This window comes from Lynx rufus, unplaced genomic scaffold, assembly GCF_022079265.1.
Source record: "Lynx rufus isolate CCGP_SWC_20201006 ecotype Redwood Valley unplaced genomic scaffold, mLynRuf1.p SCAF_11, whole genome shotgun sequence".
In the NCBI taxonomy this organism is placed as follows: domain Eukaryota; kingdom Metazoa; phylum Chordata; class Mammalia; order Carnivora; family Felidae; genus Lynx; species Lynx rufus.
The window spans coordinates 49,216,568-49,288,656 of record NW_025814825.1 but is presented as its reverse complement, the minus strand read 5'-3'; the positions used below and the strand labels follow the sequence as shown (position 1 = coordinate 49,288,656).

The following is a 72,089-nucleotide window of genomic DNA, read 5'->3' as shown; positions in this document are numbered from 1 at the left end:
TTATGTTTTTTGTTTTTAAGTAATCTCTATACCCAGAGTGGGGCTCGAACACGTGACCCTGAGATCAAGAGCCGCACGCTCTACTGACTAAGCCCAGCCAGGCGCCCCAAGGCTGCCAGTGTTGAACAAGGCACTGAGACCAGGGGAGGACTCTGCAGTAGGTCCGGGCTGTGGGGCAGGTCACCCTGTTGCTTGGGTCACATGACACAGGAGACCCTATGGTGCTAGAGGGGTTTGTGGAAGGAAAAGATACCGTGCAGAATTTATTATAAGCCGCAGTAGGAGAATCGCAATAGACACACGTGAATTCTGGAGCAAGCCATGGCATGTACCACAGAGAAGTACACACCATGTGAAAAATAGCCAGGCCCTGCTAGAGGCAGAACCTCTGATCCTGCTGACCGTGGGATATCAAGTGACGGACGTGGCAGAAATGCTCTATGATATTTCTACTCATGTGTAACGAATTATCACAAATGTAACAGCTTAAGGGAACACAAATTTATTAGCTCATAAATACATAGGTCAGAAGTCCAGCGTGGCTCAGATGGGTTCCCCTCTTAGGGTATCATAAGGCCAAAATCAAGATGTTAGCCAGGCTGAGTTCTTTTTTTTTTTTCTTTTTGAGGGAGAGAGAAAGAGAGAGAGAGAGAGAACAGGGGAAGGGCAGAAAGAGAATCTTAAGCAGATTTCACACCCAGTGTGGAACCCAACCCACGCCGGACTTGATCTTAAGACCTTGAGATGGTGACCTGAGCTGAAATCAAGAGTTGGCTACTCAGCTGACTGAGTCACCTACGCGCCCCTAGGCTGAGTTCTTATCTGAATTCAGGCTGTTGACCAAGTTAAGTTCTTTGTGGTTGTAGGACTGGTTTGTTTCTTTCTTAACATTTTTTTAACATTTACTTTTTTAATAAAATCTTTAAAGGTTTATTTTCTTTTTTTTTTTTTTTTCAATGTTTATTTATTTTTGGGACAGAGAGAGACAGAGCATGAACGGGGGAGGGTCACAGAGAGAGGGAGACACAGAATCGGAAACAGGCTCCAGGCTCTGAGCCATCAGCCCAGAGCCTGACGCGGGGCTCGAACTCCCGGACCGTGAGATCGTGACCTGGCTGAAGTCGGACGCTTAACCGACTGCGCCACCCAGGCGCCCCTAAAGGTTTATTTTCAATTGAGAGAGAATATGAGCGGGGGAGGGGCAGAGAGAGAGGGAGGCACAGAATCCGAAGCAGGCTCCAGGCTCTGAGCTGTGAGCACAGAGCCCCACATGGGGCTCGAATTCGTGAGCCGTGAGATCATGACCTGAGCCAAAGTCGGACACTTAACCAACCGAGCCACGCAGGCGCCCCTGTAGGACTGTATTTATTGGCTGTCCATCACGGGCCTCTCTTAGCATGTGAAGGTCACTGCGTTCCTTCTCACGTGGCCCCCCCATCCTCAAGCCAGCAGCACATCGAACTCCTCTCATATTTCAAATCTCTCTCATTTTTTCTTTTGCTATCAGCCAGATAAAGCTCCCCATTTCAAAAGGCTCAGGTCACGAGAGCAGACCCACCCGAATAATCTTATTTTACCGTCAAATGTGCTATATAACATAACAGAATCACAGGAGGGATATCTTGTCATAGTCACATATTCGCACTAACAATCCTCACTCGAGGGGTTAGGGCAGGACGTCTGGGGAGCCGTTTTGGAACTGTTCCCTACCACCACTGCCCATCATGAGCTGGGTTCTGGTCACGAACTGATGAACTGGTTCATGCCCATCATGAACTGATTTGTCAGGGTCCTGGAAGGTGGACGGATGAAATATCAGGCACAAGGAGGTCTCGGGTAGAGGCGTGTGGATGAACCTACGAAGTGCGCGTTAAGCGTGATGATCATTGAATCATATGAAAGCCACCCCTTCCAGCCGAAAGCATTCACCGTGGAAGAGGCACTGAAGAGCCAAGTACCCAAAATGACTGGGGGGGGGGCGGCGGTTGAGATCAGTCAGCCTCTGTCATCGGCCACCCCAGTACTGTCCAGTGAGTGTGTCAGTGAAGTATCCCGAGTTCCAGGGATGGAAGTCATTTATGAAACCACCAACACACGCTCCCAGTCATCGAGACGGATCTAGCTACCGCACTGCTAAATATCCAATGCCCTGCCAACAGACACCAAAGCTGAGCCCCTGATATAGCATCATCCTCCAAAGAGACCAATCCCGGGGAGGCAAACGATCTTTGCGAGTCATTATCTGCTTACCACAGATAATGAGGGTCAGTTGCAGCTGTAAGACCAGTTTCAGCAGTGAGGTCTGTAGTTTTCTCTTGCTAACCTTTCTCTTGCCAGTTTTTCCCAAAAAGAAACTACCAACGTCCTGAAGGAGCTGTGCCAAGATGGGATAAGCGAGTGGAACTGGCAGATACAAGGAGCCGACTGCTGTGGTTGCCATGGCGCGCCGCCTGGGTCTCCCTTTCAGGACCCCTCAGCTGCCAGAGATGTCAGCTTCTGATGGCTCCCAACAGACTCCCTGTCTGGAATTGCCCCAAACTGAATGAAGTGCCCCCCCCCCCCGGAAAGCCCACATCCAAGAAATAATCAGTATAGGAGTATAAAGTCCTCAACCCCTTGCCTTAGGGCGGGACATCCTGAAGAGCCATCCAAGCTCCAGGGCTCCGATAGAATCAGGAGGGTGAGGCCACTGCAGTGCGGTTCAACTTCCCCTCTGCACAATCCAGCTTCCCTCCCTCCTTACAGATTTTGTTGCTGATAGTACTCCCCAGTAAACCCCCTGCACACAGATCTCAGTCTGCTGCCTGAGAAACCTGACCAAAGGTACCTGCCTTTGTTTTTTATAGAAGCTGTATAGAACATCTAAATAGGTGCCAGGAAGATTATCTCCAAAATAATGGCTTTGCAATACAATACAGTGAAACCTTGGATTGCGAGTAACTTGTTCTGCGAGTGTTCCACAAGACAAGCAAACATTTCTAATCAATTTTAACTTGATTAACGAGCGATGTCTTGCAATACGAGTAGTACATGATGTCAAATGTCCCACGATCACAACTGAGCCAATGGTTCTTCTCTTTCTCTCTCTCCCTCTACAGGATTGTGAGTGATCATCTCCCATGCTCAGATGCTCGGTCTCAGGCTGCAGTGTTTGGCAGAAATTAGTGATTTTTCAGAACATTGGAAGGTGCCCACAATTGACATTAGGGTATTTTTTGTTACTTCAAAGCACCAGTGGATGGTCCTTTGCTTTTCCATACAAGAGTAAGCTTAGGAATGCTTTGCTTCATTCTAGGTCAGGCTGCCTGCAGATATAGACCCTTTCTTCTGCTGCCTTATTGCCAGTTATATTAAATACAGGATATGACAAGAGTTTCTTAATACTGAACTGGGGCGCCTGGGTGGCTCAGTCGGTTGAGCGTATGACTTCGGCTCAGGTCATGGTCTCATGGTCCATGAGTTTGAGCCCCGCGTCAGATTCTGTGCTGACAGCTCGGAGCCTGGAGCCTGCTTCCGATTCTATGACTCCCTCTCTCTCTCTCGACCCTCCCCCGTTCATGCTCTGTCTCTCTCTGTCTCAAAAATAAATAAACATTAAAAAAATTTTTAATACTGTACTGTAGTCAACATCCATGCAAGCATATACAATGGCACAGGAAAAGATTCCATTGAGCCAATAGATAGCAGTGGTTCCATTACTGATAGTGAAAGTCTTCCTACATAATAACCCTCCTCTCTCATCTCCCTCACACCAGCCATGAAGGTTTTCAAAGGTAAGTGCAGGTTAATTTGTTTACTTTTCTTTATATTTTGTATTTTTTTTATTATTTTGTATTATAGTACAGTATTGTAATCATTTTATTTGAATATTTTGGGGTTGTGGGATGAATCATCTGAGTTTCCATTATTTCTTATGGGGAAATTCACCTTGATATACAAGTGCTTTGGATAACAAGCATGTTTCCAGAACAAATTATGCTCGCAAACCAAGGTTTTACTGTACCTCCATTTTTACCATGGCTGCCAGGAAGCTCAGAGCCCCAGCTGAGCAATCACAGCAACCACTTTACATTGGTTTAAATTCCCATTCCGTAGTACCTCTTTTTAAGCCATATTGGAATGTGTTTATTGTAAGCCACCTCAAGCTCTCTATTAAAAGGGGCAGGGTATATATGCATTATAAATAACAACCCACCTTGACGGTAAAACCAGCACACCCTGACTGCTCTTAACACATTAAGTGGTATAATTCTGTGATTAGAGAATTGGCTCCTTCTATGTTTAGGGCTGAGCTTCTATATTAGGCTGAGCTTGAGCAAGTTACCTAACCTCTCTGATGTGGTTATGACCTAAAAACCATGAAGCTAGCAATACCACCTCACAGGGCTATTGTGAAGATCAATGAAATAACATTTATAAAGCACCTGACACGTGAAGATGCTCAGGTAACGACAGCTGTCAAAGACAGCATCAGCATCAGCACCATCGTCCTTGTCATCAACAAGGACAATAGAGACATGAACAATGAATAGAGAATGGACGTTGCTGTTTTAGGCCCCTTTGGGCAAAAGAATGGCAAACAAGCCTTTGATGAAGTTACCATGGGATGAAAATAGTTTGGGGCTCCAAATCCTGAAGTAGCTGAGCCCCTGGGAACCCTGAGTTCCCAAGTTCCATCAAAGGGCCATGAGTGGTTCATGTTTGGAGGCCATCATTGATTTTGCAGAAGATAAAATGGTGGCCATGCAACATATTCTAGTCTTCCTGGAGTGATGGGCCGTGGCCTTAATTGGCAGCTGTTCTGACGTGTGTGGGGTGGGCTTGGCTCCCTGCTCTGTGCTATCATTGTATCTGGACTTCCCCCATCACCACCCTGCCTGTGATCGCCTCTTGTGAGCTGCTCTGTGGAGGCAAAGTGTTTTTGTCTTATTCACTATTGTATCCCCTGGATCTAGCACAGCACCTGACAACATAGGAGGTGCCGATTAAATATTTGTTCAACAAATGAATGAGTAATGCCTCCTCCCCACCAGCTCTTTTAATCATCATACCTAACAGGGGGGAAAGAATTAAGTAAATTGGGAAACATTAGCAGGTAGCAATGAAAAACAACAATCATGAACATTATGTGGGAAGGTAAAATAATTATGTGAGAATGTTAAGTGAGTTAAATTCCTTTTGGCCTCTCCTGGAAAACGGGGTCATTACCATTTCTTCTATTGGTTTGTTCTGATGCTTAAATGAGACAGAATAGGCAAAATGTTTAGCATAGTGCCTTCCATGAGCACATATGTATTTGATAAATGGTAGTATTTTTGTTGTTGTCATTTACAATAATAGTGAGAGAAAAAATAGAATAAAAATAATTTTTTCAGGCTGATTATATATAACTAAGAAAACAACAAATTTCCACCATTTCTTTTAACCTAACAATAATATGTTTTCTATAATTTCAAAACTTTTGTGATTAAAGTAACAGAGACCTGGGTTTATTACCAGCTCTCCAGGCCTTATTAATAAAGTAAAAATAAGTATTATGCCCTATTTGCTTTATAGGGTTTCAGTGAATTAAATGAATTTCCAAATGTGCAAATGCCTTGAATATAGTCACCTACCTTTTTCAGTTCTTTCTCTCTTCCTTTAATGTTCCCCTCTGGTGTCCTTGTGAAGGGTGTCCTGGCTGCAAGGGAGACCCTGAATAAAAAGGGAGAGTAATTCAAGTAAAAAATCTGTGTGGGGCTGGCCATGACCTTGGGGTCAAAGGTGGCCAGAGCTGGAGGGGAGCCGGTGTGTGGCTCCCCTACAGAGGGACCCACAGGAGAACCTTGGAATGACTGCCAAAGAGAGACAAAACCACAGTGCTGGGTCCTGAGTTTGGAAGGGCTTCAGAAAACCACATCAAGACTCAGGACATTCAAAAAAAATGCTGGAGGTGAGCAGCCTCTGATCCCCACCTGGACTTACCTGGGGCATTCCCCCACCCCCCTGACCCCCGCATTGTTTGCTCAAACTAACTTAGCTTCCCACCTCTCATACCTAAGCCTCCAATGGCCCCCAGACTATTATTACTACTGGCTGTTTGGATCTGACTGACAGAGGCTTTGGACTCTGTCCACCCCACTGCCCCAGGCTGAGAAAGACACACGTCTGGCCTCCCTACTTTCTGTGAGTTACTGGAGCCCCAGCAACTGTTCAGCACAGGAAGTTGATTCCTGTCACTGGATTTGTCACTTTCTGACACGAGAATAGCACACATGTTCTGGCCTCTGTATATTCTACTTACTGCTTCTGAGAACACACAGAAATTGGATTAAGGGGCCACTCCTACTTAATGTAAACAGTCACATGTATTTGGAGTCCTTTTGTTTTAAAAGTCCAGCAGCCTCCTTTGCACCTGTTGGCAGAGTATCAACTTGCTTTATGTCATTCACACTGCATGGGAGAGTCAATCAAAGCTTCAGTTACAAAGTCAACAACATTTGGGAAGCCCTGACAGGCACTTTCACTTAATCCTTACAAAAACTCTGCAAGGGAGGTGTTATTATGCACCCCCCCCCTTTTTTTTAAACAAGAGAACTGGGTCTCAGAGAAATTCAGAAACCTGAACAGGGAAGAGCTAGGATTCAAAACTGGGGCTCTGGCCTGCTTAGAGCCTGGCTGTTTCTACTACGCCAGAATTTAGATGCAAAATGCAAAATGTTGGCCTTTATTTCATTTTTTCTTTTTCTTTTCTTTCTTTTTTTTTTTTTTCAAGTAAGCTCTATGCCCAACATGGGGCTTGAACTCACGACCCCAAGATCAAGAGTCTTATGCTCCACTGACTGAACCAGGCAGGTGCCCCAAGAATGTTGGATTTTAAGTGATTGCTTTATAAATTCAATACTTCTAAGGCACCACTGCTGCTCCAAGCACATTATATTTAAAAATTAATCTGCTCAAAAGCACAATGAACATCTCCATGGACTACACAAAATGAGTCTGAAAACCAGCATTTTAAGCACATGAAAATATCTAACCCTAAGAAAGAAAGCTAATAAAATCAAAGAATAGGGGGGAAATTTTAGGACAGAGTAAATTAAAATAATGGGATCGCCTGACATAAATTTTTAAATGACATGTTTAGATGGCATTTTTTCTCATTGTATCGGATCCAGTGGTGCATGATTTCAATTTGTCCCATTCACAGTGATGTTCACTTTGATCCCTTGATTAAGATGGCATCCGGCAGTCTTCTCTATGGTACATCACTAACTATGTAACTAAGAAGAATTTTGAGGGGAAGCCACTGGGATGCCTTCTGCATTTGTGCAGATGAGCGTCAATGGTGGCTTCAACGGGGATAAAGGCAAAATGGCAGAGGAGGGGGCATATGTCATAAAACTCAGCAAGGAAAGTCATATCTAAGCCCTGGAAGTTGCTTGGCTCTGAGGAATGAGAAAGGGAGAAGCTAATCACTATAAACATTCTGATCTGGGCAGCGGGGTGATGGAGGTGAGTATGGAGCATAGGACAGAGAGCAGGCAGGAAAGATGGCAAGTTCAGTCTATGTGTAGGTTCTTATTTCCAACTTGAGAGTCATTATTCTTATTTTAAATTTATTCTTTATTTTTGAATAGGTAAGCATTCAAAATGTCATAGGAAAACATTAAGAATATACAGAGTATTTAGGGGTGCCTGGGTGGCTCAGTTGGTCAAGTGTCTGACTCTTGATTTCAGCTAAGGTCATGATCTCACCATTCGTGAATTTGGGCCCCTGCATCAGGCTCTGTGCTGACAGAGCAGAGCCTGCTTGGGATTCTCTGTCTCTCTCCTCCTCTATGCCCCTCCCCCACTTGTGGGTCCTCTCTCCTTTAAAATAAATAAATAAACTTAAAAAAAAAAGAATAGACAGAGTATTTAGGAAAACAATAACAACACGGACACTTCTAAATAATCCATGAGTCAAAGTATAAATCACAAGGGAAATTAGAATATATTTAGACCTGAATGAAAATAAAAGCACTACACATCAAAATTTGTGGGATGCCGTTAAAGTGGTGCTTAGAGGGATATTTATAACTTTAAATGCTCGTGTTAGGAAAAAAAGAAATATCTAAAATCAGTTATTTAAGCTTCCATCTTAAGAACCTACGAAAAAAAGAGCAAATTAAATTCAAGGTAAATAAATAGAAGGAAGGAAATAATAAAGAGCAAAAATCAAATAAGAAATGGACAAATGGATAAAATTCAATTAAGCCAAAAACTACTACTATGAAAGGTTCAGTAAAACTGATAAAACTCTAGCTAGAAAAATAGAGAGGATACAAATGATCAATGTTAGAAATGAAAGAGAAGATATCACTACAGATGTACAGACACTAAAAGGGTAACAAAAAAACATCGCTGGTGACAGATGGTGACCATAATTATCATGGGGAACACTGAATAATGCACAGAACTGTTGAAACACGATGTTGTACCTCTGAAACTAATATTTTCTGTCAACCATACTTCAAAAAATTTAAAAAACACATTATAAACAATGTAACGATTTATGACAATAAATTGACAATATGGATGAAAATAGATGAATTTCATTAAAGACACAAATTACTGACTCAAGAAGAAATAGAATATGTAAATAATCCTATATCTATTAAAGAATTTGAATTCATAATGAGACATCTTCCACAAAAGAAACTCCAAGTTGAGATGGCTTTACTAGTTAATTCTAGCAAACATTTAAGAAAGAAATAATATGCAAGCACTTTCAGAAAACAAAGACTAAAGAGATATGTCCAAGCTCATATTATGAGGCTAACATTATTACTCTGATGCCAAAGTTACACAGAGACATTCCAAGAAAAGAAAACTACAAACATCCCTCATGAATATAGATGCAAACACCCTTAACCATGTCCTGAAAGGAAAAGAAAGGCATAGAAATTGGAAATAAAAAAAATTAAAATTATTCAAGGGGAATGTGATTGTGTGTTTAGAAAATCATAAATAATCTACACAAAATCTTCTAGAAGTAATGACCACAGGATACAGGTTAATATACAAAAATAAATTATATTTATATATGCCAGCAAAAAAAATTAGAAAATGGAATTCCAGGGGCTCCTGGCTGGCTCAGTCAGAAGAGCGTGTGACTCTTGGTTTAGGGGTCATGAGTTGAGCCCATGTTGGGTGTAGAGATTAATAAATAAATAAATAAATAAATAAATAAATAAATAAATGAAATTCTAAAAATAACATTTGCAATAGTATTGAAAACACAATATACTTAGTGATAAATTTAATAAAATATGTGCAAGACTGGTACATGGATTACTTGTAAAGATGAGAAAAATTAAAGATCTAAATAAATGAAGAGATATACAAAATTCATGGATCAGAAGAACTCAGTATTATTTTTTTAATTAAAAATTTTTTTAACATTTATTCATTTTTGAGAGACAGAGACAGAGCCTGAGTGGGGGAGGGGCAGAGAGAGAGGGAGACACAGAATCCCAAGCAGGCTCCAGGCTCCGAGCTGTCAGCACAGAACCCAACTTGGGCCTTGAAATCAGGATTGGGAGATCATGACCTGAGCTGAAGTTGGACGCTTAACCAGCTGAGCCACCCAGGTGCCCCAGATCAATATTCTTTTTTTAAAAATATGTATTTGTTTTGAGAGAGAGAGAGAGCACGGGTGCTTTCACACATGAGTTGGGGAGGGGCAGAAAGTGAGGGAGAGAGAGAATCCCAAGCAGGCTCCACGCTGTCAGCATGGGGACTGGAGATCAACACAGGGCTCCACCCCATGAACCGTGAGAGCATGACCTGAGTCAAAATCAAGCGTTGGACACTTAACTGACTGAGCCACCCAGGTGCCCCAAAGACTCAATAGTCTTAAGATGTCAATTATCCCCAAACTGATCCATAGGTTCAATGCAATGCCAATGAAATTTCTAGCAGATTTTTTTTGTAGAAATTTCCATTCGGATTGTAAGTTGTATCTAGAAATTAAAAGGACTCAGAATAGACAAAAACAATTTTGACAAAGGAACACATTTGGAGGACCAACACTATAGATTTCAAGAGCTACTGTTTAGTGGCAATAACCATGACAATGAGGTGTTGGTGTAAGGATAGATACACAGATCAATGGATGAGAACAGAGATAGGCTCATACATCTATGGTCAATGATTTCAGTGGTGTCAAGGTAACTCAGTGAAGGGAAAATACAGTATTTTTAATACATGGTGCTGGATCAACAGGAGGCCGTATGAAAAAAACAAACCTTGACCTTCACTTCATATCCTATGTAAAAATTAATTCAAAATGAGTCACATAGCTAAGTGCAATTGCTGACTATAAAACTTCAAGTGGAAAATATGGGGAAAATCTGTACAAATTTTAAAAATTGGTAATTAGAATTCATTAAAATGAAAACCTCAGCTTTGCTTCAAAAGAAACCATTAAGAGGGGCACCTGGCTGCCTCAGTCGGTACAGCATGTGATTCTTGATCTCTCAGGATTGGTAAGTTTGAGCCCCACGTTGGGTGTAGAGATCACTTAAAAATAAAATCCTAAAAGAAAAAAATTAAAAAAAAAATTCTGGAAGAGGCAAATCTAATTTATAGTGACAGAAAGCAGATCGGTGATTCCCTGGGGCTAGGGTTTAGAGGACTGACTACAAAAGGGCGTTGGAGAATTCTCTGGAGATGATAAAAATATATTCATATCTCTGAGGTATAGAACTATGAGTAGAACTGCCAACCATAGGGTGGTTCCTGCTTTAGTTTTATGAGATCATCGGGCCTTTTTCCAGAATGGTGATGCCAGTTACACTTCCACCAGCAATGTGGGAGAATCTAAGCTGTGATCCATTGTCACCGACACTGGGTATTGTGAATCTTTTGCATTTTAGCCATACTAAAATGGGCATGCAGTGGTAACTCCTTAAATGATTTTAATGTTACATTTTCTGAAGACTTTTCAGTGTTGTATTGGCTCTGAATATAATAAAAAAGACTGTTGAAGTCTTTTGCCTGGTTTAAAAATTAAATTTCGGTTGTGTGTCTTTTCTTCTGATTATATTATAGAATTTCTTTGTATATTGGAATTGAGCCATTTCTTGAACATAAGTATCAGTATATCTTCCCTTGCTGAGCCACTCACTAAATATCAATATATCTTAAATTTGTATTATTCCTTTTGTAAGTGAAGTTGAACCCCTTTTCATATGCTTAGGATCTGTTTGTACTTATTTTTTTCTGAGAATAGTTTTCATCGCTTGCCCATTCTAAAATCAGGTTTTGGTCTTTTTCTTATAAATGACTAGGAGACTTTTATATATTGTGGAGATTGGCCTTTGACCTTTGGAATACAGTAGCAATTTTTTCCCCCAGCTTGTCATTTTCTTTGGCTTTGCCTATGGTGTATTTGTTGGCCATGCAGGTTTTTATTATTATTATTTTTTTTTTTTCAACGTTTATTTATTTTTGGGACAGAGAGACAGAGCATGAACGGGGGAGGGGCAGAGAGAGAGGGAGACACAGAATCGGAAACAGGCTCCAGGCTCTGAGCCATCAGCCCAGAGCCTGACGCGGGGCTCGAACTCACGGACCGCGAGATCGTGACCTGGCTGAAGTCGGACGCTCAACCGACTGCGCCACCCAGGCGCCCCTTTTATTATTATTTTTAATGCGATTGAATTTTTGTTTTCATGTAGTTGCTTTGGGTGGGTTTTTTTTTCTTTCTTTTTTTAAGCTTATTTATTTATTTGGCAGGAGGAAGAGGGGGAAGAGAATCCCAAGCTCCCAGGCAGGCTCTGTGTGGTCAGCAGAGAGACCGATGTGGGGCTGAAACTCACAAACCATAAGATCATGACCCGAGCCGAAATCAAGAGTCGAATGCTTAGCCGACTGAGCCACCAGGCCCCCCATAATGCAACTGAATTTATCGATCTTTTCTTTTATGATGTGTAGTCGTTTTTAAGTCCAATTTCCCCATTAGATACCAAGGGAAAAAATGATTTTAGACAAGGTCTAGCCATGTTGGACTAAGCCTAAGAAGGGCCTGAGCTGGTGGGGAGGGTTCAAGCCCCTTCTCTGCTACTTATTAGCTGTGGATTCTGGGGCAAGTTACCCTACCTCGCCTTGGCTCAGTCAGTTCTTTTGCCTGCAAACTGGGGATAATGAGGCCTAGTTTAAAGAGTTGTTGTCAGTATGACGCGAGATAGTGTATGAAAAGCACCTGGCACGTACCTAGCACAAACCTTCCCTGCAGGGTTCTTCTGTCTCTCCAAATGCGTGTACACAGAGGTGTGTGTGTGTGTGTGTGTGTATAACAGGTGTACATATATATGTGTATTTGTGAGTGGGAAGAGGCAGGGCCCAGGGCCGCCTGTGGGATTCAACAAACAGCTCAATTACTCATGGCCTCAAAATAAAAAAGCTGCTCCAAGGCCCCAGGATGATTGTAAATCCCACAGCCCTGGCCCCGGGCCAGAACACTCCTTGCCCACCCTCTGTAACCGCCTCTGCTGATGGCCAGAGCCCTGCTGCCTGACTCTTTCTCCAGGATGGCCTGCACCGTGGATGTCTAAGCGCTAGTAAGCCCCAGAGCATCAAGGGCTCCAGGATGGTCCCGAAGGGTCAGGGGCAGAGGGAGACCACCCCTACCTCTGGGCTGCTTGCCTGCTCTGGGGACCTTTCTGGATAAGGAGATTGATCTAGAATCACCGCGTAGATGCACAGCCTGCCTCAGCCACGGGTGCAAATCTCAAGTCCCTCCCACACTGGAGCTCACAGAGCAGTGGGGTACACCTCAGTCCTCAGCTTTTCCGAGAAGAGCCTGGGAATCCCCGTTTTTGCGCACCCATTCCTGCTCTTACACTTGGGGTCTCCACTTTTACAAATCCATTTCCAAACAGACCAGCCACCTCCTCCCTGTTGAGCTCCGTAAAGCTGTTTTTCCGTGGCTCCGCTAAAGGTGAGCGGTACACAGACACCTCTGGAGGCCGGCACGAGGCCAGGCAGGTCTCAGTTTCCCCAGCAGTGCCAGCCCCGCAGGATGTTGATCCCTGGAAAAGATGCCGTGGCACCAAGCCCAACCCCTTTCTCACCCCACTGACCAGGAAAGTGGGGTGCTGAGAAGGGAGGCGACTTGCCTGACATCACCCACTTGAGAGGCAGGTCGGGCTGAGGTCTAGAACCCAAAACTACTCTCTTCCTATCTCTGTATTCCTGACATCAGAGCTTAGGCCTTGGCAGTAATAGGAGCTCCAAGGATGGGGGACTGGACTCAAACCCAGGTTTCCTGGTCGCCAGCCCTGGGCTCTTTCCACTCCCCCAAAGTGCCACTGGAAGAGCTTTACACAAAGAAATACTTGTAAGGTCCTATTTTTTAATGTTTATTTATTTTTGAGAGAGAGAGAGAGAGAGAGAGAGAGTGTGTGTGTGTGTGCGCGCGCGTGCACACACAAATGGGGGAGGGGAAGAGAGAGAGGGAGAGACACAGAATCTGAAGCAGGCTCCAGGCTCCCAGCTGTCAGCACGGAACCCAACGTGGGACTAGAACTCACAAACGAGGAGATCATGACCTGAGCTGAAGTCGGACGCTTAACTGACTGAGCCACCCAGGCGCCCCGGCAAGGTCCTATTTGAGGGTGTCTGTTGTAAAATTGTGGCTCTTCCTTCCGTGGAGAGCTGGGGGCCAGGTCCCTTCACCTTGGAACTGGGCCAGGCTTCATGACTTGCTTGACAAACCGAGTAATATGGCCAGGACTCTCAGGGCTAGTTTCCCCTAACAGCACACCAGATGCGGGTGCAGGAGTGAAGCCACCTTGGACCCTCCAGGTCAGCCCATCTGAATCCCACTTAGGGGACTGCCACTGATACCACGTCGGGGCAAAGAATCAGGTAGCTGAATCCTGCTCGAATTCCTGACCCACAAAATCACGAGATATAATAAAACGGTGGCGGTTTTAATCTACTGAGTTTTGGTGTCCTTTGTTACACCATAGTAGATAACTGTGCAATAACTTTGCATCTCAAACGTACCAGCGAAGATCGCAGGTGGCTATTGAGTCCTTCCTAAAAGCAAGTACACACACTCCTGAATTTTATACACTTTGTAAGCATGGATTGCTCTCAAGCTTTTCTTAAGGCTGTTTCTGGCCCCAAATATTACAAATATAACTTGGATGCCAACTGACATAAAAAAAAATAAACCTAATTCTTACGGAGAAAGCACTATGTGCAAGGCACTTGGTTCTCCCTTAATTCTAGAACCACTTTTTAAGATAGTTTCATGTGGTGTTTCCATTTTACTGGACAAGAAACGGAGACAGAGGTTAACAAACTTGCCCATGACCACACCACTAGAGAATGGCAGGGCTGGGATTCAAAACCCCTGCTCCTTTCCAGAGCCTACATGCAATGTCTCACTCGGCAGATGAAGCTTCCCTGGGACCCTCCCCACATGAGAAAACATGCCTGGACGGGCTGCATTGGTGGCACTAGGGACTCTGGGGTCGATGCTGGAGTGAGGGTCCCAGCACCCCGGGGAGCGCTGCCTCCAGGATGATGAATGAGCACAAACCCCCGGCCCAGCCTTCCTCCATCTGCCCAAGCCCCCTCCTCAGGCCCCTGCCGCAGCTGTCACCATCACAGCCCCCGATCCGATTACAGACCCCAGAGCCCCTGGCTGCCTCCTCCTCCCCTTGCCAGTGCGCATGAGGGCAGGGTCCCATCCTGCCTGGGAACAATGCTGAAGTCGGAGGACGAATCTGTCAATGGCACTGCCAGCTGCAGTCGTCCCTGTGGCCCCCTCCCTCTGAGCTCATTCCCAGAGGTCTTAGGCGGCTGGTGCTGAAGAGGGAAAGGAATGAGGGCCCTGCAGTGGGGATGTGTGGAATCCCGCAGTTGGCTTTGTTTAGACGTGTAAAACCGCACCAGGCCTGGGCTCTGCACCTGCTGCTAAAGGAAGTCACCTCCTACCTCCCACCCAGTTCACATGTGCATGTGCGCGCGCACACCCACAGAGGAAGTCACCTCTACCTCCCACCCAGTGACCTCCCATATACTTGCGGCTCAGGAGACCCAGGCATGGATTAACTCTGGGCTTCACCAGGCCCCCAGGCCTGTTCCTAACCCAAGCTTCAGTTTCCTCATCTGTAAAACGTCTCATCAGAGCACCTAGGTCATAGGTTTTCATATACCAGGTCCTTACCAGACGCCTGTTGAGAGAAACCTGTCATCGTCCGAATCCATCTATTCATTACAGGACCGGACTCCGGCTCTCCTCCACTCTCCGCTCTCCTCCAACCACGGGCTCAACTGGGCTTGACCAGAGCTGCTTTTTGTTAGGCCTCCCTTTTTAACCCTGAGAGCCACATTCCTCGAGGTCACGCTTCTGAGGACTGGGGTGGACGTTCAGAGAGGCTTTGAGTGTTTAGAAAAATGCATCCAATACTTGGAAATAAAGCAACAAACCTACTGGGTGCTTTTTCAAAGCCACATTGGAGCCCTTGGGTCCCCGAAGGGTCATCTGACTCTCTAAGGGCAGGTCACCCATTATTTTCTACTGATTAGGACCCAGACTTGGTAAAATTAGATGCTAACTTACAAAGAAATAGACGACTGGGAAGTTAGAAATGATTCATGTGGTCAGAAAGATAACCCCGAAGGTTATGGTTTAACTGACCTATAGAAGTCTGGGTGTCCTACTGGTTCCCTCACTAATGAGATAAATAAATCTCTAATACACGCTTGCTTACCTGTGTGTGAGAATCATGTTTCCAGCTTCTCAAAATCTATGCTTCAACACAGATCTTGTGTTCTGGGATGCGGCCAGAGTCGGGGTGGAAGCACCCCTGAGGGTGGAAATTGGGAAGAAGGTTGAAGCCACCGTGGACGATGACAGGCCACAGGATGGAGAGGAAGGCTGAGCTAAAGGCACAGAGCACCTGTGTCCTGAGTAGCGGGAGTGATTGCAGGACGATAGTGCTGGGACCAGGAGTTCAGTGGTCCCTCTTCCTAAACCTGAGAGAGGAGGTAAGTGAGAAAATGTGTTCTTCATCAAAAGGATTTCAAGGGTGAAAGATCTCAGAGGAAATCATCAGGGGGTAAAAGGAAGTTTCAGGTGTTATGATTGAGGTTGAAGTTTCTGGAAGGCTTGGTGATAAAAGAGATTTTTGGAGGAGGTGGGGCAAGTATGGAAGATGAGTTGAGGAATGAGGAGACGGGTCGCCCTCTGGACAGGAAGTAGAGCCATAACGAGGTCTGTGACAGACTGGACGGGCCTAAGGGCTTCCTACCAGAACAGAACAGAGCCTGGTATGGATTCAGAGGTCAGGCATGCTCAGGTCTGGATTCTGGCTGCCAGGCATGAGCCAGGAGGAAGGGAGGGGCAGTTCTCAGTGGCCAGACCCACACTGGCTAGGCTAAAGACTATCACTGAGCTGGTCCCTTCATCCTGGGTCCTGGCTCTCAGCTTTCAACAAACCCCCAAACCTACCAGTATACAAGGGAGACATCAGGGCGGCGGGGAGTTGTAAGGTCCTCCAGCTCACGTCCTGTAACCCCAGAGCTGCGATTATCCCCCGAATCCCAGAATCCCACGCTCAGAACTGCCGGCAGGCATCAGCCCTCCGCAAGGAGCCTGGAGGTCCCTTCTTAAGGAGGCCGATAAGTCAAGCTGGCTAAGTTTGTAACGACTCTCCCCTCAAGATAGGAATTCCTTAAAGTCCCCAAGTAAAACGGGGGAGGTGGCTCACATGGGGGTGGTGGGTCAGGGTGGAGGCGACTCTGGTTTATTGTCTCTGTTGCTGCAGCCCTCTAGTTTGGAGGCCTTTCTGTCTAAAGTTCTGCCAGTTTCAGGAACTCCCCCCCACCCCCCCAACCCCAACCTCCCACATCCAGAGGCTGTACGCTATTTACCTTAGTTCCGATTAAGTTTCATTTTCTGTTTTGGATAAAAATAAAGCCCTCTCAAAAATAAATAAAACGTTTAAAAAAATTTTTAAAGGCGTGCCCGGGTGGCTCAGTCGGTTGAGCATCCGATTTTCGCTCAGGTCACGATCTCACAGTTTGCGGGCTCGAGCCCTGCGTTGGGCTCCTTGCTGACCGCTCAGAGCCTGGAGCCTGCTTCGGATTCTGTGTCTCCCTCTCTCTCTGCCCTTCTCCTGCTCACATTCTGTCTGTCTCTCTCTCAAAAAATATATATATATACATTAAAAAAATATTTTAAAATACATAAATAAAACCAAAAACCATCTGGTGCTTTCCTTTGCATAGATGCCTCAGGAAGATCTCCCCGATTCACAGACCATCCTTTGTTTCAAAGGTCAAAGGTTTCAACAGGCCTGACCTTTGAGATCCCTGGCTAACAGGCATCACCTGTGGCCCTCCTGGGCCCTGCCCCAGACCTGCTGATTCGGGTTCTCCGGTGGGGGGGGGGGGGGACGCGTCACGGGAAGGCTGGAGAAAGTGCATCTTCAACAACCACCCCAGGTGAATCTGACGGTGAGGTAACAGTTCAGATTGGAAGCACTGTTGGCTCATGAGATAGCATACGGGGGCCTGCATACATGTCTAGACAAAGTTCCGGTGAAATTATTCTAGATTCTTACCTAGCCACTGTGTTTATCCCGAGGGTAGGGAAAGCAGGCCCCGGGACACACAGCTTCTCTTGAACACCCACCGCTCCGGGAAGAACCTCGTCAGAGAGAATGGCGGTGAAGATAGAAATAGAGTCCGTGGGAGAAGTCGCTGAGGGCCAGTGTGGGCTGTGGCAGGAAACGGCCCCTGGCAGGTGGCAGGCTTAGTGACGGGGAGTGACCACGTCACTGTGGACCCAAGAGGAGGAAGGCCCGCTGGGGCCCATCTGCCACCACTCAGGGATGAGAGGCCACGTGTGGGCAAACAGTTTCTTTGAGGCTCGGTGGCTTTCTTTGGAAAACCAGGGCAACAGCTTTTCTCTCGGGGTCGTAAGGTTTCAAGGTTCGTCTGCCGTAATGAATATAAATCACTCAGCACAAAGCCTGGTGTATAGGAAGCGCTCAGTAAGTGCCAGCTGTGTGTGTCATCAATCATTCACTCAACAAACATTCACTGGATAAAAATGACAAACAACAAAAGACAGACATGGTCCCAAGGCTCATGGCTCTTACAGAGTAAAAGGTCTTGAATAGATTTCACTTTAAGATAAAAGTTTTCGTTTTGAACGTGACAGGGGGAAAAGAAACTATGGGCAAGAGCACAGCTTTCAGAGGACAGAGTTCTCTGCTTTAGATTCAGTCTGTTGGAGCAAGAATAGACTGTAGAGGTTCCCAAAAAGGGAATGTGACTTCCTGAGACCCCAGAGCTTTCAGCCTTGTAGAACAGACTCGTCACCTTCTCCACCTGCCCCTGCACTACTGTATTTAACAACTTGGTGACCTGGAACTATTCTTAGTTCTATCAACTTCCATATCCTTCTCTACCTCAAATGTCTCAAGTTTCTGCCTAAAACCCCTCCTACATCTGCAAACCACAAAGTGAGGAATAATTAAATGGATTTGAGGACCAAAAGAGAAAAGGGATGGTGTGGTGGGGGTTAAGGGGTCAGTATCACAGTTCTGCTCTTCAGAACTGGAGGGTGAGAACTGAACCCAGGCTCTTCTTTGGGAAAGCTGAGCTCTAAGCAGCATGGTCAGGGAAGGGGGGGGTGAGGTAGTGGCATCGCTCAATGTGCAACCTTTGCCTTTTAGAAATTGGGAGCAGAGGATAGGGTTGTGGGAGGTGAGAGGAGTTAAAGGTTAATGCTAGAGAATTCCAGAATCAAAAGCCCTCAACCAGCACCATACTCTGCAAAAATGCATGTGAGTCATGCAGAGTGAGAGGAATAAGGGGGCACCTGGTTTGGGATTTGCAAATTTGGGTACCACCTGGAAGAGCCTGCCTGGCCCAGGATCTTGTTGCAATAAGCCTTCTGCTTTTACAGCCTGGCATTTCTGGGGGGCAGAGTGGGATGGAGGTTGGGGGGGGGCCTGCAGGAAAGGACAAATACTCCACAAATACTCCTCAGACTTGTAGACAGCTCTGAAACCAACTGGTTAAGAGGTGACTCTCACTCTGTATTGTGGCTGGTCAAGCTGCAAGTTTTGGCATCAACTTCATTTTGAGTTTTTCCTCTTTCAAGTAGGCTCCACACCCAACATGTGGCTTGAAATCATGACCTCGAGATCGAAACTCACATGTTCTACCGACTGAGCCAGCCAGGAACCCCCTCATTTTGAGTTTTAAAAAGGAAGCCAGAGATCTGGTGGACCCTGGATAGACCAGGGTTCTATTCTGAGCTCCACCACTTTGTAACTGGAATTTTTAGGCAAGTTACTTCACCCTCACGAAAGCTCAATTTCCTCTTCTGGAGGTTGGGGTTAACGCCACCCACCTCTGTCCTTAAGCGAGATGATAAAAGGGCCTGTCGGGTACTTAGTAGGTAACTAGTAACTATTAAGTCACACAAACAAGGTTAGCTTGTATAAATCAATATGCAGCAAAGACACAGTCTCTGAAAGACTGTAATCTTCATGCTTCTGCTCAAGGGATCAAGACTGCCACCTGAAATCAAACGTCTCAGCTAAAGGCGGGGGTTAGACAGACACCCCAGGAGCATGTCCACAGGAAAAAGAGAACAAAGGGTCATAGGAAAGGCCTCTTTGGCATCCATGTCAGTAGTTTCACTATCTTGGAGGTTCCTCAGAACCTTCCTCAGAACTCTCCTTCTCAGAACTGAAACACCACGCTGCATATTTATCTACTTGTACCTTAAACTCCCATCCATCATAAGGCCATCCATGCTCAGTGCCAGTATTCACAGCAAGGGCAGAAAGTCAGCATCATTCGGGATAAGATTTAGGCCACTGTGCGACCCCAGGTGAGAAACAGAAGGCAGGGCTGTATGTGCACGTTGTGCTCCTGAACACCGTTCCTAAGTGGTATAGAAACTGGACTTCTGGAACAATCCTAAAGATAGGATTTTCTCCCGGGCTACAGGAGTTCTAATAAGACTTTTAACAAGAAACCAAATCAGCAAGTATTCCCTCTGTGAGTCACTCTGTGAGCAAATTAACAGACCCTAATTCGGACTCAGTCTTGTTAGGAGAGGATTCAGAAATGGTAAAATGACAAGCAACATAATAAGTGAAGCCGTTTCAATTCAGGGATGCCAGGTGAGTCAGAAACAGTATGTAAGGAACACTAAGATGATCTCTTTTGGGCGTATATGAGATTCAGAAGGAATGGGAGGAAAAAGTGCTGTTCTGAGAAACAAAGAGGGACTGTTGAAGAAAGGGTTGCCATTTTGTTAGAAGGTCCCGTTAGACAGCTGCTGCATACCTTTCAAAAATAGCAATACAACCTGTTATAAGTGCTAGGTACCTCGGCTAAAACATCCAATTTATGACTGAGCTGCAAGCAGTTATCACTTAGCTCATCAACTCCTGTAATAGAGAAATCTCGGGAATATCACATCTCGACCTTCTCACTGCTCCTGGAACTCTACTAATGAGGAATCAGAGAGGAAACTGGTTTGAAAACTAGACTGAGAAAGGCCAAGGAGGGGCTGGCATGTGTCAAGGGCCCCCTCTAGCGGTTCTGGAAATAAATGAAGTAACTCGGGATTTGAGACATTCGAGAAGAAAATAGCAGCATAGACCACACTGACAAAGCCTCAACCTTACCAACCTTTGCAGTCCTCGTTCTACTTCTGAGGTGGTCTGACAGATTCCTGTTGGGAAATTCTCTCCTAGCAAAGGCTTCTGCCTTAGAAGTGGCATAGTCCTTTACAATGTTACATATGGTCTCTGTGAACTTCGTCCCAAATGATTTGGCCTTAAACCCATGTCCTTCAATTTTCCTTTTCTTCTCTTTCACCTATATGTACACTTCTATGTTAGCCGTCTTTATAACCATCATTGTTAACGGCTGAATAATTTCAGACTTTAATTTCGAGGCTAAGGCTGGACTTGGTATCACTGCACACTTGAAACGTTTGTGTATTACATAATCAACATACCAGGCACTGGCCTGAAACCACATGGAATCCATAAGAGAACACTCAAATGCTAATAATGTTCTCTTTGCAATAGACGTTACCAACCAATGTGATGACTGGAGTAAATATATCCACGTTCCCTTTGCAAACCTAATCTCTGTGCTGCCTCGTATCCCTGTGTGGTTTACTGGCTGCCACAAGGGCTCTTACACCCAGGAGACTCTCTGTCTCTAGGAAGGGGAGACTGAGTGCCACATGGTGGCAGATTTATGGAGCAACACTGGCATCTTCCATGCAGAAGACTGGCAGCTAGGAGTAATCCAGTCCCCCTAGGACATTAAGTGAGACAAACGATCAGACTCCACCTAAATAGGTGAAGTCTAAAGAAAAAGGGAGGAGGGTATGGAGGGAAAGGGTAAAGAAAATAAAAGAAGGTGGTGACTCACCCACCCTTAGAATCTGTTACTCTGTATAACGTAGAGGATCAATCAGCACTGTACAAATGTGATACTTCATTTTCATAGTTAACTAGGGAGAACTAAGTACTCACTTACCGGAAAGTCTGCTCTACCGAGGCAGGCAAGTCAGCTGTTGTGTGTCTTCAGTCATTTGGGCCCCACTTACCTGGGTGTTAACCTGGGCTTCAAATTTTCTCATCTACAAAATTAAAGAATCAGACTAAAAATAAAAAATCTTGTGTCTTTTAGGTCTAAATAATATATCCTATGTGCAAGGTCCTGATATTTTTGGCTGAAAGTGTTGACAAAAAAAGCTATATTTAAGGGCAAATGCTTTACAAAATCTTCAGCTCCTGCCATACTCAATATCCCTTCTAGAAATGTTAACTGAATCAATCTACTTTGTTGAAAATTTCTTCACGTGACCAGAACAAAGGCCGTAACACATTTGTAGGCAAAAGACCAATGAAACAGATCCCACCATTTTTCCCAGAGGGAAAGGAAAGCTACTGTTTTCTCCCCAAAAAGTATGAAACCTAGGGAACAAGGCAATCACTATTGCTTAATCTTCACACAAAACTAGAGGATAATTTCTAGCTGATTTGCATATAATTAAAAATAAAAAAGGAGAGATCCTCAAACAGGGAAAGAAAAACCTATTTTCTAGGCATTGGGTTAACAGTGTGTTGTCACCAATTTTAACTGCATCGGTTTTAATGCATCGGTTTTCCATTTAGTCTTCCCCTGCTTTATTAACAGGGCAGACTCAGCAGAAACACACAAACTTGGGTTGTTTGTGTTCCAGGATAAGAACTTATGCCTCAGTAAAAGGTAAAGATGAAGAATCCTTAAGACAGAGCATACTTTCCGCACCTTTGTGGCAAGCCTCCCAGCAATGCCATGCTGCTCCCTGTGCAAGGAGACCATCTGCTGGTGACAGTGAAATCTTAATACTGTTCTCTTTTCCTCAACACTGGTATTCTCCCTTTGTCAGAAGCTGACAGTCCTCTATCCAGTTAGGAGAGAAACTCCTTTTAAAAATTAACCAAATGTGGTTTTTTTTTTTGTTTGTTTCAAGTTTTTATTTAAATTCCAGTTAATATATAGTGTAATATTAGAATTAACCAAATGTTTTTAAAAAGTTATTACTTGGTTGAAAAAAAGAAATCCTTCAAAACTCATCTTTCATCTTTTCTATACTTCTATTATAAAACATTATTCAAAGTAAACTCAGCTTCTATAAATTCCATCATTTTCTTAGAAAAATCAGTACTTTCCCACATTTTTCTATTCATTAGAATTAGTGGTTTCTATTCATTAGAATCTTATGTCATCACTAAGATTTAGCAAAGAATATGGATTTTAAAAATATTTACATTCTATGTTCCACTGTTTAGGTACTTATTGTTACAAACTCACTGGAGTTTCATTATATATTGGGTATCCTTGGGGAGATGCTTAAGAACATTAAGTTCTAGAATGATGCTATACATGTAACATCCCTTGCCAAAATCTGTATTATGGAGGTTTCCCATATCAAAGAACAAAGCTATATATCGTAAACTATACACCAACCATTTCAACCTCTATATGTAGTGACTCATAATGAATATAACTGGGGAGATGACTAAGGAACATTTTAGGAATATTGGAAAGATACTATGCCTACATAACCCTTTAAAAAAATGCTTATTTTTGAGAGAAAGAGAACACACACAGGTTTGCACATGAGTAGGGGAGGGTCAAAGAGAGGGAGAGAGAGAATCCCAAGCAGGCTCTGGGATGGAGAGCCCAATATGGGGCTCGATCTCATAAACCATGAGATCATGACCTGAGCTGAAGTCAAGAGTCCAACACCTAATGGACTGAGCCACCCATGTGCCCCTTACATAACCCTTTGAATGGGGACCTACACAGAATATTTCTTACACCCAATTCTGTCAAGGAAGATCAATTATATCATAGCAAAACTATAAACAATATACTGAATGTTTAAACTCTAGATTAAGCTAGACAAAATGAAAACTCAAAGTGAATGTAGATTTTTAATTTAAATTCACAAAACTACTTCCTCATTTTAAAAATGCCTCTTTAGGGGGCACCTGAGTGGCTCAGTTGGTTAAGTGTCTGACTTTGGCTCAGGCCATGATCTCACAGTTTGTGTGTTTGAGGCCCGCATCAGACTTTGTGCTGCCAGTTCAGAGCCCGGAGCTTGCTTTGGATTCTGTATCTCTCTCTGTCTCTGCCCCTCCCCACTCACACTCTGTCTCTGTCTCCCAAAAAATGAATAAATGTTAAAAAAAAAAAATTTAAAATGCCTCTTTAGGGATTTCTGGCTTCCACTAATGGGAGGAGTAGCTCCTAACAAACCAACCCTCCTGCAGATGACTATAAACTCTAAGGGGAAAAAAAAATCAGCAAGGAAAAATACAAGGTATATATATTGAAGAAGAACTAAAACTGTCTCTATTTACTGATAACATGATTTGTCCATGTAGAAAACCCCAAAGAATCTACCAAAAAAACCCTACTAGAATAATGGGAGATTTTCAAGGTCATAGGAATAGCCTTGACCGAACTCGAGCGGGGCAGGAGCAGAGAGAGAAGGAGACACAGAATCTGAAGCAGGCTCCAGGCTCTGAGCTGTCAGCACAGAGCCTGAGGCGGGGCTCGAACTCATGAACCATGAGATCATGACTTGAGCCGAAGTTGGATACTTAACTGACTGAGCCACCCAGGTGACCCTCAAGGTCATAGGAATATCCTAATGTGGACTGCACTTAGTGAACTGCTTCCAAAGAATAGAGTTAAATAGAAAAAAAAAATGTGACTTTACAGGGAAGAAACTGGCAAATGATCTTAGGAAGGTGATTAAGGTAAACGTCAAGGTAAAACATGTTAATAATAGGCACCACTGATATGATGTGTTGGGAACACTTCACCCCTGTTGTATTATTTAACACCAGTCTATCTAGGAGAAAAATAATCACAGAAATCCCAAATGGGAGACATTCTATAAAACACATGAAAAGTACTCCTCAAAACTGTCAAGATGGGAAAAACAGACTGAGAAACTGTCACAGACCAGAGGAGATATGACAACTAAATGTAATGTACTGTAAATCCCCCTGAGGAATCAGAGAAAAAGGGCATTAGTGGAAAAACTGGCGCAATCTGAATATAATCTGGAGCTTAGATGATAAACTAAATGCACCCATGCTGAGTGACAAATGTACCATGGTAATTGTTATGGGCTGAACTGTGCCCACCCCCCCTCCATTCATATGTTTAAGTCCTAACCCCCAGTACTGCTGAACTAATGGATGGATAAAACATGGCATATATTCCTAAATGCGATTTCATTCAGCAATAAAAAGGAACAAATTATGGACATGTGCTACAACATGGATGAACCTTAAAAACACGCTAAGTGATGAGGCACCTGGGTGGCTCAGTTAGTTAAGTGACCAACTTTAGCTCAGGTCATGATCTTGCCGTTTGTGAGTTCAAGCCCCGCATTGGGCTCTGTGCTGACAGCTCAGAGCCTGGAGCCTGCTTCGGATTCTGTGTCTCCCTCTCTCTCTTCCCCTTCTGTCTCACAGTCTCTCTCTCAAAAATAAATAAACCTGTAAAAACAAAACAAAAACACATGCTAAGTAAAACAAGTGAGTCACAAAAAGGCCCCACACTATAGGATTCTATTTATATGAAATGCCCAAAACAGGCAAATCCATAGTATCAGACAGAAACTCGATTTATGGTTGCCAGGGAATGCAGGGAGGGGGAGGTACAGAGTGAGTACTAATATGTACAGTTTCTTTTTAGGGTAATGAAAATGTTCTAAAATTAGACTGTATAGATGGGTGCACAATTTTGTGAATATACTAAGAAGTATTCAATCACACAATTTTAACAGGTGGACTTTATAATGTATGAATCTTAGCTCAACAAAGCAGTTTAAAAAACATAATAAAAAAAAAAGACCTCATCTGAGGGGGGGAAAAAAAAGTTTCAAAAATAAAGTTTCCCAAACTTTTACTTAATCAGTAAAACAAGGAAATTTTATGGCTCAATGTTTTGGCTTTAGTGTTCTTAGCTACTCTTAAAACTATGTTCCCCTGGGGCGCCTGGGTGGCGCAGTCGGTTAAGCGTCCGACTTCAGCCAGGTCACGATCTCGCGGTCCGTGAGTTCAAGCCCCGCGTCGGGCTCTGGGCTGATGGCTCAGAGCCTGGAGCCTGTTTCCGATTCTGTGTCTCCCTCTCTCTCTGCCCCTCCCCCGTTCATGCTCTGTCTCTCTCTGTCCCACAAATAAATAAACGTTGAAAAAAAAAAAAAAAAAAACTATGTTCCCAAATTCTAGTAAATACATTTTCCTATTAATTTAAAATAATTTTTAAAGGACTGTTACAATGAGTTAAAGCAACTGTTCTAATCCTCACCAAAGGTCATAATCACCTGGGAGAACTTTAGAACCAACAATGATCAGAACCCCACTCCATAAACATTTCGATTCAACTGGTCTAGGGAAAGATGTCAGTCAGCAGTGTTACTCCAGCAGTTTAAAGCTCTCCCATGGATTTAAGGATGCAGCCAGGATTGGGAATCGCCGATGTATTTTATTTTAACAGAATATGAAGCCGTGTTTAAAAAATCTTTTAGGTGAAGGCAGACCTTTTCTTAGGCAAAATAAAAAGCAGATATTTAAGAAAAATTTGTTTCTAGTCACACAACTATAAATAAAAAGCCACATAAAATACTAAATTAGTCATAAAACCCATTTAATTGAAGCTATAAAAAAAGAGGCAATATAATTGATAAAATAATTAGCAAAGAATATTTAGCATGTTTCAAAAGATTTAAAACGGGAGCAGGACACTTTACAAAAGTTGTGTGGGAAATAAAATTCTTAAACTATAAGTAGAAATGTAACATTACAGAGTATCTTATAAAATACAAGGACAGAAATATAAAAGGGCTGTATATGCTCTAAATCTGAAAACTATTAATAGTGACTAGATATTTAGGTTTAAATGTACAGTTCCTGGGAATCAGAATCATATTACTATACACATCTTCCAAACCAGTAGGCAATATTTTCCAATTAACCATGAGTAGTATCATCTTCTACAAAGTCTTTGGCCATCTCTGCTGTGATCACATCAATATGACTAACCTGAAGAATAAATGTTAAAAACAAAGTCTGTTAAATCTTCAAGACAAAATCAATGTTCTCACTGTATAGAGTAATATTTAAAACACATGGCCTATCACCTATAAATTTTATAAATCTAGACAAATGATTCTGAAACACTGACGGTAAGACTTTTTATAATGGTGTTTGTTCAGTACATTAGTTTATAAAATATTCTTCATTTTAATACTCTGAAGATCCAGGTAAGTACTAAGTACTATTGAGCCACATTTTTTCAGTTTTTATTATTTTGCTATTTCAAAGAATCTTGAGGCTGAAGAGATCAAGAAGAGCTACATGGGCAAAATATAAAGGAGTGTATCTAACTGTAAAAAGCTGTGCACTAAATAGACAAGACAGGAAGATATTGTCTCTTAATGCCAATGAAAATAAAATCAATGCAATGAATGCTATAAAACTAATTGCTAAACTTCGTAGGCATTTGAAGGAAAAGCTTTTTCTTTACAAACTCATTGTAAGAGAAGCAACAACCTTCTAGGTTTTCATGATTTAAGTAACATAAAACAAGAATTTGACAAATATGAACTTAAATTTCATGTAAAAAAAATTTACCTTATTTCTAAACTTTACACCATAGAATTTGTCAGCTGACTCAAGCAGTTCAGGCCTAAAAGTAGTTGTAATAAATTGTGCATGTACGGCAAGTTCCATAATCATATCTGTAAAAAAGAAATAGTAACTTAATAAACCCTTTTCTCAGTAGATCTGAACATTTAAATATTATTTGATTTTATTTTACGAAAGAGAGAGAGAGAGAGAGAGAGAGAGAGGGAGGGAGGGAGGGAAAGGGTAGGAGCACATGTGTAAGGGGGGAAGGGGGGCAGAGGGAGAGAGAGGGAAAGAATCCCAAACAGGCTTTATGCTCAGCGTTGATCTTGATGCTTGGATCATGACCTGAACCAAAATCAAGAGTTGGATGCTCAATCCGCTAAGCCATCCAGGCGGCCTTAAGCAGATCTGAACATTTAAAAAACAACTATCTTTACTCTTTACCTAAAATCCAAAACAGCCTGTGATTTTATTTTTCATGCATACATCTGCAAACATTACCAACTTAATCTTTTAAATTAGGGGTAAATCTTTAGTCCACGAACTTACAGAATATGAAGTAGCAGCTACTTACCAACACAGTATTAAAAACATCAGAGCAAAACAAGCTTTCTCACAAAAAAAGAACAACCAGGGCACCTGCATGGCTCAGTCCGTTGGGTATCTGACTTTGGCTCAGGTCGTGATCTCATGGCTTGTGAGTTTAAGCCCGGAGACGGGCTCTGTGATGACAGCTCGGAGCCTGGAGCCTGCTTTGGATTCTGTCTCACTCTCTCTGCCCCTCCCCTGCTCATGCACTGTCTCTAAGATGAACAACAATAACAACAACAACAACAAAAGAACAACCTTCCCCTGCTGCCCACTTCTCCAAAGAGGTTTTGAGTTTACTAAAGGTTAAATTTAGGTTTTTAAAATACAGAATCAACACTTTATGCCAGGGGCTATTCAAACATTAAGAAAAGCAAGTTTTAATATAAGAGACTTCTGTGTAAAGTTTAACTGAAGTTAGGATTTTCAACAGACTCCAAGAAACACGTTGGCTTTTCACAAAACTAAGCTTTGTAAAGTAGTCTAAAACTAAATTTTTAAAAACTTTTAAAAGAAATTTTGGGGCGCCTGGGTGGCGCAGTCGGTTAAGCGTCCGACTTCAGCCAGGTCACGATCTCACGGTCCGTGAGTTCGAGCCCCGCGTCAGGCTCTGGGCTGATGGCTCGGAGCCTGGAGCCTGTTTCTGATTCTGTGTCTCCCTCTCTCTCTGCCCCTCCCCCGTTCATGCTCTGTCTCTCTCTGTCCCAAAAATAAATAAAACGTTGAAAAAAAAAAATTAAAAAAAAAAAAAAAAAGAAATTTTATTTACTGAATATATACCCTGTCTAGTCCCAAGTATGTTAGGCAACAAGAAGTCACAATCAAAAGAGGCAAGCTATCATTGTTAAGTTCTCGTCCAGTATAACCCAAAATTACCTGACACAGCCTTTCTGTGCTGGGCATCCAGAGCCTGGTCAATCTCATCAAACAGGTAAAAAGGAGCTGGGTCACATTTCTGAATGGCAAAAATCAGAGCAAGAGCTACCAAGGATTTCTGTCCACCGGAAAGCTGTTGCATTTCTCTCATTTCGCCTTGTTTTCCTGTAAATGATACCTAAAAAAACCATTTAATTAGTAACCAAAAGGGGTAAAATCATAATCACCTCCTAAAATTAAGTCACATACAACAATGCACCAATTTAATCTATAAAACATTCTACAAATCCCACTATGGTAGTACTGAGGGAAACTGGATATAAAGGTTTGTTACCCTAATTCCAACTCCAGTGAACTGGTCGACTGATGGGACACTGCTTTGTGACCCAGAACCCCTCTCACTTTCACCGCTTCCTTCTCCTTCATCCTGAGACTGACTGCCCTCCACGTCTCCTTTCTTCATCACCAAAGTAGCTTTGCCACCAGGTACCAACTTCTGGAATACTTCACTGAAGTTCTTAGATACCTTAAAATGAAGGAATGAATGAATGAATAAGTGTCAATTCAAATATAAATTCTGCTTAGGTGGAACTGCACATACTATTTCTTAAAGCAAAGACAAATATTTAAAAACAATCATAAATAGTGTTTAATCTTAAAAACAAGAGTAACAAACTAAATTCTTTTAAGAGCTGTGCAGGATATTCTAGTTACTGTGTTAGAAAACTGTATGCGGGGATTTGTTCATGTGTGTTAGATCCACCTATCAGTGGAAAAAAAACCTTTAAAACCTTTGCAAACCGAATAATAAACTAAAGGCTGAAGTTTTTGTCTTGTGTACATATTAACTACAAAATAGAAACATACCTGTTTGAAAGTTAACTGAATAGCTTCATATTTTCGAAGTTCAAGTACATTCATCAGTTCCATGATTGATTTGTATCCCCTATCCAATTCTTCTTGTCGTTTTATTAACTTTTCTTTTTGCTCAGAGAAATTTACAAACTGATCTAAAGCTTTTTTGTTAACATGGCTGTACTTCTTCAATTCTGTGTTGCACTGTTCAAGTTTTCGAAACAGCTATAAAGAGGAAAAATGTATAAATAAATTCACATGCAGAGAAATCTGCAACAAGACTTCACATTTAAAACCAAGAAGATTTACCTGTTTGAGGCTCAGCGTCTGGTACTTTTCAAATGCTTCCTGGGGAAGTGACCCAAGTTCACGAATTTTCTTCATGCACTCTTCTTTCTTCTTCAGCAGCATGCCTTGTCGATTTGTCATCTTTTCCAGTTCCTTAGTATCATGATTGATAGCATCCATGTGTTCTTTTTCCATATTTTTCCAGCGTTCCATACTCTTCTGAAGCTCCTTAATTCCAGCTTCTGTTTTATCAATGGAATTGTCCAAATCTAAAATGGAGGGAAAAAACAAATTAGACCATAATACCTATTTTAAAGCTAGATTGTTATTTAACCAAAGATTTTAATGGCCAAATTTATCAAAATAAGTAGATTTGAGTTTTTCATAATGTTTGTTTAAATTTTACTGTGTAAATCTATGAAACACTTAATTCAGGACAAAACAGGAGTATACATTAGTCACTCAAGTATATTATTTCACATTATTGAATGTTTATGTTTATAAAAAACTAAAAAAATAATTTTCTTCTCAGCAACTAGGTGATAAGAAACTAGTTCGGCTATTTCACACTTCTGGCAATAAAATTAATAATTACAGTCTCTCATAAAATTGTCACAAACATTTTCCAACAAAACAGAGATTACGATTTATAACCAACCCACTAAATTCCATCCACTATAAATTATTTATGCTGATGGAAAACAGAAAAAATATTAGTATATGCTTTTGCCTATTTGGGTATTTCATTGTGTAGTAAACAATTTTATCAAATAATCTAAATTTAACAAACTACAAAAAAATTTAATTTTTTAAAATGTTTATTTATTTTGAGAAAGAGCATGTAAGCAGGGAGGGGCAGAGAGAGAGAGGAAGAGAGAGAATCTGAAGCAGGCTATGTGCTGTCAGTGCAGAGCCCGACAAGGGGCTCAAACTCACGAACCATGAGATCATGACCTGAGCTGAAATCAAGAGCTGGATGCTTAACCAGCTGAACCACCCAGGCACCCCCCCAGAAATCTTTCTACTAAATAAAAATTCACCTTCTGATCGTGCCATAGTATCTTTTACTCTTTTATTGATTGCTTCAAGTTCTGAAGTTGTAGCAGTGAGAACAGTACCCCCTTCTGTCTCTCTCAGTTCATTAAGTTCCTGTAACATAAAAGGAACTTAAAACCATTAAACCACAAAATATGAATTCTGTTAGTTTCAAAATGTTATGACTTCAACAGTTGCTGATAGCGGTTATGTTGAATAAACATTCAAGAGAACTAGAAAGTACACTCTGTATAACTACAAATATTTACAGTATCCATTAAAAGGGGGAAAAAGTAATATAATTAGAAAATTTCTCAGCATGGGACTACTACTGAGAAAACATTAATAACTAACATTTACTGATCACCTAGAATGTGCCAGGATAATCATACACAACAGGCATTACTGTTATGCTTATTTTTCACGAGAGGAAACTGAGGCTCAGTAATATTAAAGTACTTGCTTGCACAAGATCATACATTAGATGGCAGTGCTAGAACTCCAACCCAGGGTAGGGGGGTCTTTCTGTCCCCAAAGCACATGCTCTCAATCAGAGCCACTTGTGTGTACGTACTTTCAAAAGGTTACAGTCATCAAAGGACCCTCAAAAAAGAACATACCTGTTCCACTTGGTCCAAGCGTTTTCTCAAATTCTCATTCAGGTATGTCTCCACTCGAGTAATAATACCTTCTAATTTAATTCTTTCATTCAGCAACTGTCTGTTTTCCTAGAAAAAAAAGTATTATTTGTCTACATAGGAATTCACATTTCCCACACAGGAATGCTGTTTATTTGCTGTCCTCTCCATTACTTGTGTTCAAATGAGCTGCAATCGAGTTTTACATCCTTCTAAAAAGCCCTATAATTTCTTCATTTTTCTCTCTTATCTATTCAGAATGCTAAGTTTGTGTGCTTGGTTCATTTTTTTTTTTTCTTTGTAAAGATTTTATTTTTAAGTTATCTTTATACCTAACATGGAGCTTGAACTCACAACTCCAAGATCAAGAGTTATATGCTCTACTGACTGAGCCACCCAGGCACCCCAGCTTGGTTCTTTTTATAAGACATCTGCAAAAAATACTTTACCTACTTTTCATTTTTTTGGACTTAGTGTTTACATCTCCATACTCAAAAATCAAATGCTATTAAAATGTTTAATCAAAACAATATTATTACATGTGTAAAAGTGGTCACATCAATAAAGACAGCAAAACTAACAAGTCAATCTTACTACTAATAAATGTACATTAAATAAGATGGAAGAAAATGAAGATTTCTTGCATAATCCTAACATATCCAGAATGCTTCAGAAAAACCTATTTACTCTTATGGATATTAGAAGTCCAAGTCTCACATACCTATTTTCTCAAGGTTCCTTTTTTTACAATCCCTTAGTAGCAAGAAACTTTTCACAATAGCCAATTATTAAAATTTCGTCAGTTGTACTTGCCTGCTGAAGTTGACGAATTTCATCATTGAGTGCATCTACTCTCTTCTGATCTTCCAGACTAAGTTGAGAAAGCAAGTCCGTTCCTAGTTCTGCTTTCAATGATTCTCTGGTGGACTCCATAGCATGCAAACTTGCCTCCAAACTTTGTAAGCTACGTTGCTATGTGACAGATCATACATTTATTAATAAAGGTATCAGTCTGTATTACTTACAATAGTGAAAAACCGAGAACAATCTATATTTGATGTTAAAGTGAACTAAATCATATCAACTCAAGTAACTATTAGGTATCCATTAAATTTGAATAGAACTAAATAGCAGTAAGAAAAATATTTATGATACAATACTATCAGGGTATGTGGAATAAATCATATTCCATGACCAAATTGTATAAAAATCTTCTTGAATATTAATAAGAACAAAAAGAAAAGACTGCTAGAATGTGTTAGGGTGGTATAGTTGGAAAAATTTTTTAAAAAACTGTTTAGTACTATTGATCATCTGAACAGTTTTTGTCAAAACTGCTACAAGTTTCTGAGACATACGTATTATCACTTGTAATTCAACAGTAATAGTTTAGTTTCTACCCTGTTTTAATATAATCTGGATAAAATGCAACCACATATTCAACTTCATAAGCAGTGCTTAATGGACAAAAATGATTACTGACAGGACAACCAATATAACACGTGGTCCACCCCAATTCTAAATAATTAAATCTGTAGTGAATGGGACATACTTACGAACCTTTGGCATAAAGGTTTTCTCTGACTGCTGCCTCTTCTCTTTGAGCATCTTCATTTCTGATAATATGCTATCTCGAGATGCTTTAAATTTCCTTTGCTGGGTCTCTATCTGCTGCATTTGGTTCATCAACTGATCAATTTCATTATTAATCCATATACAAGGCTAAGGAAAATGTGCTCTAAAAACATCTCTTAAAAACACTGTGTATCCCCTTCCTTTTCTTTACCTCCAAATAAAAGTTATTTCCTCAGACTTATGGACCATAACAATGCTAAATTAAATACTACATCAAATGTGTTTAATCATAAAGAAGCTTAAAACATTTCACCCCACCATTTCTCTCTCAAAATAACTTAGATTTTCCTTAAAGTTACATATAAAATATATATATAAGTATATACAAATTTATATATAATTTTACTTAATGTTTATAAATTTTATATATTACATATACGTATTTTATATATATTTCATATATATATATTATATATTACATATATGCAATAAATATATAAATTCTTGGGAAATCCGAGGAGATCTAAATATTATCTTTTACATCTTTCATTCAAAAAATATTTACTGTGTAATCTATTATGTTTAAATCACCACATAAGGTAGTTATGTATGAAGAGGAGGCCTTGCCCAATGTAGACAAATAATACCACCTCACTGGATTATTAAATACAGAAGATAGTGGATGTATGCTGTCAATATCCTCCTTTCTTAGTGTTTCCCCATGTTTTCTTTGTGCCAACATCTTACCAAATTTGGGCAGTTCTAAAGATGCTCTACAGACCCTTGCAGAGTCCAGACTAACATGTTTATTTACCTTTTTCTCTGTGCTGCTGCTTGCACTGATGACACAGAAGCTATAAAATCACTTAAAAAAACTGCCAGTTTCATTGAAGAATATCCCAATGATTCACTCACTCAGTAAAAATGATTGTTCTTGATGCTGGAATACCTACATATATATATTTTTAAGTAATCTCTGCACTCAATGTGGGTCTTGAACTCATGATCCGGAGATGAAGAGTTGGATGCTTTACTGACTGAGCAAGCCAGACACCCATCAAGTACCTATATTTTTTAAATTGTGTGACATAATGTGAAGTACATATTGAGCACTTTTGCCTTACACCAAAGTAGCATGGTTATCTTAAGAAAATGCACAAGTACAACGCTCCTGCTGTGAGCTAAACTAGCCACTCGTTATGGAACACCAGCTTTATCTCAAAGAACGGAGAATACGGTTTACTAGGACTTGGACTTTGACAGCCATTTCCTCCACTAATACTAAATCTGTATCAAATGACTCTGAAGTAGTAAAATCGAATGCACATTTTCAACCCCTACATTTAACTTCTTTGCAGTATAATGGTATTACTGATGCCCCAACCCTTCTTCCTTGAAGCAATAACCTGGTTTTCCTTCTACAATTCTGATTGATCTTCTTCAGTTTCCTCTGTCCCCTTAAATTTTAGTGTACTTCAGGTTCTTTGCTCTCATAAACAGACTCACTGCTATTACCTATTTAATAGCTAATCAAAGAATCAATGTTAAAGTAGTTTTTTTCCCCGTCTTCAGGAGTTAATAAGTTTTGACAAATAAGCTTCTATGCTTAAAGAAAAATCAAATATGAAGAATCTTTTTCTCACTATATGTATGTAAGAAAACACACCTAACATGAAAAAAATTATATATTCTAACCCAAACACAGTTCTCCACAGCAAAACAGGACAAAAAGATATTTTCAATATTTCTGCGAAGGTTTTCATTGAGCTTTGCTTCAAGCTCACCTAGTTCTTCTTCTGCTTTTCTAACATCTTTCTGCAATTCAAGTCTAGATTTCCTTGTGTCATAATAACCTCCAGTGAGAGCACCCCGATGACTAACTTGGTCACCTACAAACAAAACATAAGAAAGGTAGATATTCTGTATAACAACTTCTTTATTCAATGATAAATTGATTTATAATCAAACAACTATTCTAAAGCTTTATTTATTTAATGAGAATTAGAAAGGATTTAAGTCAGCCTGAAAAACTTTTCCTTTCCAACTGTTAAAATCTTTGTTTAAAAAATGTGCCTGCTAGGGACACCTGGGAGGCTCAGTTGGTTAAGCACCTGACTTCAGCTCAGGTCATTATCTACAGGCAGTTCAAGGATGTAGGCCCTGTCTCCGGTTCTGGGCTGACAGCTCAGAGCCTTGGGCCTGCTTCTAATTCTGTGTCTCCTTCTCTCTCTGCCCTTCCCCCACTCATGCTCTGTTTTTCTCTCTCTCTCAAAAATAAACATTAAAAAAAAAAGTGTGCCTTTTAGATGAGTCTGAACATCTGCCAGAAAGGAAAGAAGTGCTAATAAAAACTAATGGGGACATGTCAACAGGACACAGGACTTGGGAGCTTGGAATTCCCACTGGCCATATTTGGGAAAATTTGAACATCAAACAATAATGGCAATGCAGTAACACAACAACAACAACAAAAAGTCACGAATCACAGTGCTACTTAAAAAATAAAAAAAAAAAAAGGGAAGGGGTTCTTCTTTACAGAAGAGTGACAGTTAGTAAATACAGAAACCTTGACAGAATTTAAGAATCCCCATTTGGAATCCCCTGGTGTATTAACTGAGTCAGGCAAGGGCTAGCAAAGGAAGCTAAACCATTGGTAAAAAAGTTGTCAAGGAACCTGATATTCATGTTTTCTTAAAGGATAGTCCCATATATCACTTACTAATTATGAAGAAAAACGGTACCTTTATAACTCAGAGATTGGTCAAACTTAGCATGATTAACAGTGGGACATTGTGTGATGCAAGAAGTATACACCTTGAATGTTTAAATTGAAACTAATGATGAGGAAGCAATAAGACAAATACAGAAAATGGAAGATTCTATGAAAAAGTCAATTTCCTGAGGGTATGAGAGAACAGGAGGAGCTGTCCTATATTGAAAGAATCCAAACAGAAGACATTCCATGCATCCTTGATTAGATCCTGGACAGAAAAATATTTTGGGACAACTGGGGAAAATTTTACTGTAGATACTTTTGATGATATTTTAGATTTGTAGATACTTTTAGATGATATTATTGGGTTAATGTTAAATTTCTTAGGTGTAACCTAAGTTATGATACCTGTGGTCATTAAGGAGAATATCCTTACTCTTAGAAGATACACATACTTAACTTTAGAAATAAAGTATCATAACTGTATTTATTTTATAACTTATTCTCAGAGGTAGTTCAAAACGAAAAAAATTGTCTATAGAGATGAAGCGGGGGGGGTTACTTTCTTTCATTAACATATAAATTATAAAGAGAAGGAAAAAAATTAAAAAATGAAGGCAGGTAAACTTATACACCAGAGGTTCGTAACCTAGACCCTAGACTTCATGGATAAAATTCAGGAAATCCATGACTTGGTAGGAAAAAAAATTTACTTCTTTATTTTTATACTAACTTCAAAATGAAATTTACCAATTCCCTCTGTAACAAGAACTATAGTGCTAGTATCAGTACTCGTAACTTTGTTACCAGGAGAAATAACAGCTATTTTCTATATAACAGCTATAAGATTATACTTGCTGGAAATCTCAAAATATTGTTTACATGTATCAGTACTTCAAAATTATATTAGATTCACTGCTAAATCTTGTTTTTGAATACCTTCAAGAATAAACTACTATGTCATATTTGAAAAAATACTGTGATTACCATGCCAATACAGTTTCTTTAGTGATCCAAAGTATTTTATGCACTTAAAAACATTTTGAGAAAGGGTTCACAGACTTTACTCAAGAGCCAAAGAAGTCCACAGTGCAAAAAAGGTTAAGAACCCCTACTATAGACCAAATGATTATATTTAAGACAGACATCAACTAAATAAAAAGTGTGGACCCTGTTTGGACTCTGACTTAAACCAACTATTTAACAATGACAAAAAAAGGCACAATGAATTTTGAAATACTTAAAACTAAAACTGAATTTGTTCAAAGCCAAGAATTACTATTACAAACCTTCCAGGGTAATGCAGTCCATAGTGAAAGCACGTGCTAGCTGGGTTGAAACTTCCATGCTACGACAAATAAGTGTTTTCCCAAACACGTGTTTGAAAGCTTTGTCAAATCTGGGATTGTACCTCAGTTTACTTATCATAGGAATAGCATCCTAAAAATGAATATTTTGGTCAGCAAAAAGATCACAACACAGTTAATTAAAACATGCTAACAGAATTATGAATTGCATCTTTATGAAATACAAAGAAACATAAATGCCTATTTCAAAACTATTTTTACTCTGAAGAAGTTAGAAAAATCATTCTACTGAAATATATGGGAAACTGCATTCATGTACAGATTTTCAAGATCAGGGCACAGTGACAAAGAATTTAGTGGTTCCACAGTCAGTGGCACAAGTTCAAATCCTAGTTCTGACACTCACTAGATGTATACTTTGGACAAGCTGCTTAACTTCTCCATTTAATAGTTATTTCACCTACAAAACTGTGATAATAGTACCTTCTTAAGTTGTTAAGACCAGACAAACTAATAATATGTAAAACACACAGGACAGCATCTGTCACATAGAAAAGCCAAATAAAAGTAAACTAATAGTATTTCCTCAAAATGTTTTCATTATATGTCTTAGATATTCAGAAAAACTTTTTCATATAAAATTTTCTTTTACACTCTTCTAAACTATTAGAAAAAGACTTATAATTTTCACATTAGGAAATATATCCTATACACAGAACAATGCAACAAATATGTTAAGCTTAAATCAATAATTATAAAGAGAACACCAATATAGCTACCATGGAAAACAAGAAATAAAACACCGCGGACACTTAGTAGTGTGGACCCTTTAAGAGAAGAAAAAAGAAGAAGAAAAAGCTGGACCCTTTAAGTAGCTTATAAGATTCTCACTGTTCACCTAAGTTGTTATCATTCTCATAGACTTTCAGCTTTAACCTTAGGATAGAACCGTTGCGAATACGTCAACATTCCGAAACCAAATACCCTCAAAGCAATTACATTTTTTTTAAGAATTCTACCTGAGGAATATTTTTAATCCATTTATAAATGTATACTAGCAAGTAACAAAAGCAACATTATGCTTTCAGGTCCTATCATCTTGGTAGACATTTTTATTTTATTTATAAGTCATTTAAAAAGCATATTCAGAAAACTTAGAATATATTCACTTCAAACGATAGTTCCTCAGGAGTTTCTTCTTAATTTTGTCACCTGGGATACTCTCTCAAAGTATCCTGTGCTTATGTATTTTAACATTTTACACATTTGCAATGATTTGTTTCATGTCTTGGCTGTGACCTGTCTCCCTTCCCATCCCTATGCTATATGGGAAGAAACCATGCTTATCTCACCGATCAGTGAATCCTAATGCACTGTGCCCGTGCACTAGCATGGACTAACCATGAGAAAAAATGACTTATTGAAAGGTAGACCTTCACACACACCAACTCACATTGGTCTCAGGATAGGCAGTATCCCTGACATCTAACTTGTTAAGAGGCAGAAAAGTGACCTCTCCAGGAAGATTCATTTTATTGAACTCCATCAAAATCTTCGTGCTGACTTCATCCGAATCAACAATGTGATAAAATAACCTTACAGGTAAACAAAACAAAACACATTTGTATTGCTAGACTTTAAAGTGCTATAAACATTTAAGCAAACAACTCAGTTTTTTTCTATGCAACCCAATTTGAACTGGGGTAGGGTGGGAGGGAAACTACTTAGAAAATTCCAATGGGGGTAGGGAGAGAACTACAATTAGGAACACTTAACGCCTACATCTTTAACCAGAAAGTTAAATAAGCAACTAGGATAAAAGGCAATGGGAGATACATTGTACTAAAACTCCAAAAAGCTTTTTATTCTTATTCCTTCTTTCCTTTAAAAATTCAAAATACCAAACAAAAACCTCACCTGTTGCCCGCAGTGACTTCCACGCATGTGTAGAAAGCAGGCTCACATTCGAAGTTATTCATCACAATGCCGTGATAGCCATTTTGAACATGCTGGTTTATTCCTTTCCTACGAAAGTGGTCCAGTACTTTGTTTATGCTGTCTATTCCATTTAAAATAGCCTGTTAAATTGTCAGAGGTAAAAATTTTTTAAATAATACTGCCAACGGCACCCCTCTGGTAAGAAATAAACCCATTACCCTACACGTTAAAAAATATTCCAGAGATTAAACTGAACACCCTCCCCAACAATACCTCACCCCCTTGAAAAATGCCAACTACATGAAATACTTTTATATTATGGGTTCTAGTCTATGATACTAATATTAAAAATAGGCTCTTCATCTAAACATCAAAAGTGCTAGAATTAATAGTATGGGTGGTAGTAAGGCTGCTTAAACAAGACCCATCATTTCAAATTTATAGGACAAGTGATTTGCACTCTTATTTACTACCTGGAACCAATGACTTACAGCTTGAAAACTAATATTCTTCTGTAATAACTGGCTCATTGTAAAGCGAAGTAATGAAAAGAACCTGCCCACCTTTCCTGTTGCTGCTCTAAGAAGTTGCTGTTTCTTTTCAAGATCTTCTCTTTTAGCAGCAAGCGCTTGCTGTTCTGCATTCTCCTCTCTCCACAAATAACTGATCAATAAAAATTAGACTGTCTTTAATTATAAAAGCATTAAGAATAGGCACCAACAGTATATAATTGAGGATAAAATACTGAAAAAAAAATCAAACTTGAATAGTTCATTTATAACTTTTCTTTAGATTTTAAGTAATCTCTATACCCAACATGGGGCTTGAACTCACAACCCCGAGATTGAGTCACATGCTCCACCGACTGAACCAGCCAAGGGCTGCTAGTTCATTTATGACTTAACGACCATTTAACACCCAGTAACTTGCATTACTCAAAAAAAATTAAGGCATATTTTAGTCTATACTAACTTTCTTTCACTTTGTAATTCATCTTTCTTATTTTTTACTTCATAGTATTTTCTGTCCAGTTCTTCTACTCGAGCTTTGACTTCATTAAGATCCTGATCCAGTTTCTATGGAAATAAAAATAATTCAAATTTAAAAACCAATTTCATGCAAACTAATCCACAGCGACAGCAAGATCAGTTATTGTTGCTAGGGGATAACACAGGAGAGAGGAATGGGAGACATTTTGGGGTGATGAACAGGCTTGTTATCTTAATTGTCGTGATGATTTCATAGATGTAAACACATATCAAAACTTATCAAGTGGCACATTTTAAACACATGCAATTTATTGTATGCCAACTGTACCTTAATGAAGTTGTTAAAAAATCCAACTCTATTTTTTTAAAAATGTGTTTAGACAAGTGCACATCAAGAGAAAACATAAACCACAGAATGAATTACTCTATAAAATACTGCTAAAATAAAATTAACTTGCTCACTAATGATCTAAACCTTTCTACTTGCATAGTATACACCGCAGAATTTCAGAAGAAAAAATACATTCACAAATTCTCAAAATACCGCAGTCAATACTTTTCACACCACTCCCTCTACACATATACAATAGAACACAAGAGTTAGGATTATACTAAGAAGCAAAAAGTTATTCTACATAATGCAATCAGCACTATAATGTTATCTCTATCCAGTATAAAGGTCAGACTTCATCAGTGGAAGGAGTGGCTCAAATACTGGAAAATAATGAAGTTCAAGCTTGAGAAAGAATGAATAAAAACTGAAAAATCTTCGCTCATCACCAGGCTGTTTCAAAAAGGCATTTGTTGAGGTTGTTTCCATGAACTCAAGAATAATACATTTTCTTCATTCCAAGAAAGGACATGTAGCTATCACAGCTAAAAACTATACTAATCAATTTCCAAATAACTAACTACTGGGATCAATTGTGCTTTCCATTCCCTCCATAAAGTATCCTGACACTGGAATTTTTTTTTTTTAATTTTTTTTTTTCAAGGGTTTTTTATTTATTTTTGGGACAGAGAGAGACAGAGCATGAGCGGGGGAGGGGCAGAGAGAGAGGGAGACACAGAATCGGAAACAGGCTCCAGGCTCTGAGCCATCAGCCCAGAGCCTGACGCGGGGCTCGAACTCACGGACCGCGAGATCGTGACCTGGCTGAAGTCAGACGCTTAACCGACTGCGCCACCCAGGCGCCCCTGGAATTTTGAGCCTAGGAGATATTTTCTATTACCCCTGATCACTTTTCTACCAGTTATTTGAAGTTTATTTATTTTGAGATAATGTGCATGTAAGCAGGGGAGGGGCAGAGACAGAGAGGAAGAGAGAGAATCCCAGGCAGGCTCTGCACTCTCAGCACAGAGCCCGAAGTGGGGCTCAATCTCACAAATCCATGAATCCAGAGATCATGAGCTGAAATCAAGAGTCGGACGCTCAACCTATTGAGCCTCCAGGGGCCCCACTACCAGTAATTTATGATTACAGAACCAGTTGTGTTTGCTCCCACTATGTTTTCATTTTGTTGTTTATGCTGTGATTACATTAAATATTAAACTGAGAATATGAAGACAAAGGAAAGAGCTGTTTCTTTAAAAACCTGATTCAGTTTTGGATATACTTAAAGATGACTCCCTAAAAACTGAATTAAATGGGGAAATTAACTCTAAAAGACCAGGGTAAATAACTACATAACACATAAATGCATGTATTAACGTGCAATATAGTAGAATACATAGCAGAAATATAGCAGAAATAAGACTAGGGAACTGATCCACATTAAAATAGAGAACAGAAACATGACATCTAAACGTAATGTATGATCCTAGACTTAACCCTGAATTCTGTTCTCATCCAACTTTAAGGAGAACTATATTTACACGTGTGGCTCATAACAAAAAAGTCCCTGGCAACTCCAATCACTACTCATACTCAAACATTGTGGACTCTACATCAAAAGACTGGTACGTACTCTGGTGGGGCGTGTTGATAATGGGAGAAGCTACTCATGTGTGGGGCAGAAGGTACATGGTAAATCTCTGTACCTTCCTCTCAGTTTTGCTGTGAACCCAAAAATGCTCTAAGAAAGTAGTCTTAAAAAAAGAAAGATTGGAAAAAAAAAAAGATTAGTACATGAGCATACATTTGCCTGTTTAAACAAAATACTTAAGATATATATAAATATACGTATGTTTACATGTGCATAAATATATGTATTACTCATAAAATATAAATATACATATGTATTAAAATTTTATGGATTTATGGCTTTTCTGAAAAATCAAAAACCAATTGGGTGCAGATCTCATGGGTAAGAGGGTTCTTCTGTGTATGTACATATATACCTACCTCACCCTACACTTACTTGTCCTAAACACTCCCTTCTCATCACTTCTATCACCCTCAAGTTATCTATATATAGCCACACATAACACTTACCTAAGCATTTTCCCCCTTTCTCATTTTGAATGTCAGATCTTTTTTACTCTAGAAATGGTTTTATCTTCTACTTCAATTTTTAAGGAAATACTAAGTAAATATGTAAATAATGTTTAATTCATTTAGAAAATGTTGTAAAATCACCATTACTTTAACAAAAAATATATTCTGTAGTAATTTTTAAATTGAAAGAGAACTGTGAAAGAATATAAAAATGAAAAAAAATTTAAATAAGTTATTCTGAAGTTGCATTTTAGACTTACCATGTTAAAATTAAGGGTAGTTCAGGTACATTCTACCAATTCATAAAAATATATTTTAAAATACACTCAATCTACATGAATACTCACGGATACGGGAAAAAAAAACTTCCTTGAAAAGGAAAATTACCATATAAATATTAATTTATATGTATAAATATTGTTATATGTATAAATGTTAAAAAGTGCTGGTCTTTTTTTTTTTAATGTTTATTTTTGAGATAGAGACAGAATGCAAGAGGGGGAGGGCAGAGAGACAGGGACACACTATCGGGGCAGATTCCAGGCTCTGAGCTGTCAGCACAGAGCTGCATGTGGGGCTTGAACTCAGGAGCTGAGAGATTATGCCCTGAGCCAAAGTCAGATGCTCAACCAACTGAGCCACCCAGGCGCCCCTGTGCTGGTCTTTTCTAAGTAAGTACCTGTGTCTTGTATATTTTAAGAATAGCAATGTAAACTGAAAATAAAACTTAACTAGATGAAACTGTACACGTTTAGGTCTTCTGAAAGATTGTCACAAAGCAGCTATAAAAGTTCTTACATTGTATTGCTCCAGGTTTTTCTCTTTATTTGCCTCAGTGTCTTCCAGATCCTTATGGATAGCAGCAATCTGTCTTTTCTTGTCATTAATAGCCTGATCTAACGACTTGAGTTCCTTTTTAATCCATTTATCCCTTTCTTCTTTTGATGTAAACTGGCTTCCTCGACCTTGCTTTGCATAAAGATCTGTTCTTTCCTGGGTAGCTTGGGCCAATCTATACAAGACAGAAGAAAAGAATGATTAAAAAGAAAAATAGGAAATAAGCAAGTTTAACTGCAATCGATATGTCAAGAATACATAGAGACAATAACCATTTTTTTAAATTCTATAAAAAAATATAAAAAGGAACTGGTATCTAATAGAGCTCCTCGAACTAGTACTATATAATATATAATATACATTTTATTTTGAAAAGTCACAGTTAAAGGTGAAATAGCCCATATCCTAAGGATTTCAGGCAGACAATGTATTTACTCCAGGTCTGAGTTAGTCACTAAATCTAGAGACAGTTCTAATAGCCTATCTCAGGAATTTTAAAAAATGCTCCAACTATATGTAACTATATAAACACTTCCAACTCCTTACAATAAGACACTATCCAAGGTTAAGAGGCAAGGGGAAAAAAAGGTTAAAAGGCAAGAGAAAGACAAAGAAAACATTTAAAACAAGTAGAATACAAATGTCTAGATTACATACAATCCTACCAAATGGCAGAGGGGTGTGGGGATCAGAAAAAAATGGGCAAAAGAAATAAATAATTCAACAAAATATAGGTGGCATAAAAACGTACTAATGCCCTAAACCATGAAATGAGCAAAAGCTGGCATGTCCAACCTACAGCTAGATATGAAAATGCCTAGCTACTAAAACAACAGTGAAAAAAGGAAATAGGATGAAACATAGAATAAGATGTTGAGTGGGTAGAAAAACAAAAACAAAAACAAACATCATTCATGTTTTAAAAAGCCCAACAATATCTCACTATGTTGTCTCAGGTGAGTTAACTTCTCAGAGCCTCAAGTTTGTCAAACCTACAGCTATCTCCTAAAGTTTCTGAATAGAAAAAAAATGTATGCAATATGTATACAATAACGCTTGGTCCACAATAGTTTTTTAATATAGCCTATTACTTTGAAATGGAATTTAACTTTTGCCCTCACTGTCTTAACTCATAACTACTTAGGTTTTATAGAGGAACTATGTAGAAAGTTAGAAATGTTGGTGAAAGAAATCCCATACCGAGCAATTCCTCGCTCTTCTTTTTCTTTCACACTGTTGAATTTAGGTTCTGTTTCTGCCAGTTCTTTCTGCTTTTCTTCTATTTTTTCAAGCAGCTTCTGCCTCTCTTTTAATAAGCGTTTCTGTAAATAAAGGAGAAGTACAAATGTAATCTTTTTTTTAATTAAAAAAAATCGTTAAGGTTTATTTTTGAGAGAGAGAGAGAGAGCGAGCAAGTGGAGGAGGGGCAGAGAGAGAGGGAGACACAGAATCCAAAGCAGGTTCCAGGCTCTGAGCTGTCAGCACAGAGCCCAACATGGGCGCGAACTCACAAACCGCGAGATCATGACCTGAGCCCAAGTCAGATGCTTAACCAACTGAGCCACCTAGGCGCCCCAGTAAAAATGCAGTCTTAAATTTTTAAACATTTTGTGCTTAAGTCTAGCATAAAATATTTTCTCGTGAAAAGAAATCATGAGAAAACTGATCCTTCAACACAAAACTAGTATTTATTTGCCTATTTATTTAAAGATTTTATTAAGTAATCTCCATACCCAACATGGGGCTAGAACTCACAACCCTGAGATCAAGAGTTGCAGGCTCCACCAACTGAGCCAGACTGGCCTCTCCCACAAAGCTAATTTTTTTTTTAAGTTTATTTATTTTTGAAACAGAGAGAGACAGAGCATGAACGGGGGAGGGTCAGAGAGAGAGGGAGACACAGAATCGGAAGCAGGCTCCAGGCTCTGAGCCATCAGCCCAGAGCCCGACGCAGGGCTCGAACCCACGGACCGCGAGATCGTGACCTGAGCCGAAGTCGGACGCTTAACCGACTGAGCCACCCAGGTGCCCCCCACAAAGCTAATTTTTAAATGAAAGAAACAAGGAGACAGTACAGAGTTGCCACTTGAGTAGAAATTATTTTAATGTGCCAGATCTTTTACAAAAATTCAAGCATACAACCTTGTCACAGAAAGGATGGTCTTCTGTAATTCCTATTCAACTGAATGTTTACGTCTTTCATTTTTAGTATTTTAACTCACCCTTTGTTCACTATTGCCAGCCAATTCATCTTGTAAGTCCTTGGCTTTAAGCTCCAACTTAGTCCTCTGCTTAATTTGTTCTTGTCTTTCAGCGCTGAGCTGCTCCTTTTCTTCTTTCATAGCTGAAATTTTTGTTTTCAGCTCTCTAACTTGACGTTCAATATCCTAATCAAAAAGTATCAAATAGAAATGAGTCAGACAATTGAAAGTACAACAGCAGAGTTTGGACACCATTAGTTCTATCCCTTCTTTTTCTTTCAATTACACTTTCAGTACTATTCTGTCTTTCCAATACTCAATCTCAATGACATTCACTTCAAGTTACCATTTCATAATTCTGTTAATTTTGTTTAATGTTTAGAGAGACAGAACTTGAGCGGGGGAGGGGCAGAGAGAGAGGGAGAGACAGAATCTGAAGCAGGCTCCAGGCTGTCAGCACAGAACTTGATGTGGAGCTCAAACTCATGAGCCATGAGATCATGACCTGAGCTGAAGTTAGATGCTTAACCAACTGAGCCACCCACGTACCCCTTTAACTTTTTGTTTTTGTTTTTTTTTTTAAACCATTCCATAATTCTGGTACAAAAGGGGGTTTACTGTGGTCGAAAAATATAAGCTAACCTAAGCCTTGTTTATAATCTTACCTCCATTTTATCTCTCGCATCCTGCTGGGCATCTCTTAATTGTCTGGATTTTTCCCCACTAGTCTCTCGCTTAGCAGAAAGCTGGGGGAAGAAAAAAAAGCTATAATTTCTAACTCATTTTATATTTGTTTCATACTTCACAACACAATAGTAAAATTTAAAAATATCTTCTAAAATAAAATCATTCACTTAAAGAGTTTTTATAAAACAATTTTTAGTGGTTTTAAGTAAAAAGTCCTTTGAGTATTACCTAAAGCAATTTTTGGACAAAATATCAGCAATACTATTTACAAAATACATTTTAAAAAGCCAACAAAAAAAATTCATGAGGCTTTTTGTTTTTATTATCAAGTAAATCCTACCCACAACATGGGGCTTGAACTCACAACATGAACTCCAAGATCAGGAGTCCCATGCTCCCCACTGACTGAGCCAGCCAGGCACCCCTTCTTCATGAAGCTTTTAAAGGTGGCTGCCCTCATTTTGGTTTGTCTTGCATCACTACCTGATTATATTTCAGATGCAACTACAGCAAGGACCACACAGACCTAGGCATTTTCCTTGGAATAATTAAAAGAACAAATTCACTGACCAATGAATTTATTAAGATTTAAAAATTTTTAAGTTCCTATTTAAAAACCACTGAAAAGTATAAATATAGCATAAGCTTAACTTACTCATTCAAATAAAATCACTCATGAATTTAAGTGACAAAAGTATTTTACCTCATCAAGTTTAGCACGAGTCTCATTAAGTTCCTGATTGTAAATGGTATATTCCAGGGCTCGTCTCATTTTATCCCACTTCTGATATTGAGCCAGTTCTTCCTTTTCTTCTTCTAAGGTATGTAATCTCTCTTCAATGTATTTTAACAACTCATTGATTTTTTCGCGTTTGCCCTCTTAAAAAATGAGAGAGGAGTGAAGAAGTTGAATGAAATTTTGATGTAATATCTTCTCAAATATACCATGAGTTAAATTAACCTTAAGAACTATAGCATTGGGGCGCCTGGGTGGCGCAGTCGGTTAAGCGTCCGACTTCAGCCAGGTCACGATCTCGCCGTCCGTGAGTTCGAGCCCCGCGTCAGGCTCTGGGCTGCTGGCTCAGAGCCTGGAGCCTATTTCCGATTCTGTGTCTCCCTCTCTCTCTGCCCCTCCCCCGTTCATGCTCTGTCTCTCTCTGTCCCAAAAATAAACAAACGTTGGAAAAAAAAAAAATTAAAAAAAAAAAAAAAGAACTATAGCATTATTTGAAAGTATGTGGTAACCAAATCTAAAACTAAAATGACACGATGCTTCATTATGAAAAGCATCAGAGAACAGTTACACATGGTGACACTTTAAAACTTTTTATTTTAGTTGACATACAATGTTATGTTAATTTCAAGTGCACAATAGTGATTTCATAATTTTATACATTACACAATGCTCACCGTGATAAGTCTAGTTACCATCTGTCACCATACAACATTATTACAATATCATGGACTATATTCCTTATACTATACTTTTCATCTCTGTGACTTATTTTATAACTGGAAGTTTTTCCTCCTAATCCCTTTCATCTGTTTCACCCATCTTCCCCCTGCACCACCACCTTGGCAACCACCAGTTTGTTCTCTATATTTATGAGTCTGTTTCTATTTTGTTTGCTGTTTTTTTAGATCCTGTATATATGTGAAATCATGTGGTATATGCCTTTCTGTCCGACTCATTTCACTCAGCATGATACCCTCTAAGTTCATCCATGTTGTCACAAATGGTAAGATCTCATTTTTTAAAAAATGGAGTAATATTCCCTTGTATGCATATACCACATCTTTAAACATTCATCTGATGGACACTTATGCTGCTTCCGCATCTTGGCTACTGTAAATAATGCTGCAATGCACATACATACGGGGGCATATATCTTTCCAAACTAGTGTTTACTAATTCTTACGATACATGTAGTAAGGCCTCTGTTTAAACATCCTTTAAAGGCAACTGTGCCTTCCCACAACATTACAAAATTAAAAACCATAACATCATTGATGTCACTGATTCTCAACTTTTACTATAATAGCATTATCCACAGCTGCCGTATATTGAACACCTACTATATTCCAATCATGGTACTACTTTGCTCCTCTATTTATCACCATGAACTATGAAAAAGAATTTTACAGATGGAGAAGCTTTAGACCAGAGAGATCAAGTCTAAAGTCACATCGTCAGTTAATTATTAGTCAGATTTTGAACTCAGGACTATCTATGGAATGACAAACCATAGCAATTGAAAAGCAAAGTAGGGTTTCCATCATAATGTACTAAGGAAAATTCTTAAAGTTTTCCATTTACTTGCTCCTGAACAACTTAAAACCTAATGCCAGCTGATACTTCCAGAAATGCTTTTTGAGGTTTGCATCCAAATCTGTTATCCTCACTAACAATGAGGACGTTAGAGGCACAAAACAGATGACCTATAAAGGCAGCATTATCTAACAGTAATTCTTTATTTAAAGAGAGAAATCACTGGAAATCTCAAACCTTAAAATGTCTCAAACTAATTTTCTCTCCATTCAGTACACAGGCAAACTATCAAACAGTATACTCTTGAGAACAGATTGAACTCCCCTCAACCATCATAGCACAATGAATATGTAATTCACAACACAAATAAGGCAGAATCACATTCATTTTACCTGTTTCTTTCATTAAAGATATGCTTTCTTCTTTTCGTTCATCATACACTCTAGTACCAGCTACTTCTCTTAATAGTTTTAGTCTCTGAGAATCTGGTGCTGTGGCCATCTGGTTGATCTAAAAATTTTAGAAAAATAATTATTACGTAGCTATAGACTGTTCTTTAAGAACTCTACTTTGAAAGAGTACTCACATGCTAGGTTTTAAGTAGAGCATAACTTCAATAATGCAATTCGTACAGTGCATTTACTTACAGACATCTATCTCATTTAAATAAAATTTATTAAATAAAAATCCAAATAGGATTGATACATTCACAAGTCTAATTTATGAATAAGACTCTCTAAATTAAAAATGAAAGAAAAACGTGGCTCCTGGGTGGCTCAGTCAGTTAAGCATCCGACTCTTGATTTTGGCTCAGGTTCTGACCTCGAGGTTTTGTGGGTTTGAGCCCCACACTGGGCTCTGAGTGTTAGCTTCCTGAAGCCTGTTTGGGATTTTCCCTCTCTCCTTCTCTCTCTGCCCCTCCCCTACTCGTGCTGCCTCTCTCAAAATAAACTTTGTAAAAACAAAACAACAAAAACAAAAACGAAGGAAGAACATTACATCACCATTTTTCCTCAGTCAATATGATAAAATATAAAAGATGAACTCCAGGGGTGCCCAGATGGCTCAGTTGGTTAGGCATCCAACTTTGGCTTAGGTCACGATTTCAAGGTTTGCGAGTTCGAGCCCTGCATCGGGCTCTCTCTGGTGTCAGCACAGAGCTCGCTTCCAATCCTCTGTTCCCCTCTCCTCCTGACCCTACTTCGCTTGCATGCATTCTCTCAAAAATAAATAAACATTAAAAAAAAAAAAAAGATGAACTCTGTTCAAAAGAACAGTATTTTTACAAGGGGAAACTATCACTCTACATTTTTAAAAAGTTATGATACTATTAAAAGTATAGCAAAAATGGTATGCTTTATTATTATTACTATTTAAAAAAACTTTTTAATGTTTATTTATTTTTAAGAGACAGAAACAGAGCGTGAGTTAGGGGAGGGGCAGAGAGAGAGGGAGACAGAATCTGAAGCAGGCTCCAGGCTCTGAGCTGTCAGCACAGAGCCCAATGTGGGGCTCAAACCCACAAACTGTGAGTTCATGACCTGAGCTGAAGTCACATGCTTAACTGACTGAGCCACCGAGGTGCCCCATTATTACTATTATTTTTTAAGTAAGCTCTATGCCCCCAAGATCAGGAGTTGAATGGTCTACCAACTGAGCCAGATGAGTGCCCCCAAAATGGTATTCTTTAAATATAGATAGGTAAAAATAACTGTCTATCACAGGTAGTAACTAACATTAAATAAAACAAGCAAAAGCATTTTAAAAATCTTATTTAAAAATATATGGTGGGGCACCTGGGTGGCTTAGTCGGTTGAGCATCCAACTTCAGCTGAGGTCATGATCTCTCAGTTTATGAGTTCGAGCCCCACATCGGACTCACTGCTGTTGGCACAGAGCCTGCTTTGGATCCTCTGTCCCCTTCTCTCAGACCCTGCCCTGCTTATGCTCTCTTTCTCTCTCTCAAAAACAAACAAACATCAAAAAAAATTTTTTAAATATACGGCAAAAAAACACAGAGTGGTACAAACTAAGTGCCATGCAACTTTAAACAACAAGCGTGAGTTTAACATATTCATAAAAATAAAGTTAGCCACTAAATGCAAAAAATGCTGTCATGGCATTAAAAAAGTGAAGTTACTCTAACACTTTCACATAAAGACAGAAATCAACTCTGGGAAAAATGTGGTCTATCAAAAGTATAGACATCAAAGAATCTCCTTTCAGATCCTTATCACTGGTTACCCCAATTATGCATGTTCATTCAAGTTGCTCACTTCAAAAATATTTAATAAATGTTTACAACATATATGCCACTCTGCTGGGCACTGGGAAAAGAGCAATGAACAAAACAAAGTCTTGCCCTCATGGAACTTACATTCTAATGGAAGAAGAAATAAGTATACCAATACAGTATAATTATTATGAAAAAAATCAAATTAGAAAAAAGTGAAGTGTCTTCACTGGGGTGAAGGCAACATTCTTTTAGATGAAGTAACTTATGGATGGCTTAATACGAAATGACATGAATAGAAACTGAAAGTATAGGGGCCTATGCTGTATGTTTGCAGGGAAGACTCAGATTAATTAGTCTTTCGTAATCAGCCTCTTTAAATTTTTTGTTTATTTTTGGAGTAGAGACAGAATGTGAGCGGGCGAGGGGAAGAGACAGAAGGAGACACAGAATCCAAAGCAGGCTCCAGGCGCTGAGCTGTCAGCACAGACCCCAATGTGAGGCTTGAACCCATGAGCTATGAGATCTTGACCTGAGCCGCAGTCAGACACGTAACCTACTGCACCACCCAGTCACCCCGTAGTCAGCCTCCTTTTAAAAAAATTCCTTGCTTCTAAAGATGGTCTTCAAAAACTTGCTCTGCATTTCCCAAATGTGAAACACCATACGTATTCTTCCTAATCAGTTCGGAATGCTAAGTTTTCGACACATATCTAAAAATGTCTCCAATATGAAATAAGTGGACATTTAAAAAGAACTTTCCCCTAGTCCAAAAAAACACTACAGCAAACTATGTGAACAATACAGGGTATGTTCTAAGAAAAAGAAGTTATCTTAGATAAAATTTAAAGTATATGAGGAAACAATAATCAGCTGAAGTATGCAACTACTAAAAACTATAAAGAATATAATCTCTACAAGCAAAAACAATATACAGCATTATGGTAGATTTCTGGCAATGTAAGCTTTCCACCATTTTAACTCTGTGATATATTAAATAACAGAGTATTACTTTTAGGAAGTAATTTTTTTCAAATGCTATTTTTAAAGAATTTCTACAATATTCTTAAATATTTCCATTGTGACTTTCACAAACCAAAATGTCTTCCAGTATAGCACACCTTATTAAGTGATACAGGTCACAACGAAAACAACATCCACTAACTGCTGAAAAAATTGAATCCCATTACACAGTGGATCTACTTTGTAATTTTATGGCCACATAAAAAGTAATACTAATATCTATACAAAATAAATCAATGAAAACAAGAGACAGTAAGGTCCATTTTTGCTTCAACTTAACCACTAGAATCTATAAACAAATTCATCATTCAAGTGAATATATTCAGAAAACATTCTATAAAAAAAGGACATACAATATTTTTACCTTTCCTTGTTTTACAATATAATAAGGATTGCTTCGAGAAAAACCAGCACTTTCAAGGAGATTCATCACATCATTTTTCCTGTTAATAAACATTGAAAATATTTTTTCAGATTAATCGCCCAATAATAAGCAAAAAAATGAAGGGTAACTGCTGGGTTAAGGAACATGAGGGAGTATAGAATAGTCATGAAACCATTTATTCTACTGGCCTCAGAGAATCTTGATTCTTCTGTTAATGCTCTAAATTTTGGTTTGTTGACCACGAGGCATACATAACCCATATAGGAGTTAAGTAAAATACTTTTACTCTTTCATAAAGAAATTATAAATGTAAAGAAATCGCTTACGTGACCATTTTCTTGTCTAAGAAATACTGATCCTTTTTGGCACCAATAACTCTTCGAAGTGAAACTTCTTCTTTATCAATCTAAGAAAGAATGTAAAAGCCTGAAGTTAATTTCATAGTAAAAATGGAAAACTTTTCAGTTAATAAGGTCATTCTAGAGTCTGTAACCATAACACTTATTTTGAAATTCAATTCTCACTAAAGATTTGCTATGAATATCAATTCTTATGACAAAGATACTTTTTCACAACAACTTACACACCCTATTTGCTAGAATGTTAATTATAATTTTAGGACAAAATGAATATGTAAACCATATAGCTATTTTAACATAAACTAAATTATAAGAATTGTACTTAATACAGTTATGAATGTTTCAAAGGTTGGGAAAAAAATCAGCTGCATCAATAAAATTCTCAAAATTGTGACTAGAAAAAAAAAAAAAGCCATTACTCACTGGCAACCGGTTGTCCGAATTATCAAAAATAATCTCCACGAAAGCAGAAATAACACGAGGACCAGTACCCTCCTAAAACATGTAAAAAATAAAATTGTCATTTAAGTGGTATTTTCATATTCTTTTTTTAATTTTTTCTTTAAACACCTTTAAAGTTTAGTGCATGGCAATAAGCCTAATTCAATGGAAAAAAATTTCTATTGGGCTAGTATATATCCTAGAGCAAAGACACTGGATGAGGATAACAATACTTGTCAACCAAATGGCTTTAGATTCTGACTAAAAAAATGAAAACTATCCAAGAGATATCAAAGTCAGATGTACTTAGGTCTTGTTCTGAAAACCACTTTATTAGAACATAAGACCCCATGCCCACCTAATTCTACTTATTTGCTAATATCAACAACACTTTGAGGCTTTTCTCTTACAGACTCACTCAATGCTGGAAAGGAACCCTAACAAATCATATAATTACTGGAACTCGGCTTTTTTTAATTTTTAAGTTTATTTATTTATTGTTGAGAGAGACAAAAAGCGCAGGTGTACAAGAGAGCAGGGGAGGGGCAGAGAGGAGAGAGAATCCCAAGTAGACTCCACACTGCCAGCGTGGAGCCCAACGGAGGGCTCGATCTCACAAACCAAAGATCATGACCTAAGCTGAAATCCAAGGTTGGATACTTACCGACTCAGCCACCCAGCTGCCCTGGCTTTTTTAAAACTAATTATTTATTTTTATTTACTTGTTTAAATTTGCTATATCCTATATAATTTTAAATCTGCTATGAAAACACACACAGTTAATATATGTCACATATACACCAATTTATGATGCTGCCACTCCTTTACCAAGTTCAGATAATTTCCAGATTCTAGAAACTGTTACTACACAGTGATTCAATATAATAAAGAATGATACCTAAAGAAGTTATTCTTTCAATGCCTATCTTAGAAACGTAAAAAAAATTTTTTCTATAGGCAACCAGTTGATAATGGTAAGAAAACAAACAAAATAAACCACCTTCCTAAGTGTGAGAGACTCTGTTAAGATATACTAAGGAATCTCACTCTCTCATTTTAAAACTATGTCATATTCAAACTGACAATAAATTTATTATTTTGTTATAGCATTTTATCATTTTTTATCCTAAAATTTCTTTAGTTCATTATTCATAATGATCCAATGAAAAATTCTAATAATTTTCATTACTATAAATACACTTATCTTTCATATTGGGAAATGATGTGACCATTTGAGTTACAAATATGGATAAAATTATAACATGTTATGCTGTTTAGTTTGTAATGGTTCCTTCTCTATGCTCCCAATTAACTTCTGGTTCTGAGTCTCAAAGTTCCTAATTCCCAATTTCAAACTCTTTCCTCTTCAGCAAGCCTGTTTCCAGAGCATCACCAGACCATACTCTTAATAAAGAATTTGTATTTATGGGGTGCCTGGGTGGCTCAGTCAGTTGAGTGTCCAACATCAGCTCAGGTCATGATCTCATGGTTTTTGGGTCCGAGCCCTGTGCTGGGCTCTGCGCTGACAGCTCAGAGCCTGGAACCTGCTTCAGATTTTGTGTCTCCCTCTTTCTCTGCACCTCCCCTGCTCATGCTCTCTCTCTCTCAAAAATAAACACTAAAAATTTTTTTTAAAAAGAATTTCTATTTATATGGAAGACACACCCATTTATAGGAAAGTCCTACAATTTTATTACCATTTACATAAAAATTAGGCCTTTATCATGCATTAATATAGTAGGCTAAATTCCATAGTAGAATTAACACACTTAAGAGAGACTGTACCATGTTTACTAAGAGAGATTATATCATGTTTACAAAAGATCTGAAACTTGAACAAGTGATTTTATTTACCAGAATTAACAATATAGTTTTAAAAATACATAATGTCAACATGTATTGACAATCTCAAAGCAATCTCACTCACATGCAACAAAGCCAATCGCTGTTCCGGACGAAGATGACTGAACTCATCACTAAGAACAAACTGAATTGCTAAAAATACAAAAACATTAAATATTAGTATAGTCTCAAAGAAGCTTTATGCCTTAATTTATAACTTCCCATACCTCTATCAGGTAATGAACAAGGCAGATAAAACAGATTATCTATTTCATATATGCAAAAAATTGCTTGTATTTTAGACTAATCAGCTTAGAAATGACAAGAAAAATACTAAGAAGTTTGCACTGAAACATTTAAGGGAAGAAAAAGAGAACACTGAGGTAACAAAAAGAGGTAAGCAGAACTAAAATCTACCTCTTGATCAAAGTATACACTGAGTGATTAACACTTTGCTTTTATCCACTAGAAGTAAATAATATACATCAAAGTATTTATTAACAAAATAGGACATATTCTTACCATATCCTTAGCAGGATAGTTTTGTCAAAAGAAATTAAACTAAGTGGGAAACACAGGGAAAACAGTTCAGATTCCCACATTCTACTGCACTGTTTGCAGTGCTCTTATCTTCTGTAAGAAGTCACTGCTGCTTCCATATAAAGTACCTAACTGGACCACCCTGCCCTAGAAATGAAACTCTACTCAGCTGTCCTGTTACCAGTTCACCCAAGAGACCTTTGACATTCCAAGAGTTGAGTATGCATGTATGAATGTGTATGTTGAGGGGAGAGTGCTTATCTTTCATAATCCCATAATCACCTTAGGGGAACAGATTCAAACTGCCTTTATCCGCCTGGAGATTATGAAATACTTCTACTCCAATCCCACTCACTTATCATCACCAAATTACAACCACTGAAGGGCTATAGATTTGTGAGCACAGAGGGATAGAACCTTTGCTCCTGCTAAGCCCCACCCCCTTTCCCTCAAGCACTACTCAAACAAGAGGTTCAAAATTTTTTCAATCTACTTCTTGTATAGTTCAAACCTGTTCAGATGTTTTCTCTCTCCAAAGGATTTGTTAACAGAGGCATTATACTTAAATGTATTTTATCTTTAGAATTTTCAAAGCTATTTACTATCTTCAAACTGACAATAATCTTTGTTGAGTAATTTTTTACACCCTTCTATCTTTCATAAAAATGATTTAGAAAACATTTTTTTAAAAGATGAAACAGAGGGATGCCTGGCTGGCTCAGTCAGTAGAGCATGCAGTTCATGATCTTGGTTGGGATTATGAGTTCAAGCCCCATGTTGGGTGAAAGGCTTATTTACTTACATACATACATAATGAAACAAGAAGATGAGTCATTTTCCAAAACAATATTAACTATGTTGTTGCATTTACACTTGTATAAATATGCATCTGCAACATTTACATACAGCATTCAAGTTTAAAAAGCACTTCCATTATTATTATCTCATGATTCCCATAACCCATCAAAGTAGACAGGTCAAGTACACTTTTAAATTGCAAAGAGTACCCTGAAAGATTGTTTTGCCCAACCTCTCAGCTACTTAATCACTAGGTATAGAGTAGAACTCAGATCATTATACTCTACACTCCCTACACTAAACTGCAACCCTGTACGAAAAAGTATTTCTTGAGTTTCATACAGACATAATCTCAGAAAACCAATCTTTAAAATAAACTACGCGAAGATACCCAGGTCTTAATATATTTAGAATTGAAAAAACAACACTTACCGTAAAAAAAGTTACTTTTTCCAGATCCATTTCTGCCCACTATAAAATTTCAAAAAGTACATGTTACTTTCTATAAAAACCAATAAAATTAAAACTTTACCGTAAGTATTAAAAAATTTATATTCCATTTTCTAACTTAACATCTTAATATCTGAAATTAAATACAAAGAACAGTGAACAAAAGAAATCCATAAACAAAACAGCTTTAATCACCAAATGAATGCAATTTTTGTAGAGACTTCAGGTATTTTTTTTTTCTTAAATTTACTTCATTGTTTATTCTTTTGCTTTTTCCTAACAAATAATATTTGGAATAATATGTTACTAGGTTTTCATAATTTACAATCATTACTATGGACATGCAATTTTTTTTTAATTTTTAATGTTCGTTTATTTTTGAGACAGAGACAGAGCACGAGCAGGGGAGGGGCAGAGAGAGGAGGAGACAGAATTCAACGCAGGTTCCAGGCTCTGAGCTGTCAGCACAGAGCCCGACAAGGGGCTTGAACTCACTGACTGAGATCATGACCCGAGCCAAAGTTGGACACTCAACCAACCGAGCCACCCTCCCACTACTTGTACATACTCTCTCAAAAGAAGTAAATTAAACAACAACAAAAAAAGTAGACATCATTCACTTCCAGATATAATAAACTCAGAAGGACACATCATTTATGTAGTATTTTTTAAAAACAATGTTGGTGGCGGGGCGCCTGGGTGGCGCAGTTGGTTAAGCGTCCGACTTCAGCCAGGTCACGATCTCGCGGTCCGGGAGTTCGAGCCCCGCGTCAGGCTCTGGGCTGATGGCTCAGAGCCTGGAGCCTGTTTCTGATTCTGTGTCTCCCTCTCTCTCTGCCCCTCCCCTGTTCATGCTCTGTCTCTCTCTGTCCCAAAAATAAAAAAAAGAAAAAAAAAAAGAAAAAAAAAAAGTTGAGGAAAAAAAAGGAAAAAAAAAAAACAATGTTAAAAAAGACAAAGAAAGGCTATGGAAATGATCCAGATTAAAGAGACTAAATAGATATGACCACCAAAAGCAATACCTGACCCTAAATTAGGCCCTGTACTGGAGGAAAAAATACTATAAAGAAAATTTGGGGGTCAATCAGTACAACTGGAAAATAAACAGCAGATTATCGTATTAATGTCAAATTTACGGAAATTTACAAACTCTACCGTGATTATGTAAGAGAATATCCCTATTCTTAGAAAGCATATATTGAAGTCAACGGTAAAGGACAAAGACCTACATAACTTATTCTAAGAAAAAAAGTGTGAGAGTGGGTACAAATGATAAAGCAAAAGAGGAAAAAGTTAACAGGTAGATTTGGGTAAAGGAGATCAGCGTATTCTCTGTACTGTTCCTATTTATACAACTTTTCTGTAAATTTGAAATTATCTCTAAATAAAAGTTTAAAAAGAGAATTTAGCATTCAAAGAATTACATATAATTAAAACCGTAATCTATTCATAAATAACTTAAAACTTTAAATTTCCCTTTAATTACTCCTACCCATCAGTGGAACACTGTAAAGCAATTTCAAGGATGTTGACTATTTAATAAGGAAAGAGATTCAAGACTTATTCTTAAAAAAAAAAATTTTTTTTAACGTTTATTTATTTTTGAGAGAGAGAGAGAGAGAGACAGAGCATGAACGGGGGAGGGTCAGAGAGAGGGAGACACAGAATCGGAAACAGGCTCCAGGCTCTGAGCCATCAGCACAGAGCCTGATGCGGGGCTTGAACTCACGAACCACGAGATCATGACCTGAGCCGAAGTCGGACACTTAACCGACTGAGCCACCCAGGCGCCCCAAGACTTATTCTTAAGTAGAAAAAAACAGATTATCAAAAGATTATACTACAAGCCCACTTTTATTTTATTTTAAAAGGCTTATTGTGGGGCGACTGGGTAGCTCAGCTGGTTGAGTGTCCAACTTCAGCTCAGGTCAGGATCATCCTCATGGTTCAATTTGGGGATTCCAGCCACCGGGCTCTCTGCTGTCAGCACAGAGCCCACTTCACATCCTCGGTCTCCCTCTCTCTCTGCCCCTCCCTGTTCTTGTGTGCACTCTCTCAAAAATAAATAAAACATTTAAAAAATTAAATAGGGGCACCTGGCTGGCTCAGTTGGTTAAGTGTCTGACTTTGGCTCAGGTCATGACCTCACTGTTCTTGACCTCTAGCTCCGCGTTGGGCTCTTCTGCTGAGAGCTCAGAGCCTGGAGCCTGCTTTGGATTCTGTGTCTCCCTCTCTCTCTCTGTCCCTCCTCCACGCATGCTCTCTCAAAAATAATAAATGAAAAATATATTTAAAAATTAAAAAAATAATTAAAAATTACATTAAAATGCTTAGGGGGAGACTGGGTGGCTCAGTCCATTAAGCGCCTGACTCTTGATTTTGGCTCAGGTCATGATCTTACTGTTCATGGGAATAAGCCCCACGTTGGGCTCTGTGCTGACAGCTCAGGGACTGCTTGGGATTTTCTCTTCCTCCCTGCCCCTCCCTCACTTGTGCTTTCTCTCAAAATAAACTTAAAAAAAAAAAAAAAGTCTTATTTATGTAGATGTACACAAAGACTGGAGGCATATGGGGGTAGATCCAGTTTATATGTGCCCCAGAATCACCTGCCCCAACCCAAGCCTTAACTGCCTGTCAATGGAGAGATTCAGTATTCCATCACCTTTAGGTTGTTTCAGCCTACACTGGGTGTGCACTCAGGTCAGACCTGTGAAAATCCAAAAGACACTATATAGTTCCCTGACTACTTTACGGGGTTAGTCCCCAGAGTAACACAATCCAAAAGCATGGAGGAATTAATTAATGCCCTGTGTAGTAAACTCTGACCAATCAGAGAACAGGAACTAGCAGACAAAGCCGTCTCCATTCCTTTCCAATCTGATCTTTCCCAGGCGTGGTGGGTTCACAAAGTCTGTCTGGAAGTTATCCAATATGACCACAAACCAGCTGAACCTTCTTTATAAAGCTATGACCAACTTTCCGTTTTACTCTTGCCCTCAGACTGAACCTTCCCATTAAAGTCTTATTAGTTGCTGAGTGGGCCTTGGATTCTGTTTTCTAGGAAACCAAGGCTAATACAAGTATAGGTTGTTAATATTAAGAATGGCTATTGCTGGGCAGGATTACAGTTTATAGTTTTTTCCTTTCAGCTTTTAAACTCTTCCATAACGTTCTACAATTAACATATTTCTTTTGTTAAAAAGCTAGAGACAAAGTAACCTTAAAAAGGTGTATGTTTGGTAATTCAAACATCATTCAACTGTTCAAGCAAGAGATTAAAACACTGAAGATCACCAGAAGATATAGTTGCCTTCAAATCTTTTTTTAAGGTCAAATCATTAAATAATCAAAGTACTATGCTTTCACAGGATATTTTTAATGTCAATCTCAGTCTACACTACTTTGGGTCTTTCCTGTCTTTAAAAACATGTTTAAGCAGTGGGGTGCCTGCGTGGCCTACTTGGTTAAGTGTCCAACTCCTGAGTTCAGCTCAGGGCATGATCTCACAGTTCCTGAGACAGAGCTCTGAGTCAGGCTCTGCACTGACAGTGAGGAGCCTGCTTGGGATCTTCCCTCTCCCTCTCTCTGCCCCTCCCCTGCTCATGTGGGTATTCTCCCTCTCTCTCACTCAAAAAATAATAAATTTTTTAAAAAAGCTTAAAAACCTTAAAAAAAAACATGTTTAAGCAGTAAAATCATATTAGGTTTGTTAAAACAAAAGAAAAAACACTTAGACAATTTACTCTGTAACTGTTACTGTTAACAATACTAATGTAAACAAAGTAGTAAAACAGTGGTCTCTTAATAGCTAAAACAAAAATACTTGATAGATTCTACAATCTAATCATCATAATAAAAGTCATCATTTTACAGCTCATAAAATTATACCATTGATCTAATTAAGATATTCATCTAGTTTAACCTGTAATATAAATCTAGCGATATTTAAAAAAATTTTTTTTTTTTCAACGTTTATTTATTTTTGGGACAGAGAGAGACAGAGCATGAACGGGGGAGGGGCAGAGAGAGAGGGAGACACAGAATCGGAAACAGGCTCCAGGCTCTGAGCCATCAGCCCAGAGCCCGACGCGGGGCTCGAACTCACGGACGGCGAGATTGTGACCTGGCTGAAGTCGGACGCTTAACCGACTGCGCCACCCAGGCGCCCCAATCTAGCGATATTTTAATAGAATATATAATTTTTAAATAATTTATATCTAGTAATTATTCATTTTTTTCCATTTCCAAAGATTTTCTGATTGATAAAAATCAGAAGGCACTTGTAATCAAAATATAAATAAAATACCAGAACAATCAGGCTATCCTTGTGGCACTTTAATTAAATTAACTATTCAACAGGTACAGCAGAGGGTAAAAAGTGTTTTTTTTTTTATAAGTTTATTTTGCACATGCGCACGGGGGTGGGAGGGACAGAGAGAGAGGGAGAGAGGATCCCAAACAGGTTCTGCACCATTAGCTCACAGCCCGATGCGGGGCTTGAAACCTCCAACCATGAGATCAAGACATGATCCAAAACCAAGGGTCAGATGTTTAACTGACTGAGCCACCTAGGCACCCCCAAAGTGTTTTCTTTATTCCCAACTACAAGGCTGCAACTAATGTACTGAGGGCAGGTTTTGTTTTTGCCTCAATTTTTATTATTTTTTTAATATGAATTTATTGTCAAATTGGTTTCCATACAACACCCAGTGCTCATCCCAACAGGTGCCCTCTTCGATACCCATCACCCACCCCCCATCAACCCTCAGTTTGTTCTCAGTTTTTAAGAGTCTCTTAAAAACTCCTCCTCCTTTTTTTTTTTTCCTTCCCCTCCCCCATGGTCTTCTGTTAAGTTTCTCAGGATCCACCTAAGAGTGAAAACATATGGTATCTGTCTTTCTCTGTATGGCTTATTTCACTGAGCATGACACTCTCCAGTTCCACCCACGTTGCTACAAAAGGCCATATTTTATTCTTTCTCATGGCCACGTAGTATTCCATTGTGTATATAAACCACAATTTTTTATCCATTCATCAGTTGATGGACATTTAGGCTCTTTCCATAATTTGGCTATTGTTGAAAGTGCTGCTATAAACACTGGGGTACAATTGCCCCTGTGCATCAGCACTCCTGTATCCCTTGGGTCAATTCCTAGCAGTGCTATTGCTGGGTGGTAGGGTAGATCTATTTCTAATTTTTTGAGGAACCTCCACACTGTTTTCCAGAGCGGCTACACCAGTTTGCATTCCCATGCCTCAATTTTTAAATTTTATTTCAAAGTATAGTTGACACTTTTGCTCTCAATTTTTAAAATTTATTATTTATTTCAAAATAAAGTAGATTCTCTGGGAACATCAGCATTTAGTGTTTGCCTATTACTGATCTCTATATAAATCTCACCTTATCCCATGCCACAGAATGAACTGTGTCACTCTCTCATTCATATGTTGAAGCCCTAACCCCAAATGTTATGGTATTTGGGGGGGGGGGAGCTTTGGGAGGTAATCAGGATTAATGAGGTTGTGAGGGTGGGGCCTTCATAATGGAATTTGTGCTCTAATGAAGAAGAGGGAGAGAGAATCAAACAGTCACACGAGCCTGATGACAAAGATGGTGACTTTCAGGGGACGCCTGGGTGGCTCAGTCAGTTGAGCATCTGACTTTGGCTCAGGTGATGATCTCACTTGTCACGGGTTCGAGCCCCACGTCAGGCTCTGAGCTGTCAGCAAAGAGCCCGAAGCCTGCTTTGGATTCTGTGTCTCCCTCTCTCTCTGCTCTTCCCCCACTCATACTCTGTGTCTCTGTCTCAAAAATAAACATTAAAACATTAAAAACAAACAAACAAAAAAGATGGCAACTTCCAGAATGTGACTATGCTGGCAGCCTGATTGTGGATTTGAGCTACCAGAGCAGTGAGAAGATAAATTCCTGCTCTTTAAGCTACCCAATCTGTATTTTATGGTGGACTTAGCAGTCTAATATACCAATATACCCCTCAAGGAAGACAATGTATAGCTTAAGTCTATTTATAGCACATTGTTTCATCTAGCCTTTAAAAATTCAGCAGAATGTCAGAAAACACTTTTGCTGGCTCTATCAGCAAAAAATGGACACTATCAACTGAAGTCTTTAGACTAAATACTGTACTGCAGGACAATAATCGTTTCAGTCCTTTATCCTCATACATATACTTTCTCATTTAATTTTCCCAACAGCCCCTATAAGATAGGTATCATTAGCTCTTCATTGTAAATCAGAAAACTAAAGCCCCTCAAGAAGTCAAGTTTGAAAAAGAGTATGTGTCAGAACTGGGACGTGAAACCCATTCTGTTATGCTCCAAAGTTTATGCTCTGCCCACCAAGCTGCATAGTCTGACCTTAAATATTAGGACAGGAAAGAAAAAACCCAAGAACAATCAAATTTGTGAATAAAGAATGGTCATCTCTGAAATTAGACCACAGTGGGCATTTTAACCAGGAAATGACATATCAAGAAGAGTATAGCTCAAATGCTAACTTTAGTGTCATTCACTATAAACGTAAAGCTATTAAAAGACACTTTCACACCTACCAGGCTACCCAAATGAGTAACTTGTGCAAACATTTTAAATATATAAAGTAAGCAATTCATCAGTGCACACTAAAAAAAAAAAAAAAACATGTTATTTCATATAGAAGAAACACGTATAAATTCATAGAATATTCAAAGCCAATTCCCATCTCAAGCCTAAATATAGACCGAATTTAAATGGCTCTATAAATATAAATCTGATCTTGGAAACCATGAACACTTACCAATAACATTATGCTTTGAACTGAAGGGATCTACAATTGTTTGATCTCTGTAACTCCGAAAACCCTGGATGATAACCTAATAAATAAAAGATACTTTTCAGAGAACACACACTACCAGAAGAAACTCCTAAACATTCTTCCTTGGCACTTCTCTCTCTGGTTTCTCATTTAATGCAAGATAGAGAACTTTCCATTTCATAGAAGAAAAATTCATTTTGGAAAGTGGCGATTAAAAAATCTTCTAAAACGTCCGCGTTTATCGGTAGCCAGGGCCAGTGTTGTAAGTCACCTGTTAAGGAACTCTCAAGAGCAAGTACATTGTGTAAGTAAGGTTCGCTGGAACGCTGAACATCCCCGAGCTACATCGAAAAAGTGTGTCAAGCAGGCCGGTCGGCCCCAAGCTTTCCTGACTCCAGGAGCAGTGGGCGCTTCTCTCGGACACGCCGACCGGCCAGAAGGAGCAGACGTTCCAAGAAAGGGGTGGTGAGAGTCCAACACATCCAACAGAGAAACTTTTCCAAGAGTGCGGATGGGTTCATCTTTGGGGTGGACTCTTGCGCGGGAAGACCATTTTGACAGAAGTAAACAAGTGAACGAGGCGGCGCTACATACTCTGCAAGGAGGAGGGTCCCTTTCCCGTCTCCTGTAATTCGGGGACAAAGACCCCGGGCTAAGCTGACACCCCAACCTGAGCCCCCCCAGGGATGCCCCCGGGCCCGGGTGACCACCTTTCCACACACCCCGCGCATAGGGTCCGCGCGGGGCTGGCCCCGGCAGGACGACACAGCTTGCCCGCCCCGCCGCTGCCGCCCCCAGCCCGCCCCCGACCCACTGGGAAGGCCCGGTCCCTCCAAACCTCTCGGAGATGCTACTCCCGCGGACGGGCGCCCGGCGGGGAGGCCCGCGCCGCTGCCCCGCGCTGGCGGGGCGGGGCCTCTCCCCTCCCCCGCAGCCCGCGTCTTGGGTCCACCCTGCCGGGAGGCGGGAGGCCACGGGTCGAGCCGAGACACCCCCGCCAGACGGAGCTGTCCTCACAGGCCCGCGAGGGAGTGGGCGAGACGCACAGGCCTCACCTGTTTTATGTACATGATTCCGCGCCCCTCGCCGGGGAGAAGGCCTCCCCACCGAGAAGCGACAGCGCTGCCGTGGGGTCCAATGAGGCGCCTACGAGACCCCTCCCCCAAAGCGCCGCTCGCTCCCGTCCAGCCAAACAAAATGGCGGCGCCCGCGGAGGCGGAGTCCGCGCCTTGAACGGAACCATACTCGCGGTCCCCGCAGAGCGTAGGGGGAGCCGGGGTCCCGTCTCCTCTTTACTTTTGGCAAAAGAAGCCTTCTAAGGCTCTATTGAGTGGATTTCATTTGATTGTTGAATTTTCAGCTGAACATTTCCGGAGAATCAGTCTGAAGCTTCACTCGAAAAAGTCTTGATCGTGAGATTTGCGCAGAGTCCCTCCGAGCGCGGAGCCAATGGTTGTGCCCACATGGGGGGAAAGGTTCGGCGCCAAAGCCAAGTGTTAGAGTCGGGGGGCCAATAGCGGAGCTTGCCGGTGGCCACGTGGTCTCGGGCTGTTTAAAAGTGTGCACCCCCGTGCTGCCGCAATGGTCCCGAACTGGTGGAGTATAGGGTTCGGTGGTCCGAATCCCGGCTGCTCTATTATTCTCCGTCGCCTGGGAACTTGTGTAAATTTAGAATGGCTCCTCTTAGCTCTCGACTGGACACTCGTAGGACAGCCCATAAGGAACTTGGCGCAAAGTTTGTTTTAATAATGTGATCATTAATAATCCTGGAGCTCTTACTATGCCATTTGCTGTAAATCTAGGCCGACTTGAACAATTGCAACAAAAAGAGGTTTAGTTAAAATTAAAAGTTCTCTCTTTTTTTTTTAAAACAGCCTGAAAGGTGCTAGTAGCCCCCTAGATGATTCTAATCTAATCAATTTTAGGGGAAAAATGTTTGTTAGAAATTGGTAGTTAAAATTACCTGCCATAGGGGCGCCTGGGTGGCGCAGTCGGTTAAGCGTCCGACTTCAGCCAGGTCACGATCTCGCGGTCCGTGAGTTCGAGCCCCGCGTCAGGCTCTGGCCTGATGGCTCGGAGCCTGGAGCCTGTTTCCAATTCTGTGTCTCCCTCTCTCTCTGCCCCTCCCCCGTTCATGCTCTGTCTCTCTCTGTCCCAAAAATAAATAAACGTTGAAAAAAAAAAAAAATTACCTGCCATTTAAGTCGGTAGGTCCTTGCTTCCCCTCCTGCTGCAGCGAGCTCTTCCAGCCCTAATTATTTCTAGATTGAACTTTTTAATCGTCTGCTAACTTCATCCTTGTCAGTACCCCTTGGTGCTGGCAGAGTCAAATCCTTTCCAACTCTTGGTGTAAACAAACAAAAAATCCCAAAACTAGAAAAACTTTTTTCTTTTTAATGTTTACTTATTTTTGAGAGAGCGAGGCAGAGTGTGGGGGGGGGGGGGCGGGGTGGAGCAGAGAGAAGGAAACACAGAATCGAAGCAGGCTCCAGGCTCTGAGCTGTCAGCACAGAGCCCAATGCAGGGCTCGAAATCACTGACGATGAGATCGTGACCTGAGCCAAGGTCAGACGCTTAACCGACGGAGCCACCCAGGCGCCCCCAAAAAACCCCAAACTCTTAAACATTTCTCTGGGATTAGTGTCTCTACTCTGGATTTCTAGCTGTGGGCTTATAGGCATAATAATATTGAACATTTGAAGCCTCTACTTCCTATTCTATAAAATAAGGATAATAAAAATCACTTCATGTTTAGAATTAAAAACAGGATGCATAAAATGTATTTGCCCAAATTATAGAGGTGGATGCCCCTTAGGCTAAAAGAAAATTGCAGCCTGACTGACATCTTGATTTTAGCTACATGAGACCTGAGGAGAGGACCCAGTTATGCTGTGCTGACTGCTGACCATATTTCTAAGAATTCTGAGGCTGTAGACTTTCTCACAAAAATTCAATCTGGTGTACAGTACCTGAAGTAGTAAAGACTCTAAGGACAATGAAAGTGAAGTACAGGACAAGGGCCAAGTTACCACGTAAGACCCCGGATGTTATAGTTTCTCATTCTCCTCCTTATACCCCTCTATTGTTAAGACATTCCAAAATAAAGCTTTGTCTCTAAGCTATTTTCAGTTCACAATCTTTTACCATCCCAGGAAGGGATCACAGACTGATTTTATCTATTTCTAAGTTATTCCTCCCCACCTCTTAAAAAGATTCTTTTTTAATGTATGCCCTATCTATCTTCATTCTTAGGCTAGGCAGATTTTCTGTGGGTATCTCCCAGTCCAGTGATTAGGAAGGAGATTTCTCATTATCACTCAGTTCATATTCTTTAAGTTTTTTATTTTGAGAGAGAGCGCTCACACAGAACGTTAGGAGGGGCAGAGAGAGGGAGAGTGAGAATCCCAAGTAGGCTCTGCACTGTCAGTACTGAGCCTGATGTGGGGCTTGATCTCATGAACCCTGAGATCATGACCTGAGCCAAAATCAAGGGCAGACACTTAACCAACTGAGTCACTCAGGTACCCCTCATATTCAATTCTTATGGTCCCCAAGAGATAGAATTGGCACAATAGGGATGATCCCAAATTATAGTTTTCTCTTGGTGACTCCTGGGACTTTCAAATGCCAAATCACTTAAGAGGAAACCTAGAAAATTCTCATCCAAGCAGGATAGAACCATAGCACTGTGGGAAGATGAGGCTCACAAAAGACAAAATCTTTTATTGCTTCCCTCATGGATATAAAGGAGACATTGCAAAACTTTTTTTAGGGAAGCTTAGGGAAAAAACTTGGGAAGAAGCCTTTTCAGGTACCAAGCCCTAAAAGCTAAGACTAAAACCCTTAGTCTCTCAGGAAGTAAAGATGCTCATCCCTCTACTGGATGATGTTGGGGAAATTGTTATTATTGGAAAACCCATTCAAAAAACAACTGCCTGAAAAACCACCAATAACCTTCACTTTGCTTCCCTATTTTTATTAGATTTATGCCACCATACTCTTCATGTTGTTATTTTTTAAAAAACTCTAATTCTCACGTAAGCTTGTGTCAACATTGTATTTAATTCATTAAGGAGAGATTTGGTAAAATGACAAAGCTGGCTTAAAAGATACAAGAAATTGAAATTTAGATAGTCATTGGGGGAAAAATGCTAAAATATTATTCCTAAATTAGACACAAAACTGATAAATACTCTACCAGCTGATAAACTATAACCTTTAAGATGATCTAGTCTAGGGGTACCTGGGTGGGTCAGTCGGTTAAGCGGCCGACTTCAGCTCAGGTCATGATCTCACGGTCTGTGGGTTGGAACCCACGTCAGGGTCTGTATTGACCGCTCGGAGCCTAGAGCCTGTTTTGCGTTTTGTGTCTCCCTCTCTCTCTGTTCCTCCCCTGCTTGCACTCTGTCTCTGTCTCTTTCTCTCAAAAATGAATAAACATTAAGATTTTTTTTAAAAGATGATCTATTCTATTAGTCAAAAGAGATTCATCACATATCAGTTCTCTTCCAGTTTTTACAGAATAGTAAACTGTTTGGGCCCTAATCAATTGTGAACACCAAGTTGTTAGTAACATTAAAAGGTCCTGCAAATTTGTAGCTACAAGTTTGGGGGCGTTTTTCTGAATAAGGACTCTGAGAATAAAAAGAAGAGATTAGTTTCCTTGGGTACCTTAAATATTCCCAACAAGTTGAAGACCAAACTCTTACACCTTAGAAGAGGTACAGTCACTGTCCCTCCATAGAATCAATCATGGTGGGGAATTTGGACCTGTTATGAAAAACCTGATCAGTGGAAAAATAACTTCCTGACTAAGCCTTGGTACACCTCCGTAAGCTGTTTCTACACTTGCACCAAATCCCCACGGCCTCCATATTCCGTATAAATTGAATTACAAAATATGTGGCCTTTTGTGTCTGGCTTCTTTCATTTAGCATAATGTTTTCGAGGTTCATCCATGTCGTAGCCTGTAGCATACAGTAATGGTGCAGGCTACATTCTCTTTTATGGTTGAATAATATTCCATTGTACGGGCAGATCACATCCTGTTTGTCCATTCATCAGTTGATGGACATGTGGGTTGTTTCCACTTTCTGGCTATTAGGAACAAAGTTGCTATGAGCATTCATGTTCAAGTTTTTGTGTGGATATGTTTCCAGTTCTTCTGAGTATATTCCTAGGTGCTGAAGGGATGAGTCATATGGTAACCTTCTTTCACTTTTTTTTTTAAAATATGATATTTATTGTCAAATTGGTTTCCATACAACACCCAGTGCTCATCCCAACAGGTGCCCTCCTCCATACCCATCACCCACCCTCCCCTCCCTCCCATCCCCCATCAACCCTCAGATTGTTCTCAGTTTTTAAGAGTCTCTTACGGTTTGGCTCCCTCCCTCTCTAACTTTTTTCCCTCTTTGACTTTTTGAGAGAGTGCCAAAGTGATATCCAAAGGGGCTGAACCATTTTATCTTCACATCAGCAATGTGAAAGTTCCAGTTCTCCTTGGCAAAGCTTGCTATTGTTGTCTTTCTTATTTTAGCCACCTAGTAGGTATGAAGTGGTATCTCATTGTGGTTTTGATTTTCATTTCTCCGATGACTAATGATATTGAGCATCTTTTCATGTCTTTCATGTTCATTTTTTTTAAGCTTATTTATTTTGAGAAAGAGAGAGAGATAACGAACTGGGGAGGAGTAGAGAGAGAGAAAGAGAGAATTCCAAACAGGCCCTGCGCTTGCCCAATGCGGGGCTCTATCTGATGAACTAAGAGATCATGACCTGAGCTGAAATCCAGAGTCAGACACTTAATTGACTGTGAAACCCAGGCCCCCCTTTCATTTTAATTTATATATTTTATTTGGAGAAAACACTTTGTCCATTCTTAGACTTGTCTTATTGTTGCATTGTAACAGTTGTTTATATATTCTGCACACTCGACCTTTAGATCGAATATATGGTTTGCAAATATTTTCTATTTCTTTGGGTTGTCTTTTTACTTTCTTGATAATCTTCTTTGAAGTACACAAGTTCTACATTTTAAGGTCATCTGATTTATCTATTTTTTTATTTGGCTGCTCGTAGTTTCGGGGTCATATCTAACAAATCATCGCCTAACTTTTAGAAGTTAGGCAAACTTGAGAAGTGGTATCTATGAAAGGAGTCACGTGACTACTTCACACTGCTTGGAAAACACTTCCATCAGAAATCTCCAAAACTCACCCCTATCTCATGTAGGCCTTTGCTCAATTGTCAACTTTCCAGGAAGTTCTCCTTTGACCACCTTCCCTAAAATAACACCACCCCTTGGTCGCTTACCATACTTTATACTGCTTTATTTTTCTTAGAGTACTTGCCGACATTCTTTCTCTCTCTCTTTGTCCCTCCTCTTGTTTATTTTCATTTATTGTATGCCCCTGCTCTCACATTGGAATGGATGCTCCTGGAAAAAAGGAATTTTTGTTTGTCAACTGCTGGTCACTCAGTGTCCAGCATAGACTTGTTACAGGTGCTCAATAATAATTTGTTAAGTTAATGACTCCCCAAATCTCCGACAGAATATTCACAAATTTTTTTATCTTTGCCAATTTGAAATATGAAAGATGATATTCCAACATTTTTAAAGTTGCATTTTTGTATCTGTGAGTGAGGTTTAGCACTTTCTCACACATTAAAAAAATCACTGGGGTGCCTGGCTGGCTCAGAGGGTAGAGCATGTAACTCTTAATCTTTTTTTTTAAGGAAAAAACCTCAATAAAAGAATTAAACAAAGATAAACGATATGCCAGATAAAGAATTTAAAGTAATGATTATAAAGATATTCACTGGGCTGCAGAAAAGAGTGGAAGAATTCAGTGAGACCTTCAATAAAGAGATAGAAAATATTTAAAAGAACCGATGTGAAAAGAACCAGTTTGTGGAAAAAATACAATAACTGAAATAAAAAATACACTAAAGGGAATAAATAGTAGATCAGAGAATGCAGAAGAACGTATCAGCAATCTGGAACACAGATTAATGGAAAATACACAAGTTGAACAGCAAAAAAAGAACAGGATTTTTAATTTTTTTAAATTGTTTATTTATTTCTGAGACAGAGAGAGAGGCAGAGCATGAGCAGGGGAGGCAGAGAGAGAGGGAGACACAGATTCCGAAGCAGGCTCCAGGCTCTGAGCTGTCAGCACAGAGCACGACGCAGGGCTCGAACTCATGGACCGCAAGATCATGACCTGAGCCTAAGTCGGATGCTTAACCGACTGAGCCACCCAGGTGCCCCAAGAACAGGATTTTTAAAAATGAGGATAGATTAGGCTTAATCTGTTACGCCTTTGACTCTTGGTTTCAGCTCAGGTCATGGTCTCAAGGTTTTGTGGGTTCAAGCCTTCTGCATCAAGCTCTGCGGTGACAGTGTGGAATCTGCTTGGGATTCTGTCTCTCCCTCTCTCTCTGCCCCTCTCCAACTCACCCTGTCTCTGCCTTTCTCAAAATAAATAAAATTTAAAATAATTTTTTAAAAAGAAAGAAAAAACATACTTTTTCTACCATGCAAGCAGCAGCAATAACAAAACAAATGATGACAAATGAAAGTGGTTCTGAAGAAATTAAAACCAAAAGAATTTGTACTAGTTTTACTTGGGAGTATGATTCTTCATGTTTTGAGCTCAGTTTTGTTTTTCTTTTAACTTTTAAATGTTCGTTTATTTTTTTTTTAAAATTTTTTTTTTCAACGTTTATTCATTTTTGGGACAGAGAGAGACAGAGCATGAACGGGGGAGGGGCAGAGAGAGAGGGAGACACAGAATCGGAAACAGGCTCCAGGCTCTGAGCCATCAGCCCAGAGCCCGACGCGGGGCTCGAACTCCCGGACCGCGAGATCGTGACCTGGCTGAAGTCGGACGCCTAACCGACTGCGCCACCCAGGCGCCCCATTAAATGTTCGTTTATTTTTGAGAGAGAGCATACGTGCGATTGGGAGAGGGGCAGAGAGAGAAGGAGACAGAATCTGAATCAGGCTCTAGGCTCAGAGCTGTCAGCACAGAGTCTGATGCGGGGCTAGAACCCAAGAAGCCGTGAGATCATGACCTGAGCCAAAGTGGACACTTAACCGACTGAGCCACCCAGGCTCCCCTTGAGCTCAGTTTTGTAGCCATAATTGATACTGAAGTACTAAAACCATAGTGTGTTATTTGCAGAGATGTGCTAGCTGATCAAGCTCATAAATAAAACCATCAAACAGGTAGCACTTACATAGAAAACAAAAGAAGTAAGTTCAAAATCTCTTCACTTTAACAGAAATACCATTGAATTAAAAAAATTATAGAAACAGAGGTTCACTATTTCACAGATAAACATTGGAAATTTGTGTCTTACAAAGTAGCGTTTTCAGATGTGAAAATTAAAAAAATAACAGACGTTAGTGAAGACTATATTAAAGATCTTGGAAATTATGGCTGAATCTGTGGCAAAGAAGGTAATGCAAATATCATTTTTTCATAGCTAGACAAATTCGTCAATTAGCTAATGACATGGAAGATTAACTTACAAAAGAAATACAGCCGTCAAAACCACAATGAGATACCACCTTATACCTGTCAGAATGGCTAACATTAACAACTCAGGCAACAACAGATGTTGGCGAGGATGCCCAGAAAGAGGATCTCTTTTGCATTGTTGGTGGGAATGCAAACTGGTACAGCCACTCTGGAGAACAGTATGGAGGTTCCTCAAAAAACTAAAACTAG

General features: G+C 39.6%; 1 protein-coding gene across 1 annotated transcript; it reads right to left on the bottom strand.

The window, feature by feature from the left end:
• Positions 1-26,233: 26,233 nt before the first annotated feature.
• On the bottom strand, positions 26,234-64,521 carry SMC3 (structural maintenance of chromosomes 3). Its single transcript, XM_047073427.1, has 29 exons — positions 64,407-64,521; positions 63,334-63,409; positions 56,520-56,558; positions 54,835-54,902; positions 52,890-52,961; positions 52,434-52,513; positions 52,087-52,165; positions 48,859-48,976; positions 46,901-47,076; positions 46,176-46,256; positions 45,532-45,696; positions 44,510-44,631; positions 43,271-43,484; positions 40,019-40,122; positions 39,610-39,709; positions 39,026-39,186; positions 38,562-38,703; positions 37,091-37,241; positions 34,825-34,977; positions 33,074-33,225; positions 32,327-32,485; positions 31,496-31,603; positions 30,881-30,989; positions 29,862-30,109; positions 29,565-29,777; positions 29,032-29,223; positions 28,698-28,875; positions 27,237-27,343; positions 26,234-26,645 (listed from the first exon to the last, which is right to left on the bottom strand). The coding sequence occupies exons 1-29, from the start codon at positions 64,419-64,421 to the stop codon at positions 26,574-26,576; spliced, it is 3,654 nt and encodes a 1,217-aa protein (XP_046929383.1). The 5' UTR covers positions 64,422-64,521; the 3' UTR covers positions 26,234-26,573.
• Between the last annotated feature and the right edge of the window lie 7,568 nt (positions 64,522-72,089).

Bases quoted from the DNA above. Each gene is read 5' to 3' on its own strand.
- SMC3 (XM_047073427.1), bottom strand. The intron at 52,514-52,889 runs GTGAGTAATGGC...ATTCTTTCTTAG, and splicing joins ATTCGGACAACCGGTTGCCA to ATTGATAAAGAAGAAGTTTC. The intron at 40,123-43,270 runs GTAAGAACTTTT...TTATTTCCATAG, and splicing joins AAAACCTGGAGCAATACAAT to AAACTGGATCAGGATCTTAA.